Source organism: Anopheles moucheti, chromosome 2 (assembly GCF_943734755.1).
Source record: "Anopheles moucheti chromosome 2, idAnoMoucSN_F20_07, whole genome shotgun sequence".
Lineage (NCBI taxonomy): Eukaryota > Metazoa > Arthropoda > Insecta > Diptera > Culicidae > Anopheles > Anopheles moucheti.
Genome location: NC_069140.1, coordinates 1,045,628 through 1,106,575, shown reverse-complemented (window position 1 = coordinate 1,106,575; position 60,948 = coordinate 1,045,628). Strand labels below are relative to the sequence as shown.

General features: G+C 43.5%; 4 protein-coding genes across 4 annotated transcripts; 2 read left to right on the top strand and 2 right to left on the bottom strand.

Annotated features, from left to right (window-relative positions):
- Positions 1-352: 352 nt before the first annotated feature.
- Positions 353-23,692, bottom strand: LOC128298749 (uncharacterized). The gene is made up of 10 exons (XM_053034527.1): positions 23,350-23,692; positions 21,519-21,774; positions 20,904-21,030; positions 20,596-20,832; positions 19,965-20,524; positions 17,538-17,851; positions 1,734-2,084; positions 1,275-1,657; positions 1,034-1,213; positions 353-955 (listed from the first exon to the last, which is right to left on the bottom strand). The coding sequence occupies exons 1-10, from the start codon at positions 23,690-23,692 to the stop codon at positions 353-355; spliced, it is 3,354 nt and encodes a 1,117-aa protein (XP_052890487.1).
- Positions 5,820-7,605, top strand: LOC128298892 (cytochrome P450 4c21-like). The gene is made up of 5 exons (XM_053034701.1): positions 5,820-6,168; positions 6,249-6,501; positions 6,567-6,693; positions 6,749-6,931; positions 7,018-7,605. Exons 1-5 carry the CDS (start codon positions 5,820-5,822, stop codon positions 7,603-7,605), a joined length of 1,500 nt encoding a protein of 499 aa, XP_052890661.1.
- Positions 17,075-18,556, bottom strand: LOC128298894 (uncharacterized). Its single transcript, XM_053034702.1, has 3 exons — positions 18,509-18,556; positions 17,341-18,444; positions 17,075-17,278 (listed from the first exon to the last, which is right to left on the bottom strand). Exons 1-3 carry the CDS (start codon positions 18,554-18,556, stop codon positions 17,075-17,077), a joined length of 1,356 nt encoding a protein of 451 aa, XP_052890662.1.
- Positions 23,693-26,971: 3,279 nt separating the features above from the next.
- LOC128298233 (AT-rich interactive domain-containing protein 1B) lies at positions 26,972-33,251 on the top strand. Its single transcript, XM_053033980.1, has 2 exons — positions 26,972-27,671; positions 31,978-33,251. The coding sequence occupies exons 1-2, from the start codon at positions 26,972-26,974 to the stop codon at positions 33,249-33,251; spliced, it is 1,974 nt and encodes a 657-aa protein (XP_052889940.1).
- The last annotated feature ends 27,697 nt before the right edge of the window (positions 33,252-60,948 follow it).

The following is a 60,948-nucleotide window of genomic DNA, read 5'->3' as shown; positions in this document are numbered from 1 at the left end:
CTTGAATCCGAAAAGCCAACGACATCCCGTGTGAACACATCAATAGACTTCCACGCACTGTTGATCATAGAGTCTCTAGGTTGAGATAATGCCAAGCTAATGCCTATTCATGCGCCTGAATTATATTGTAAAAGCAAAGCTATAATTTCACTTATTTTAAGTTACACTACTGCATGATATTTAATGATGAAATTTGGATGAACATAATATTGACATTATTGAGATCTAGTAAATAATATGAAGATTGATTTTATTTAGTTCGGCCAGGCCGTGCTTTTGCGAACCAAAATTGATAACATGACATAAAACAATAGTATGATCTATTTTAAATTGATTATACGACTGAAACCCATCAGTCACTAGGATTTTTTCTGCGTTTTATGAATAGTTGGTGTCCTACAGCAGTCTTCAGCGTAATTGCAAGTGATAGTCCTAACGAATCGTTAGGTGAGATCGGCGAGGACAACACATATCTGTGGAGCACTTGAGTGACCATAATTTTCATAGTGAACATGCCGTACCGATAGCCAATGCAGTTTCTTGGTCCACCGCCAAACGGAATGTAGCTGAAGGGATGCTGTTGCCGAGCATCATAAGTCGCAGGGTCGAAGCGATCAGGATCGAACACATCTGCTCGGTCTCCCCACAGCTCCTTGCTGCGATGCACATGCATTATATTCATGAGCAGCGTTACTCCTGGCGGGATAACGACATCACCCAGCTTAACCGTCTCGATCGTTTTCCTTCCGATGAAGGGTGCTACCGGAAACAGTCGCAATGTTTCTTTGATCACTTGCTCCAGATAGTTTTGGGCGGATATCGTTTCGAAGGATATATTCAAAGAAGAGTCTCCGTAAATCGAGCGGATTTCTTCGCACACACGGTCCTGTATATCGGGATGCATTGCCAGTTGTAGCAGGATGTAGGCCACTTGATTGGCGGATGTTTCACTCCCCTAGAGGGAAAACAAATGTGTAAAATAACAATTACTAAGCATAATATTTCCCAACACGGCTGTTGTGAAGCTACATACAGCAGCAATGATGGTATGGAGATGGTTTTCGATCTCCTTGCTTGAGAGATCTTCATCACCACGTTTCATATCCAGTAGTTGGTCCAAAAATATCATTGGCTTTCGATATTTCTCTTCTTCATCTTGGTTGATGTTTTCCAAACGTTCTTTCGCTATTTCCTCACGTCGTTCGCTTATGATCTGTAACGGGAATATTACATTCGAGAAAGGAAGTCTTTAAATAAAGATTCGTTTTACCTACCGGATCCAGCATTTCTTGCAATTTGCTGCGAAGCCTGTCCATTTCTCTGTACCGAGGCGTCATGTTAAATAGCAAATCGCTATAAAGCAAGACGTTGTACACGCGGCTACACATAATTATCATAATCTTTTCAATGCCTCCGCAAATTTCCTTTGCGATTGGATTTTCCGTGATGTCACTTTTGAGCGAACTGGCACACACCATCTCCAGCGTACATTGGGCGGTATAGTGGAGCATATCGAATGGTTTAGGGCTGTCAACCTCCTTAGCCATACGTTCTACCATATCTTCCGAGCAACGACTAAATATCGATATGAAGCTGATCAAGATGCGTTGATTAAATGCAGGGTTCAACATCTTACGGTACAGCTTCCAATCCGAATCTATGGAAATCGAATAAGATGACTACACGGTTTTGACTGTTGTTTCAAAACAGTCCTTTAAGTAGGTAATACTTACAACGAGACGATATGAGTCCATAATCGAGCTCCATGAAACGATAGAAAAAAGCCTTATCCTGGCATGCTCTATTAGTTAGAACTTGCTGGATAAGATCCGGATGTGATAGACACACGACCGTTGTGGGTCCCAGGGATATTTTGAACATCCTATCGTACTTGCGAAACCACTCTTGAATTACACTGAACGTTTCCTCATAGGAGCGCATAAATAGGTAGGTACAACCGATAATAGGGTACGATCTTGGTCCTGGAAGATCTTTCGCGAATAGTCCACTATCTCTTGATAGCTTACACCAGTATATAACTAATCCAAGCACCACGATGATCGCCGGTAGGAAAAACATGATCACTCCGTTCAGTTCAAACGCTCGTCACAAACTAACTGTGCATCGAACTTTTCGTTACCATCTCTGTTTTTAATGTGCTCACATTTGGCGTGTGTCAAAGCTTTCGAAATGAAGTTCAAGTTCCATCTTAACCAACAAAATGTATTATTTCTATCGGAATTTTTAATAGTGCGTATCGGGACAGAGATGCTTTCGTTTTCATTGATTTGAAGGTCATAGTGCCGGTGACGGTAGCATGGTCCTAATCTGCTCTCTTGTCACACATTTATTTTTCATTACATCTTGTAGACATATTTGTCCTTACTTGTGTTAATATTGCATAATAGAAAACGTGTGATTTTTTGTAGCCAGCTGAATCGTAACTAATCTAATCATTCTATTGGAAACATTTTGGAAATGGTTTTTGAACGCAATATAACGACTAAAAATATTTAATAATGTTGATAACTTTACGTCATATGCATGCTATATAAAAATAATAATGAAACAATATACATTTAGAAATGGCGAGACGATTTATTAGCTTACGCCAGGGTTGACGGCTACCGTTGGTAGCAATAAAAAGTATAACGCGTGTTTAAGTATCTTGTTTTTTTATGCAAATGGATGTCCAATGATATTGCCATTTAGTGTTTTTTTTTAAAAAGCTGTTTACGACGTGTGCTGTTGTGCAATTGTGATTACAACATAGAAATGGGTCAGAACATGAATTAATTACATCCAAATGCAACTAATGAACAATTCTTCGAGATGTACAATTTACCCTACCATCGTCGGTCATTTTGAAGTAAATACAGAACAGAAACGATAGATAAAAGGCTTTCAAGCGCTTTCCGGCTACAGTAATTTGACGAGTGTGTATAGAGTTAGTAACCATGCAGATGTTTCTGTTGTCGTTTGTGATTATTTGCGGTACCATCTTGTATTGGCAGTACAAGAAGTTGTTTAAATTTGCTGATAATATAGAAATGCTGCATTCGTACATTCCGTTAATTGGCCACTCGATGTTGGTGTTGGGTAAATCGCCCGAACACATGTTTAAAATGTTTAAAGAAGCGTTCCTTAGACACGATCGTTTATTTCAAGTGAGATTTGGAACGACGGGGTATATCGCTTCATCTCATCCTGACATTATGCAAACTGTGTTAGATAATTCAAAGGCGATGGATAAAGCCCCGCACTACAAGTTTTTTCGATTGGATCTAGGACTACTAGTAAGTCCCTGTAAGTGAAATAGTTCATTTTGAGGAGTGAAGCAACAAAGAATGATAATAATAGCAGTTTTGTGTGTTTTCAAATTCCAGTCGTGCTATGGAAACACCAACGTAAAATGTTTAACTCATCGTTCAACAAACGTATCCTGGAGAGTTTTATCCCGTGGTTCGACAAATGTGCTGTAAAAATGATCAACGGCATAAAGCGTGAGCCCAATCTTTCCCAGGTGAACGTGATGAAACACTGTAGTCGTTGTACTTTGGACATGGTTTGTGGTTCAACAATTGGCACGAATATCTTGGACGATCCGGAAGCAAACAAATTTATACCCATGGTAGAAAAGTACGGATTTTTTGCACTGCACAACGTGAATCAACGGGTATTGAAGAAACTACATGTGTTGTTTTTTCAGAGTGGCTGGAATATTGGCGAATCGTTTTGTAAATGTATGTACACACAATGAGATTCTGTACAAGTTGACTAGTGATTTCTCGCTTGAAATGCAATACCGCAAAAAGTTTTATCTATACATAAATTCGGTAAGCGATTGCGGGTAAATAACTGTACAGAAGTTCGTTTTAAACGTTACCTTTACCTAGTGATTACGTTTGTTTCAGATAATTGATCGACAAAAAAGTATTTTAGCAACTGAAAATGCTGAACAAACCGTCAGTCGAGAAGATGACATTGAATACAGAAAGCCTCAAATAGTCATTGATCACCTGCTTAAAGGAAAACGTGCCGGACTACCTTTCACAGATCGCGAAGTTTTGGAACAATGCGTTACTATAATTTTGGCGGTACATATTTGAGACAAGATATGATCCTGCTTTACATTACTTATTTTCTTGTGCAATATTCATTATATATTACCTATTTACAGGCTAATGACACGTCAGCTTTAGCCATCTGCAATTTGTTGACATTACTGGCAATGCATCGGGATGTTCAGGACAAGGTTCGGGATGAGATCATGAAATATTTCCCTGTCGACAGTAACATCGAAACGACACCAGAAGCTTTGAACGAATTGGTGTATATGGAACAATGCATCAACGAAGGATTGAGGTTGTGTCCTTCGGTACCATTAGTAGCCCGAGTGAGCACCGACGATATAGAGGTCGATGGAAACATTTTACCACGCGGAACATCACTCCTCTTTAGCATAGTATCGCTACATCGCAGGAAAGATCTTTGGGGACCAGATGCGGAGCGATTCGATCCGGATCGATTTCTGCCCGAACGTTCCCAGGGTCGCCATCCGCATGCATTTGCACCATTTAGTATGGGTTCCCGAGATTGCATCGGCAAACGATATGCCATGATGGGTATGAAACAGTTGCTCGTGCACTTGTTGAGAAATTTTCGTTTCCACACCGATTTAGAGTATGATAAGTTGGAGTTCAAATTCGATCTCACACTGAAGCTGTCCCAAGGATATAAGTTCAGCATTGAGCCGGTTGATGGTGTCTACTAGAGTGTTTTGCCAAGATATTTTCAAAAGTAATATCTGTGTACTTTCTGTTTTTTTTTTCTAAGAGTTTTGCAATGCTACTAAGCGACCAATTTCCGTTCTTTTCAAAACCAAATCTGTTAAACATTGTTCAAAGCACAAATAAAGAAAAGCTCTTTAATATTGGAAAGCAATAGCTTCTATCGTTGTGGCAGCTGGTTTTTAGGTAAGAACTATTTCCGAAAACAATAATTAGTAATTAATATATGTATGTCAATCAATTAACTTACATGAAAGCAGCTTTCCGGATCTGAACCATAATTTAATTATAATGCAACAAATCCAGTTGTGCCGAGCTTCGCTGTCGAATTTATTTATATAATCATTCGCTTTTTCGTTTGAGAGAGAGAGACTTTTTTGTTGTCTAACTCATTAAAAGCCGTATCCAATTGCGTTGGAGTTATTTAAAGTAGTCGTAAAATATTTCACGTGGTTGTTTCGCCGTCGTTGCTTGCGCCACAGCAAACCTGATTCAAATTAGATTTGCGTTTGATAGTACTTTACCAATATAACATCAAAGCAAATAATTTTTGATAGCTGCTTCAATCACAAATGATGAATTTCACTATACATAACGATAATCAAAACGTTTGACTATAGTTGGTATGTTGCAAAGTATCAAAAATAGTGATATGATTCCCTTTTGAATGGAATGAAAACTCTTTCGTACACGTCAGGGTCAACAAAGTGGTAAGAAAAAAAGGTTTTCTATGGCTTAGTCTATGTCTATGTGTATAAAATGTACTAATCCATTTTGTGACACTGTTGCAAATGGACTACCAATGTCAATGTTGTTGAGAGCAAAGATCTTTCAAGAAGCTGTTTATGTCGCGAGAACTTTGCCTTCATGATAGAAGCGGGATGAAACATGAAATAAGCTTTGACGCATTATTTTCACTTCCTACCTTCTTTTTTTATAAAACAATCGCATTGCAGAAGCGATAGATAAAAGGCTTTCGGGCGCTTTCCGGTTTCAGTAATTGAACGAGTGTAGATCGAGTTAGTAACCATGCAGATGTTTCTGTTGTCGCTTGTGGTTATATTCGGGACCATCTTGTACCGGAAGTACAAGAAGGTGTTTAAATTTGCTGATAATATAGAATTGATGCATTCGCACGTACCTTTATTTGGTCACTCGTTGCTGCTGCTGGGTAAATCGCCCGAACAAGTGTTTAAACTAATCAAAGATGTGTTTGTTAGGCACGATCGTTTATTTCAAATCAGAATGGGATCGACAATATACATCTCTTCATCTCATCCTGACATTATGCAAGCTGTGATGGACAATCCCAAGGCAATGAACAAAGCCCCGCAGTATAAGTTTTTCAAACTAGACGATGGAGTATTCATGAGCCCCTGTAAGTGAGTTTATGTATGTTCAAGTAAGAAGCAATCGAGAATACGAGCACCGGAGATGAATTTTGTTTATGCATTCCAGATGTCCAATGGAAACACCAGCGTAAAACGTTGAACTCGTCGTTTAACAAACGTATCCTGGAGAGTTTTATCCCGTGGTTCGACAAATGTGCTGAAAAAATGATCAACGGCATAAAGCGTGAGCCCAATCTTTCCCAGGTGAACTTGATGAAACACTGTAGTCGTTGTACTTTGGACATGGTTTGTGGTTCAACCATTGGCACGAATATCTTCGACGATCCGGAAGCGAGCCAATTTATGCCCAAAATAGAGAAGTGCGTACATATTGCACTACGTCAACCAGTATATACTCAAGACGCTACATGTGTTGTTTTTTCAGATTGTTCGGAATATTTACAGATCGTTTTGTAAACATATTAAAACATTTTGATTTTCTATACAAGTTTACAAGAGACTACAAGCTTGAAATGCAATATCGCAGTGAGATATATCAGTACATCAATTCGGTAAGGGATGTTGGATGCAGAATTTGACAACATTTAACGACAACGCATGTTGCAGATAATCACGAGAAAGAAAAACTCTATGTCTGTGGAAAGTGCTGAAAAGTCGGTCACAGACGAAGATGATGTTGAATGCAGAAAGCCTCAAATATTCATCGATCAACTTCTGAAGGGAAAATGTGCTGGACAACCATTTACAGACCACGAAATTTTGATACAATCTGTTACAATCATTGTTGGGGTACATATGTTTGCGAAGCAGTAACCAACCTTACTCCTAAGTATCTTTCATATTTACAATTTGTTCGTTCTCTATGTTATTTGCAGGCAAATGAAACGTCGGTTGTAGCCATCTGCAATTTGTTGACATTACTGGCAATGCATCGGGATGTTCAGGACAAGGTTCGGGATGAGATCATGAAATATTTTCCTGTCGACAGTAACATCGAAACGACACCAGAAGCTTTGAACGAATTGGTGTATATGGAACAATGCATCAACGAAGGATTGAGGTTGTGTCCTTCGGCACCAGTAGTGGCTCGAGTCTGCACCGACGATATAGAGGTCGATGGAAACATTTTACCACGCGGAACATCACTCCTCTTTAGTATAGTATCGCTACATCGCAGGAAAGAACTTTGGGGTCCAGATGCGGAGCGATTCGATCCGGATCGATTTCTGCCCGAACGTTCCCAGGGTCGCCATCCGCATGCATTCGCACCATTTAGTATGGGTTCTCGAGATTGCATCGGCAAACGATATGGCGTGATGGGTATGAAACAAATGCTCGTTCATTTATTGAGAAATTTTCGTTTTCACACCGATTTAGAGTATGATAAGATGGAGTTCAAATTCGATATCACAATGAAGTTGTCCCAAGGATATAAGTTCAGCGTTGAGCCGATTGAAGTTTGAAGGAAGAATATTATGAACGGTTCGTTGTTTGGATTGTCAAACTAGTTCTAGTTTTTTCCGCGTCTGTGTAGAGACTTCGGATGATAGGCTTGTAGTAATATGTGGAAATAGATTTTTCGTGTTTGAATGAATAAAAAATGCACAAAAATAAGAAACACTGGCAAAAAATAATTCTTACAGTATTAACATTTTTCTAAAAATAATACCATACATTTTGATGACGGTCAATACGGTCAAGCAAACCAAACATAATGAAACCAAAATCTCAGCAGAATCAATTTCAGCAGCACCGCAATACGCATGACTGATTATCCAGTTACGGGTAAGTAAAGCCAAATAGCAGGTCTGGACCTTTTGAGGTTGTTGTACAAAAAAAAAAAAATCTAATTATTTGCATGGTGTAGTAACTGGTTTTAATTCTATACGATATTCCAATGCACAAAATCAAGCGACTGTTTATTTATGCAAGTGCAATATATTCTGTATTCAGAACCTTCATTCATCTTTCACACAGCTAGTCCAGTGGCACAGAACTCAGATCAAATTCCGATTTGTTTTGTTTACATTTTGATTCAATTTTTTCTCAAGCGCGGAAGCACTTGTTGTGGATAGCAAGTTCCCATTTCAAATTAATATTACATTCACGTGTTTAACTTCTCACTGAGCTGCTTAAAGTGGATTAAGCTCGATTCAAGTATTTGTTTTTGCATTACTTGATGCGTTCAACGTTAAAACGCTTTGACAATCGAAACAATATGAACATGCTTCATGAACCTTCATAAGCTGCAGGAGAACTTAACAATTCATTTACCCTTCTCTATGCATTGCACTACAATCGGATATACTTTCTGCTAGACACTGCCTTCAACTGTTGATCCCTTGACTGTACCGTACCTTAGTGATGCCCTAACAAAAATGCGCCAACGGAACATTACCGGAAGTTCAAAGGGTTGATGGTCTTTTTAATTTGCATCCACTCATCTGTCGCAGGGTTGATCGTCGCGAGGCAGTGGCGGCTTGAAGCGAATAGATCCGTCGTCGTTGGATGCATCTCAATGAACCAGATACATATTCCGTTTGAAGCTGTGAAAAAGTTGTCACCGGTTGTCGTGGGAGAGGAACTTGCACCGGCTGCATTGAAATGGGGAATATTTATTCCCTCAAGCACACAGCGTCTATTCCAGTTGAAACAAAACAGTGCAGGAGTGAGGATCGATAAGATGTGGTTGTTATGGTTGATTTTGGTGCTTGCCGTAGTGGGACTTTTTCATTGCTGGATACTTCAACGGCATAGTTTTGCGAAACATCTACCGAACATGCAACCGTACTATCCCATTATTGGCAACGGGCACCAATTTATGGGCAAGTCGCGTGTGAAGCTCTTCAGCGTACTTATGAAACCGTTTCAAGAGTATAGCGGTTGGTTTAATGTTTGGCTTGGTCCAAAGCTAGTGCTGTGCACGTCACATCCAGACATCATGAACGCAGTGCTCACACATCCCGAGTGTCTTGAGAAGCCGTTTTTCTACGATTTCGTGAAACTAGAGCATGGATTATTTGCCGGACATTGTATGAGTAACCATGGATGTTGCGGATACAGGAAAGCCTGAACAAACATTACTGTTCTTTTGCAGATCACCCTTGGAAAACTCAACGCAAGGCACTCAACCCGGCCTTCAACACGCGCATTCTGCACAGTTTTATACCCGTGTTTGTGGAATGCTCCAAACTGATGGTTGAAAATATGGAGAAAAGTATTGGCGAGGGTGTACAATCGTTATCCATCTTTCCCTTCATAAGCAAGTGCACGCTAGAAATGGTTTGTGGTACGACGATAGGGTGTGATGTGTTGGAGCAACCAGGCAAGGAAACGTTCCTTGAAAATGTGGACCGGTAATATTATTTATGTGCAGCAATGCGAATAGTTCTGTCGTGTTTAACGCGTTAAGCAACTTTTTCAATCGCTTATGTAGATGTTTTGAACTGGTAGCGAAACGCATGCTGAATATTCATCACTATATCGAAGTTCTGTATCGATTCACCAAAGACTGTGTCGAAGAATCTGAGCGCCGTACTTCCTGTTATCGTTTCTTCGAGTCAGTGAGTACATTTTTGCATCGAATTTTTGCATACGTTAATACAGTAACGCTTATGTCCATTAGGTCATAGAAAAAGCCAAAGCACGCAGCGTCCAATCCAATAGTGACTTTGCTGATGAATGTGAGGATTACAAGCGACCACAAATATTTGCCGATCAACTGGTGGCCGTGCAACATAATGGTAATCCGTTTACAGACATAGAAATCACTCACAATATCTACACGATGATTGCAGCGGTACGTGTTAGCTATAAATCATTATTTATTCGGGATATGAACAGCTTTACAACCTTAACTACTATTGCAGGGAAACGACACCACAGCACTACAGGTTACGCACACCTGTCTGTTTCTGGCCATGTTTCCGGACATTCAGGAGCGTGTGTACCGTGAGGTGCTGGACGTTTTCCCCGACCCAGAACAGGATATCACGCTGGAGGATCTGAAGCGGCTCACCTACATGGAGCGCGTAATAAAGGAAAGTCTTCGCCTGGCGCCATCAGGGCCAAACATTGCACGGCAAACAATGCAAGCCGTAGAAATAGCGGATCTTCACATTCCGAAGGACAGCCTTATAGTGATGAGCATTTTCTCAATGCACCGTCGTAAAGATGTGTGGGGACCTGATGCAGATGTGTTTGATCCGGATCGGTTTTTACCGGAACGCAGCGTTGGACGGAATGCAAATTCATTTATTCCCTTCAGTGCAGGATCGCGGAACTGTATCGGGGCGCGTTACGCGATGCTCGGTATGAAGGTAATGTTGTCAAGTATACTGAAACGGTTGCGTTTACGATCGAACTTGAAAATGGATGATTTAAAATTTAGGTTCGATATCACCCTCAAGCTAGAATCAGATTATTTTGTGGTTGTAGAAAAACGGCAACAAACCCGTGAGAAGTCTTCCGTTGTCATGTAATGTAATGATTTATATCATATTTATATCATGCATTTTTATTTCTTAATAAGAGGTTCACATGAACATAATTATGTTATAACTATTAACTGCTTTTTAAATAGGGGTCCAACAAAATCTTATTTGTGCCGTAACTATTTATGCGCAGGATATTCCCAGTCTAAACCAATGCTATCTACTGATAGGAAATGGTTTATCATTTATGGAACAATAACCGTTTAGGAAAATAAAAAGGATTTGAAACAATATAATTATATTCTTGGATATGAATTCATAATTTAAAGTTCATGATAGTTAGATTAAAAACAAAACAAATAAGGGCTAGGTTGAATAGTAAAAATTGCTATGGCAGAGAAGCTTTGAAGCTTTTTACCAAGCTGCTCAGTGATCAATTTCCTTCCTATCCTATTTCCTCTCTCATCTGTTTGATGTTACAACCTCATGGTTCTTGGAATACCATTTCTGTCGTTCTTGTCGGCGATAAGTAAGGAAGACCGATAAACGGAAAGCATCCTTCATATCGTTCAAACTTTCCGTCGGCTGGTACGAAATTCCATACAAACCAGCTGTTTTAAAATTTCCGATACCAGGAGAGCATCCACGGAAGATGTAGCACCTAGTACAGAAAGTTTGCTCGAAAACCGCCGAAAGGTATGCAATGTTTAAACACTAACATTTCCGTTGGTCGAGAAAAATTTCTTCGAAAACTACCAGTTTCCGAATGCATAGTACCAGGAGAGCATCCACGGAAGAGGTAACGCCTTGTACAGCAATTTTGCTCGAAAACCGCCGGAAGGTTTAAACACTAAAATTCCCGTTTGTCAAGAAATATTTCTTGGAAAACTACCAGTTTCCGAATGCATAGTACCAAGAGAGCATCCACGGAAGAGGTAGCACCTAGTACAGCAATTTTGCTCGAAAATCGCCGAAAGGTATGCAATGTTTAAACACTAACTTTCCATACAAACCAGCTGTTTTTAGATTGCCGATACCAGGAGAGCATGTTTTAAGAGGTGACACCTGGTACCAGCTGAGCAAACATTTCATGAAACATTTCGTGAAACATTTCATGCAAAACATTTGATGAAACATTTCATGAAATATTTCATGAAAAACATTTGATGCAACATTTCATGAAATATTTCATGAAATATTTCACGAAACATTTCATGAAATGTTTGCTCAGCTGGTACCAGATGTCACCTCTTGAAAAACATGCTCTCCTGGTATCGGAAATCTGAAAACAGCTGGTTTGTATGGAATATCGTACCAGCCGACGAAAAGTTTAAGCGAGATGAAGGATACTTCCCATTTCATCCATCTCACTTGCGATGGATGGCGATCGCTCTCACGGGTTTGATAGTATGCAATGCAATAGTGTTGGGCAAATTTATTCCACACTGCAGGTGTCACCTCTTGAAAAACATGCTCTTCTGGTATCAGAAATCTAAAAACAATTATGTTCGCGGCGACGGTATAGTGGTTCTTCGCAGTTGACAAGCAAATTTTGTCACTTGACAAATTTGTCAGTATTTGGTGGTTGCAGATCTGCTACGGTTTGTTCAGCACCAGTAAGATATATCAGCCCTGCGTACATTTTGGTTCGAAGCTGTGCCTAATGTTCTCGCATATATTTCAGGCGCTGCATTGCAGGCCGACCGCCTTGCTGTACTGGTCGGCAAGAACTACCCGGGGGATGATTCAAAGTGAGTTCAGGGACCCTTTCTTACTGCGCTTTTCACTTTGTCTCATTTCAAGGGCCTCAATGCTCCCTCTCCTCCTTCATCGTTTTTAAAATTAGAAGCCCCTATTATAATTCCGCCCTGGGCCTCCAAGGGGGTTCATCCTCCACGTCCAATGTCAATGTTGTTGAGAGCAAAGATCTTTCAAGAAGCTGTTTACGTCGCGAGAACTTTGACTTCATGATAGAAACGGGATGAAACATGAAACAAGCTTTGACGCATTATTTTCACTTCCTACCATCTTTTTTATGCAGTAATCACAGAACAGAAGAGGTAGTTAAAAGGCTTTCAAGCGCTTGACAGTTTCAGTAATTGAACGAGTGAAGATCGAGTTAGTTACCATGCAGATGTTTATGTTGTTGCTTGTGGTTATATTCGGGACCATCTAGAAAACTCTACACCCGGGTGTCGTGGGAGAGGAACTTGCACCGGCTGCATTGAAATGGGGAATATTTATTCCCTCAAGCACACAGCGTCTATTCCAGTTGAAACAAAACAGTGCAGGAGTGAGGATCGATAAGATGTGGTTGTTATGGTTGATTTTGGTGCTTGCCGTAGTGGGACTTTTTCATTGCTGGATTCTTCAACGGCATAGTTTTGCGAAACATCTACCGAACATGCAACCGTACTATCCCATTATTGGAAACGGGCACCAATTTATGGGCAAGTCGCGTGTGAAGCTCTTCAGCGTACTTATGAAACCGTTTCAAGAGTATAGCGGTTGGTTTAAAGTTTGGCTTGGTCCAAAGCTAGTGCTGTGCACGTCACATCCAGACATCATGAACGCAGTGCTCACACATCCCGAGTGTCTTGAGAAGCCGTTTTTCTACGATTTCGTGAAACTAGAGCATGGATTATTTGCCGGACATTGTATGAGTCACCATGGATGTTGCGGATACAGGAAAGCCTGAACAAACATTACTGTTCTTTTGCAGATCACCCTTGGAAAACTCAACGCAAGGCACTCAACCCGGCCTTCAACACGCGCATTCTGCACAGTTTTATACCCGTGTTTGTGGAATGCTCCAAACTGATGGTTGAAAATATGGAGAAAAGTATTGGCGAGGGTGTACAATCGTTATCCATCTTTCCCTTCATAAGCAAGTGCACGCTAGAAATGGTTTGTGGTACGACGATAGGGTGTGATGTGTTGGAGCAACCAGGCAAGGAAACGTTCCTTGAAAATGTGGACCGGTAATATTATTTATGTGCAGCAATGCGAATAGTTCAGTCGTGTTTAACGCGTTAAGCAACTTTTTCAATCGCTTATGTAGATGTTTTGAACTGGTAGCGAAACGCATGCTGAATATTCATCACTATATCGAAGTTCTGTATCGATTCACCAAAGACTGTGTCGAAGAATCTGAGCGTCGTACTTCCTGTTATCGTTTCTTGGAGTCAGTAAGTGCATTTTTGCATCGAATTTTTGCATACGTTAATACAGTAACGCTTATGTCCATTAGGTCATAGAAAATGCCAAAGCACGCAGCGTCCAGTCCAATAGTGACTTTGTTGATGAATGTGAGGATTACAAGCGACCACAAATATTTGCCGATCAACTGGTGTCCGTGAAACACAATGGTAATCCGTTTACAGACATAGAAATCAATCACAATATCTACACGACTATCGCAGGGGTACGTGTTGGTGGCTACGAATCATTATTTATTCGGGTTATAAACAGCTTTACAACTTCAACTATTATTGCAGGGAAACGACACCACAGCACTACAGGTTACGCACACCTGTCTGTTTCTGGCCATGTTTCCGGACATTCAGGAGCGTGTGTACCGTGAGGTGCTGGACGTTTTCCCCGACCCAGAACAGGATATCACGCTGGAGGATCTGAAGCGGCTCACCTACATGGAGCGCGTAATAAAGGAAAGTCTTCGCCTGGCGCCATCAGGGCCAAACATTGCACGGCAAACAATGCAAGCCGTAGAAATAGCGGATCTTCACATTCCGAAGGACAGCCTTATATTGATGAGCATTTTCTCAATGCACCGTCGTAAAGATGTGTGGGGACCTGATGCAGATGTGTTTGATCCGGATCGGTTTTTACCGGAACGCAGCGTTGGACGGAATGCAAATTCATTTATTCCCTTCAGTGCAGGATCGCGGAACTGTATCGGGGCGCGTTACGCGATGCTCGGTATGAAGGTAATGTTGTCAAGTATACTGAGACGGTTGCGTTTACGATCGAACTTGAAAATGGATGATTTAAAATTTAGGTTCGATATCACCCTCAAGCTAGAATCAGATTATTTTGTGGTTGTAGAAAAACGGCAACAAACCCGTGAGAAGTCTTCCGTTGTCATGTAATGTAATGTTTTATTTCATATTTAAATCATGCATTTTTATTTCTTAATAAAAGGTTCACATGAACATAATTATGTTATAACTATTAATTGCTTTTTAACTAGGGGTTCAAAAAAACATATTTGTGTTTTAGTTATTTACTTTTAAACAGGTATTTTTAAAAAGTTTTATAACTATCACGAATCAAATCGTACTTTAATAAACTTGCATTTAATCTAATACCACTATGCAGCTTAAATAAATGAATAGTTGGAGGGCTAGATTACAAGAAATACAATCAACAACCTTCCGTGTGTTGGGCTGTACTTCAAAGCATCACTTCGCCGATCGGCATTAGTTCACTGTTTTAAGCTGACAGCGTCTAATAAAAAAATGTGTTGCGTAAGTCGTGGTGCGAAACTCATAGCTTATCGATCTATTAATGCATTACTTACGTTGTGATATACATCAGGCATAGCATCGACGTCCGTGAGTAGTCTCGCTATCCTTAACCCACTGGTTGTACCAAGCGTGAGAGTGATAAACCACGATAGCACTCAGTCGCATTCGTGCCTTCGTCTCAGTCAGAATGTTCGCAATCTTTCTGTTGTGTATTACCTTGTGTATCTTCTATTACTATACGTTTGTAATACGTGTCCGATATGCGCAGAATATTCCCAGTCCGAAGCCATGCTATCCACTGATTGGAAATGGGTTATCGTTTATGGAATCATCACCCGCCAAGTTGTTCGAGAACGTTGTACTACCGTTCACACAGTTTGATAGATGGTTCAAAGTTTGGCTCGGGCCTCAGCTGTTGCTGTGCACATCTCATCCGATGCTTGCAGAGTCTGTGCTGAGCCATCCAAAGTGCCTTGAAAAACCGTTCTTTTACAGTTTCGTGCAGTTGGAGCAAGGCATTCTGACTCGGAAATGTACGATGTTTTAGGTTTGTATGTATCACTGCGCATTAGGCTAACATTTTTCGTTTATTTCGAGTGGATTAGACAACAACTGGAAACGCTATCGCAAGGTGTTAAGTCCGGCGTTTAGTACGAGCAAGGTGAACAATGCGCTGCCAACATTAATTGCATGTGCTGATGATCTTATATTGAAGCTGGAATCAATGGTAGAGAGGATCGCAACCGTTTCATTAGCTCCATTACTAAGCGAGTGTATGTTGAACATGATTTTTTCCACCACGCTGGGTGCTAATGTAGTAGAACCACACGAAGCGAAGAATATTTTATGGAATCTTGATAGGTAAGTGTCTGTTCAGATACAATTTTGTAACAGTTGTTAAGTTTCAATCACTCGGTAGCTTATTTCAGATGATATCTGCTCGTGCAATAAATGCTTTATATCACTACGACTGGATTTATAAGTATACTAAGAATTGGAGAATAGAGACCAACTCGAGAGCCGAATGCTATCGTGTAGTGGATAAAGTTAGTCTGTGAATTATAGGTTTAGAATAAGAATCCCAGTGTAATATTGGTTTTATCCCACATCAAAACACATACACAGGTTCTTGCAAATAGAAGGAAAGCTTTGGAAAGCTCAGCATATGAAGTTGAAGATTCTCCAGCGATGCTAGATCGTCTGCTAACAACAAAAGACGATGGTCCGTTAACAGATTTAGAGATTGTCCACAACATATACTCTATAGTAGGAGCTGTGAGTAGTGCAAATATAGAAATATTCAGAAAACACGATCTAATAACAAAACGTTTATTTTCAAGGGCAACGACACGACGGCACACGCGCTAGGACACACTTGTCTATTCCTTGCAATGCATCCCACCGTGCAGACCAAGGTGTACCAGGAATTATGTGATGTGTTTGACAACCTTGAAGAACCTATCACAGAGCAAAAGCTAAAGCAACTAAGCTACATGGAGTGTGTGTTAAAGGAAAGCTTACGTTTAGCTCCGCCGGGTGCAACAGTAGCACGCGAAGCTCAAGAAGATTTATTTATCGACGGACAATTCATTCCTCGTGGCACAACGGTAGTGGTCAGTCTGTTCGCATTGCACCGGAGAAAAGACTTTTGGGGCGATGACGCTGACCAGTTCGATCCGAAGCGATTCCTGCCGGAACGAGGCATAGGAAGACCATCCTTTGCTTATATGCCTTTTAACACCGGCAGCCGTAATTGTCTCGGTTCACGATACGCCATGTTGAGCATGAAAGTGATTTTGACGAAGATTGTTCGCGCTTTTAAATTGCACACACAGATGGGTATGGAGCAAATGAAGTTTCGGTTCGATATTGCTCTCAAACAGGAACATGGATATTTTATACAGCTCGAACGAAGGACGAAACATACATGAATTAATCGTTAACAATTGTTTTATTAGCACTTTTTGAAAGGTTTTCAAACAACCAAACAATGTTTGCAATAACTTTGGGCTTTACAGTTCTATATCAATTTCTACATTACACGATTGATACTGATGATTGATAGAAGCAAAGGCAAACATCGTTTTACGGGCTCTATAATAAAAGCAAGTCGCCATTTGAAACACATTGTAGTACATCGAATTATCGACGTGTAATACGATTTCATCCATTTTAGACTCCACAAATTTCTCCATCGCTTCAAAAGTTATTTCGGCCTGAAATTGATAAACAGTCATTGTAAATTTATTTTTAGTAATGGAAAAGATTTTACACTCACCATTTCGAAGCAACTCGCCATATCTTCAAAAATCTTTGTGTCATAATCATCTCGAAGAGTGCTTTGTTGACAATGTACAATATCTTGCAACGTAAGCTGAACATCATTGGCCATTTCGCTTAGCTGATGATACGCCATTTCAAGTGGACGCTTGGGGTCATTTGCACTACTGAAGCATTGCAACATGCTTTCCGCACCTTGTGTCATTTTTTGCATGGCTTTGTGGTAACCAAACCCTGCCAAACATTTGAGGGGGCTTTCGGCTCGTAGAAAGCTTTCGATTGGAGAATCCATTAGTTCGAACGTAATGTTTTTCAAACCTTCTTCAAAGGCGTTGATCATGTTTGATGTTTGAAAGACCCAATCGTCAAGCTGCTCGGTTAGCTCCTCGAGCAACAGTTCCGTTTCATTGCTCAGAAACATCGCAAAATCGGTAATAACCTCAAAAACACCGACTTCATCGACAGTGTCACGAAAGCCTTCGAGAATTTCGTCACTGATTGCCTGTTGTCTTGAAAGCAGGTTTCCGGTAGCAGTCATAATCGATTCGCGAAATGTTGTGTTTAACTGCTCTATTTCACCGAATATCTTATCAACTTTGCTTGATATAGTGAAAGTTTCCTCGATGTTGCTCACTTCGTGCAAAACAATCTGCATGTAACGTTTTGTTTCATCTAACCGTTGACGATAGCTATTTGCTTCCTTTTCAACTGCCATCATCGTCAGTTCTATCGCGTTCAAGTCTCCGGAGGCCACGTGCTGGCAAAGCGATTCCACACGAAGTAGCAGCGGTCGAGAAACGACACGAAACAGAACATTCTCGCTGTCCAGCGAAGGAAGATGAAACACTTTTTCGCAATCTTGTATCGTATTTTCCAGGGTATGATCAACCAATGCTAGCACCCTAAGAATGGCTGTGATACTTTCCTGATTTTGTAGTTCAAATTCGTGGAAAACGCTACGCAATCGGCTCAAAACATTTTCATTCGATGTTGCATGCGAAGGATGTGTGATAAAAGCACTTTTTTCCAGTGTCTGTAGTTCGCTGAACATTACCTGCTGCAGTGAGATTACCCTGGGGGATATTTTCGCCTGCCCTTGTAGCTAAAAGTAAATAGAATCATTTTAAAACAGGTCTACTATGTCGATTTTCGTGGCTTTTACTTACACTCCCCCACAGCAGCAGTAGCACTGGAAATGTTTTACGATGATCCATTACTCTCGTACGCTGACCAACCATATAATGGGTGGGTTTATCACAAGCTTAACGGTTTTAACACGAATGTGATTTCCGGAAAGCTAATGTAATGGAATTGACAACATGTTATTACGGTGATAGATAATATACGTCACGATAATCACGTTTGTAAAATTACATGCATTTTTACACGAAATGAAATGTAACGGTGAGAAGTGAAGTTGGCGCGGTGATCGATGCATTTTGCTGTGATGTATTTTATTGGATGTCACAGACGAGAAACCCTTCACAATGTTGTTGTGAAGCATGGAGAAATGAATTAAAAGTTGCTAGTTATGAAGTTTTACATACCAATTTTGTTAAACATTGCTTAGATATGTGCTAGTGAGTGAGTTCTTGAATAAATACCTTCACACAGATATCGGTTCCTTTTACTATCGTTGGGCTATGCTTGGGCAAACTTTAAAACCTTGTTAATAACGGTGTTGCTGATCGAGTAAACAACGCATGCACTTCTTCATTACGACAGCGCCAACGCGTCTAGCGGCACAGTCCACGGAAATTCGCACCGATCGCCCAATGGTAAAAGGTTTAACCTATTTGACTTGCAAATGAGCGTGTCTAATTCGATTGCAGTGTAAGTTTACCTACAATTAGCTAAATCCAATAAAGAAGCGCTTAAAGCTCGTATCATCGAACTGTTCAGTAAAAGTAAAAGTAATGTGAATGAAGGTTTGTTTGGATGGTTTCATAATGTTTATTTCGAGTATTTAAAAAAACTCATGTTATAGCATGCTAAACGAAACATTTCGATGAAAAGAAGCAAAACGAGTTTGAACATATCACACAAAAATAATGCAGCTTATTGTTTATGAAGTGTAGACGGTGCAGGAAGTGAACGTTTAAGAACATTGAATCGCCGCTCGACATCATTTCCGATTCGATGAGTTTGTTTTCCGTTCTCGTTATGTAGCAGACGCCGAAAACGCACGATAAGTTTGTAGAATGATCTAATCGAATTGTCGGTTGCGTGAATCAAAGCAGCATTAATGCGTGCTTCAGACAAGTACAACTACAACAACAAAAAATGGAATACATTACGCTTTGCATTTAGGTGTGTACTTTTCATACAACTGCACTCGTGGGCGAAGCCCCTCACTAAACACAACAGCGTTGTAGTAGAATCGCTATTGCATTAGCGCGGTCGGTTAGGTTGGTGGCTTATCGTTACATCGAGTTTGGGTTAGCGTAATCGTACAGGTGAAGAAAATCAAAACGATTCCATAAACTCATGATCCATGATACCATACTTCTGACGCCACTTGTCAGCGATAGCTAGCGACTGTACCAGGGCCGAAACGAGAGCTACTCAAAAGATTTCGATGCCAGCAAGCGAAACGAGCGCTCCTACACACGTGGCTCCAACTTTATCAGATGCTCGAAGGACAGATGCATGGAGACTTTTAACTTGAAATCCATCTTTTCGTACGGTATTTCGGTGGTGAGTTTGAAGTTTTTCAATATTTGTGACAGCATAAATTTTAAACTCATCATAGCGTAACGACTGCCGATGCATCCACGTGGACCAGTACTGAACGGAATATAGGCATACGGGTGCCGTGCTTTGACGCGCTCCGGCAGGAAATTGTCCGGATCGAACTTGTCGGCGTTCGCGCCCCAGAATTCTTTCTGTCGGTGCAGTGCAAACGCGTTCACCAGCAGGATGAATCCTTTCGGAATGACAAACTCATCCAACTGAATTGTTCCAATCGTCTTGCGACCGAATACGGCGGCCACTGGACACAGCCGCTGCGATTCCTTAATGACGCGTTCCAAATATTCCATTCCCTTGAGTGTTTCGTGCGTGTACTCCACATCATCGGCCAATAGCTCCCGTACTTCAGCTGCTGCTCGTTCCTGAACCTCGGGATGCATGGCCAGCAGCAAGCAGGCGTGCGCGGCCTGCGTCGCGGATGTCTCGTTACCCTGATGAAGTGCAATAATAGAATCGATTATGTATCTGCATGATGCAGAAAGGACTTGCGACGTATTCTTACAGCAGCAATCATCGTGTAGATATGATCGGTGATCTCCTCGTGCGTAAACGGTTTACCATCGTTCGGTATGGTCAGCAGTTGATCGACAAAGATTTGGGGTTTCTTGTAGTTCAGCATATCATCTTCTTCATCGGCGAAGACGACGTTGCCATTTTCATCGCTCATCGCATTGTTATTGTTCTTGTCGACCGAATGACGAAGCCGTTCCTCGAACTTTGCACGTTTTTCATGAATGACCTGCAGAACTCCAAAAGGTATACTATTCGTTCTAAAGTGTATATAAGAACACATGCGTTGTCTTGTTTTACCTTGTCCGTGAAAGCGTAACATATTTTACGAGCTTCCATTTCGGCACGGTAGAAACGTGTGTTCTTGTACACAAAATCAGGGTAGAGATTTGCGTTAAACATTCGAAGGCCTACGTTGTGAAGGATACTGAGACAAGAAAGGAAAACAAATGAAATAAAAAAAAAAAACACTTTTATTGAAGGATAGAGAAAACGCCCCTTTATGATACATTAAAGTATGTTGGTGCACAAGATCTAGTTTGTTTGAGGCATTGTGTACATCGTTTTAAAGACTCTGAAAGCTGCCAAAACCTGTTATCTGTTATTAATTTTTTCTTTGCATTTTTGTTATATTCACCACTTCCAACTGTTGCTAAATTGAATATTCCACTATCACATTATCGAATTAAATGTTAAACCGAAAGTTTTTTGACAAGCGTAAATCAATTCATATGAAAGCTTGAAGCCCTTATTCGTTCACACAATAACGCGGTGGTTCAACGTTATTTCAGAGCAATTCCTTTCACTTGACATTAAACCGATCCGGTCGATCTGCAGTTGCCTAATGATTGTCACTTAGTTCTTTAGCTATTGTTTATTGTGTTTAAATAGCCTCAATAAATCTATTGTACTTACATTTCCAGCCCTTCGATAAATTCCTGCTTGCCTTCCCTTTCCAGTACCTTCCCGCCGAGTGAGGTGCGACAAATCATTTCCAGCGTACAGGGCGAGGTACATTTGAGTATGTTGATCGGCTTTTCATCGTTCGCATGCTTGTGCATGTTGCTGATCATTTTCTTCGCACAATCGCTAAAGATTGGTATGAAGCTGTTCAGAATGCGAGTGTTGAACGTTGGATTTAGTGCTTTCCGATGCACACGCCACTCGTCATCTTCAAAGAGTTAATGGATTTACATTAGTAAGAATACCAAATTTTAAGTTAAAAAGCTACTAACGAGGGTCGCAAAAGCGACTGTTTCATTTCCAACGCGTCTTAATTTCGAACTACAATCATGAACCGGACTAGAACTAGAATGCCTATATGTGATGTTGTTTTCCTTGTACATCTCATCGACATATGTTGTCTGGCGAGTGATGACGATTGCTGGTGGTGAAGCAATAAAATCGATGCAATAACCTTCCATTCCTTTCACAACTCCAATCAAATTGCTTCATAGTCATGAAAAGCCCAATAAAATAGTTTTCTTAGCATCACATTTCGCATTACTACTCTCTGGTGACTGTACTTTTAGGACTCAGCGGTCATGATTATGTTCTAACTGGTTCAGTCCCCAAAGGAAGCGCTACCATACAATGTAATGGTGGTGAAAACTTGTTTTATTGCAGTACCGATGGCGGTGTAGGTAAATAGTTCGTAGCCATTCTCAGCGTGTAAAATAGTGGTGCGTAAATGCTGACAAGATAACGGTGGCAACTCATGTAATAAACTGGATTTTTCCTTTTTGTTCAGGGATGGGTAACATGGTTGATTGAGCAAATATTGCGGAACGATCCACTTGACTGTTTTATGTGATGTGGTCCGTAAAAGTATCACAATTAAAGCGTCGTTGATCCATATTAAACGAATTTTACTTTGATTAAATGAAACTCGATTGAACATACGAAATTAGCATGAAAGAAGCATATTTTGGGTAAAAAGAACATTTATAATTTCCTAGTTTAGTAAGGAATTCGTTCGTTTTCAATAGTAAATTGGTTTAGTGCCCACTCAATTTATTTCATTGCATTGATAGGCATTCATTTTATGAACGAAATAAAATAAAATGAAAAAAAGAAATTTAAGCATGTTCATGTTAACTTGTTGTTTATTCTTGCAAATTTTCGAAACAACATATCATCTACCGGAATGAATAAATTTAGTGTTTTTTTTGTAAATTCTCAATCAAGTACAGCCATCAGCAAACACTCTCTTAAATCATTTTGTTTTAAGTTATAAAATTGAATATGTACAAGATTGGAAGACCTCATCGTTGTTATAAAAATGATAGAGGGTTAAATAAGGTTCTATTGAGTAATTTGATTTCATTTTCATACTCATATTGTATCAACTTATCTACAATTAATAATTTCATTTTCATTTTTTCAAGCATTTTTGAGTTTTGAATTCAGTTCTTTATTTGTTTTGTAGATTTTGTGATTAGGCCGGTTTCACTAAGCTGTAAGGTTCTATATACTTTAATATACATTTTGAAAACTTTATCGCAAACTTTAACTTTTTAACTTCAACTTTACCATACTTTAAAGAATGCTTAAACTCAGTCTTACAAACAATAAACACAAATTTAGAAACCTGGTCAGCCGTAGAGAAAAAATGGTTACTTTCCAATATAATTAAACCATTTAGTTACCACTTATGCTTTCACAACGTACACCAACCGCACGAAACAACGCGAGAACTTTCCGGCAGCTTTAAAGCTGCAGGCGAAATAAATCTTTCAAAACTTACACTTTGCCGTAAGCAATCCGTGGTCCACGCGCATGAAATCATACACGAACGGTTTGTCCATGCTGGCCTGTTCGGTCATAGTTTTCTGTATTAGATCCGGATGCGTAGGACATATGACCGGTATCGGGCCAAAGCAAAGTTTGAAGATCCGTTTGTTATCCTTGTACGCGCGTGTAATGCTCTTGAAGATTTCATACGAGTTCTTCTGTGCGAACTCGAGCCCGTTGCCGAATATTGGATGCATTGGCTCGACGCATGGGATTTTTTCCGCAAACTTAAACTTAATCTTGCAGTACACGTAGAGCGAAAGAACACCGAAACCCAACAACAGAAGCGTTATCATCTTGCTATCACTTGCACAAACACACACACACACGAATGAATTGATCGACTACTTCACTCGACGGGATTGAAAGGAAAACTGATGGGCGATCGGCGAAAAGAGTTGCGAACTGTGCCTGCTGGTACCCAGGGCTATTCAGGGCGAGCCCCCAGAATATATCGACGTAACTCGACTGCTCGCCAATACCGAGGCGATTTTCCCAACCCTTGCACCCACTGATCTGGCCCTGCAATGCTGGTAGTCGCAGAGTGCAAAAAACCTGCACTGACCTAATGGTGCCGGTATGCGGTGCAAACGGTCCTTACTGCATTCGATGCAATCGGCACATCGTTGCAGCCGTAGTGGGGATGTTGGAAAACCCTACTGTTAGTGCGTGCTCCATGATAAAGACGAACGCGCCACGAACCTGCTGAATTTCCCCATTTGAGGAAAAGCGAAGGAGAACCGTTTGGAGCATTCGGTGTTGCAGCTTTTCCTCTGGCAACGCCTTCGCTCCACTACGTTCGGCGTAAATCGGCGCTTTATGCGTGGCTTGACGTATGTATGTCGCTAAGTTTATTACATAAAGTGATCGATCAAGCTACTCACAGCTAATTGATCTATATGATTGAGTATTAACACTGCCCTCTGTTTAGTACAGGATATCACCTACGGTAAAGACATATTCAAACAATAATAGTGGTCGAGTTTTGAATCACGGCCAACCTGAAGAGACTTGATAGGTCTTATTAAGATGTCACCTGTGTGCGTAATGACGCGTGACACGCTTTTGTTTAGCTAGTCATGAAGAGGTTTTCAAATGGCTAAACAGGAATTCACAAAGAGTTCGTTGATTGCTACTCTGACTATTGTATTTTCGTATGGATAAAATCCATGAAGATACGAATAAAAGAGCATCAGATTCTATCTAAAATGTAAGTATTACATCATTACCGGAAGCATAATTTTAACACTTCATTTGTTACATCTATTTCGAGATGATGTTCTGATTTCCTATTTTCTGCCTTAGGGCAAATGTTGAAATCACGGATAGACGTAAGACAATTGTATTTATGACGAATAATTGATATAATTAATCGATAGTTTAACGATTCACAGTGCAATTTGTGGTAAACATTGGGAAAAGCTGTCCAAAGAGCTCGATGTGATTTTACGTTGGCGCACAAGCGAAGAACTAATTATTAGACTCAGGATACTTCAAATTTCAATCAAACAGTTAGGCATCGTTGGGCAGGCATCGCAACTACAGATCCATGATAGTTATTTAGCCAAGACCAACAATTCAGACCAGAAATGACCAACTTCTCGTAAAAATTTCCGAATGTTCAAAAAAGTGTATGAAATATGTGAACATTCATTATGTTATACCAAATTGTATAACATTCAGTTTAAACAAATCGCCCTTCGTTCGAAGGGTGAGAAATTATACATAGCTTGTAGCGAGGTGTAGGAATGTATTAATTTAAAACGTTTGTTGTATCTTCGAAAACATTGAACAAAACTTTCGAACGCGAAACCAAACATCGGCAAACTTCGGTTTGCTTTGGAAGCTATTGCTTTCCTTTTCTTTGTGTATGTTTCTTTCACTCTATTCAACATTGGAACTATGGGCAATAAAAGATTTCAACGTAGGAAACGAACCTCATGTTTTGTGATACGCTAACTTGTATGGCAAACAAAATTTTAACGCTTTTTCTCAACTATTCGAAGTTGTGTCGTAGTAACATCTGTTTATTAATTAATTATACGACAATTGTGGCTCTGCATGTAGTAGGCATAACATGAATCTACGTAATTTTCATGTTTTTTAGGCTAGGGTTTAGTTGAAGCAAATTACTGTTTTCAACACTTAAATAATTGTGAATTTGTTAAAATAATTCACAGATGAAAAAAGGTGGGAAATAATGTTGCATAGGGGATAGCTTAAGCTTCGAATATTTATTTTTATTTTATTTTATTTAATGAAGACGGCTTACGCTGTATTATTTCTTCAAATATTTAGTGCATATTTTATAGCCACCCCAAGCGGTAAATTTTTGTTTTACCCACTACTGAGACGGAACCGACGCAGAGACGATCGCGATCCAACAACTGATCCGCCAGGTAAAAAGATCACAGCCACGTCATTTTTCTGTGAGCCTTTGCCGTGGCAACACACGGTCCGCGCGTGGTGCGTGTGCTGTAGAGTGAATATCAAAATACCAGGGGCTCTTGGGAGAAATCCCTTAGAGCGAAGTGGAAGGCATTCTCTTGAAGTTTTACTCAGCCAGGGCGACTAGCGCAAAAGAGAGCCAAATAGGTAATCTTTTTCCGTGCTCTTTTGGAAGTGAGTCAGTTTACCGGAATAAAATAAAAAGTGTACAATTAACATTACACATGCTGACAAAGCAGCATTAGCCACGACCATACTCAAAACCGAGTGCAGTTTTCTGTGAAGTGTGTCATAAGACCTTTTATTGAAGGGCAGCTAAAAATTGTCGTTTTATTCTATATAATACTGAATTGTGCTGACGTGGTATGCTATTTGTAAAAGCGTTGGGCCGAAATGTAGATTCCGCATAGGTAGCTCATGGAACTGTCTCGAAATCGAAAGATTTCAATGCTTCCAGCAGCGAGGAAAGCAAGCGGCCAGACATATCTGGACGCGAAACTATAAGTAACTGGAATGCAGTGTTGGCAAGAAATGAGCATGGGTGTGTTTATTTGTGTGTTTTTCTTGTGAGAGTGAGTGTGAGAAAAAATCTAGCTTGCTTGAGTGTGGTTGTGACGGTGGAAGATCTTAAAAAGGTCTAGAGATTTCAGCGCTTGCCTTACGGCTCGACTCGATCGAAATATGGCTGAGAAAAGGTCTACGACCATAAGATTTGGCAAAGTTAAAGTCTTTTGACATCGATCGTAATAAATATGACCAAATGTAAATTAGTTGAAAGTGAAAATATCAGTGATGTAGCAATTTTTAAGTGTAGTTTTAACCAATTTCTGTTAGTTTTTTTTAGATAAAACATTCTGTTGCACAGATATAATTGCGGAGAAAAATGTTGCCTGATCGGTGAAGTGAACCATTTGCTAGACGTATAATTCGAATGAAACAGAGGTAAAGTGAAGAGTGTGTAAAACTGTGTAGAACTGCAACAGTGTGCGGCACAACGCAGGTGATCAAGTGGAGAGTTAAAACAGGAAACTCCCAGGAGCCTTTAGACACAGAAAGTAATCTTTCTGGTTTCGAAAGCAAACTTACACAGTTGTACGTGTCCGTAAAGGACAAGCACGGCGCGTCTTATGAAGGAAACAAACGCGATGGGAGAATCGACACCGATTTGCCGTTGCCGAGTGCTGTACCTGGGCAGTGCCGTGCCCCGGCAAAGCAAGGATGGCCTGCAGGGGATACAGGAGCCGTTGCGAAGTCTTTACCCATCGGAGGGTGCTATCGGGGCGAAGGGCATCGACTCGTGGCTGAGCGTCTGGTCGAATGGCATTCTGCTCGAGAACGTGGATGAAAACCGGAAGCAAGTGACGCGATTCTTCCCGATCGAATCGCTACACTACTGTGCCGCTGTACGGCAGGTGTTGATTCCGGAGCGTGGCAATAACAATCCGGAGCCGAAATTTCTTCCCCTGGACTCACCGTTTGCCCGAACCCCACGTGCCCAGCATCCGCCAATCTTTGCGGCCATCTTGCGGCGCACCACCGGCATCAAGGTGCTCGAGTGCCACACGTTCATCTGCAAGCGGGAAGCGGCCGCGAATGCGCTGGTTCGCTGTTGCTTCCATGCATACGCTGATAATTCGTACGCCCGGCAGCTGGAGGGTGGGTCCGGAAGTGGCAGCTCAAACAGTGTGTACGGCACGATCGGTGGTAAATCGAATGGTACGGCCGAGGGCTGGCGGTCACGTGCCGGTAGCACGACCACGCTCAACAGTGTCGGTGTCAGCAGGCAACCAATTAATGGCGTCGGCGATGCGTACACGGTGAAAAATCGTAAGTATCAACATCGTTCAGGGGGTGTGTATGTATGGGCACAGGCCATGAAACGAGTGGCGGGTAGTTGAATGTCTCAATAGGCAAGTAGTGTCACCGTACTGCGAAGGTGATCGTACGGGTAGCGGGTGCAAAGTCACTTAGGTAACTGGTGCTAACGAAATTAGGCTAACTATGAAAGTTGTGTGGGACGATAATTCCGCCTAAAATGGGTGGGCACCACCAATGTACGCCCGAACAGTACGGTACCCAAATTCCGACACGTTCATTCTGCCTGCCAAAACATCAATGCAGCAACACACCACAAATTATGAAGCGAGCTAAACTGCATACTCGCATTAAAAAAAAGGACTCTCCAAATGACCAGTGGTTGTAAAAGATACCTTAGTCGAGTGGTGTGTGAATATTTTTTCCCTCATGACCACATGACCTTCCATCGTCATTGGAAGAGGAATTTGAAGTGCGAAAAAAACACGACACGAACCTACCAAATCTTACAAAAGATTGCATGTTGGTCAAGATACGAACGCCAAGATACGGTTGCAAATGGTTGACTTCTTTTTGTGGTGGTGGACCTTGTTCTCGTTGATCAACAAGTGCGCCAACGTGCGGTGGACAGCTTGACCCACACACACACACACACACACATACACACACATACCCATACACACGCACATACCCACACACACGCACATACATTTGTTGGTGTTGGTTTCAAACCGGTTCCCCGCTGTCCGACATCGGTTTCGCCGAGTTGTCGTTGTTCTCGTGGAGGATTTTTTCTGATGCGATGGCATGTGATTATCACCGAAAATATCATGAGAAACGAACTGTTCGAATGCAAGGCTCTGGTTTGGCTTCTCATCTGCACCGCACAGTGTTGAATCGTGATCGACAAATTGTGCTGGGTTTACAAATTGATGCGAATTGGATGACACATCCCACAGCGGTGGGATTTGTATTGCGAGCAAACTGGATGATCTGGCGAAGTAAGATTTGTTTAGTACGGCATAGCAATTCTTTTCAGACAACAGATAGCTTGAACGCCGTCTTGTTTGAAAGGTTAACTCGAAAGGTTAGCATTTTGCGATTTACCACACTATTTGAAGGTTGGCAAGCATTTATGAAATCAATGAGAGCTAGCTGATGATGCGTCGAGCCATGGGCAGTTGTATGCTTCCAAACCATAGGTAAACGAACGCACTCATTAAAACATGAGCACAAAGTTTAGCCTTGACCCTTGAGGCGCATCAGTATCGGCTCATCACTAACCGAACTAGCAAGTTTCATTATTTAGACACGATTTTACTACACCGTCGCAGCAATGTGACTAATTTTGTTTCGTAACTCAACATCGCAACAACATCAGCACTACCCGGCGCTCGGCAGTCAAAGACCATTTCAATCTCCAATCAAATACACGACCGTGAAACCCGTCTAGTGTTCGAGGGCTTTGTTTGGGCTGTCTGCAAATTTCATAATTTCCGACCACACCGCACCGCACCTCCAGCCCCGGTGTGATCAAGTGCGGTCCTTCACCCATCGCTGCACAGTTGTACTGAAAGCAGCTGAAGAAGCTCCTTATGCGTTTTTTCTCCACCCATCGCACACGCTTATCCATTCGCAGATGCTAAATAGTGAACGAATTTCAAGGGATTCGTTCACTGGACGGAACGGGTGCAATAAAACAAAAATCAGACATTTATAAGCTTTCCATGTGGCCGAACATGGGGTGAAACGATTGCAACACATTGAAGACAGGAAGCGAAACCAAACGTCATTACAGAGAGTGGATGGGGTCGGTGCGAATGAAGGTAGCTGTAGAAAGGAGGAAAGTGCTGGGCAAGTGCAGCAGGCAGCGGACACGTAAATACGAAAACCGATAAATTGCTTCCATCGGCACATGGTGTCGCTTTTGCATCGCCAGTGCCGAACGACCAGTCCACGTGTCCAAAAGAGTTGTCACCTGTTGTTGAACCACCCAAACCAGGTGCAATGCATTGCAGGTGCCAAAGTGGGGATATGTGTTTGTAAACACGTGAGACGATAAGGTTGGGGCAATTAATTTGATTTGAGTTGTTTGTCTAGAGACACTTTCGATGTATTGAATTTTTCACTAATCCAAACATAGACAGAAATAGCTGGTACCTCTCTTAACCTGAGTGATTTGCAATGTTTCATTGCAGTTTGCAACCATTCGTATCGGTAATGTCGTGGAACGATTTGTTTCTCACTTAACAACCACAATTTGGGTCTTTTATGACGTAAGCATATTGCACAAGGGACAGGTGTGGTTGGATAATGCAGAAATTTGTGCTTTACATATTAATTGCAAAGCGTTGTGTGTCGTGAAATTGAATTGGTGTGAAAAGAAAATGCATTTAACGATGCGAGCCAATCAGTTTATGAGGTGCATTATTTGCTGTTTTCTTTGAATGGAGTGCAAATTTATTGGCCCGAGGTGTATACACGTATGTTGGAATCGGTTTTAATTAACATTAAATTTTATACAATAAATCAGCTATCACAACCGATGGAGACCATCGAACACATCAGGAAAATTAATTCGCTTTGAAAGAAGCTAGACATGCCTATCTTCTGTTAAGTTCAACTGACTGCAGAAAGCACATCAAAGTTAAGCATTAATATACGAGCTAAATTGAAAATGAGGACCGACAAATCTGATACGATGTGACTAATTTCGTAAGAGAAGCAAATGGAGGGCAATGGAGAGAAACTCCCCATCCAGTCCCGGTAGATAGCGTCTTGAAACGCGGGATGGAAATGGGAGTTGCCCTGAGATATCATTCGCTTGTGAGTGGGAAACACGCTGACCTTGTTGCGATGGCGTTGATGGAGCGAAAGAAACCAAACGAGACGGCACCGTTTTTGACGACAATAGCGCAGCTTCGGGGGGACGAGAATTGAGGCTATTTGGAGCGCTTAGGTCACGCTAGAGCAGCACAACAGCTTCGCTTGGAGAACGCTACAAGTGGCAGGAAGTAAAAGGGAGCCGCTTACCTAGCGCCACACGGAGAACTTTTGCTGACGTTGTACGCTTGAAACATGGGAGGGCACTGGGGCAAAGTAAGTTGGTAGCAGCAGTTGGATGCAGTCGGAAACTCGATGAGTCTTGAGTTTTGTGATCTAGATATGTGGGATAGGCGAGTATGTGTGCGCGCTGTGAATGTTGGGTAGGGTTGCAGCAACTCCATCACACTGTACAGTGTTGTTTCCCCTTGCTAGAGCTGGTAAATTCAAGTTCATGCACTTCGAATAGAAAAAATGCATGGGAAAATGGTTTGATGACAACCGGGTCGGAGCGCGAAGAATGCAGCGAACTCTGGCAAGGGGAACTGGAGTAGCTGGAGTCATCGCTCAATTGTAGTCGAGTGCTTTTGACCCAGGAGGATAGGTTCTCAGCGTGCCCGATTGCCGTAATGATTGTTGATTGTTAGCCGGAATGCTTCCGAACAACAATGGGAGTGTGGTAACATACGATGCGGGAATTAGCGCATCTGACTACTGAGGCACCGGACAATCGATTGTTATTGATTTTGCTATAATTTGTCAAGTCACTACTGTAACATTAATACCTCCAATTAATACACAGATCTTGCAGTAGTTTAAATTGTTGAGTTTTTCCTACATTTCTGTTAATAATAATCTGCGAAAAAATCCAAATAATGACACGTTGCACGACATCGGTCCTATCGAGCTAATGGATGAAAGTTTCATCTGATATTGCCGCCTTTGCCTCAGGGCATGTGAGTTGCCACATCAAGATCTCTCAAATTTCGATCGCAGGCTTTCTTTTCTTTGTGAATCTGAACAATTTTTTTTTTTGCATCCCACTGCGAGTTACGCGTGCGGGTACTTTGGACCATACGAAAAGCTTTTTTTGTTTGCTATTTCTCTCGTGAGCTCACACAACCAGCGTAATTGACCGTACAGGATGCAATCCGATTGAGCGCGGTAGATTTCGGATGGATTTCCCTTTTTATTTTCTTACCGCCTGACTGGTGGGCAGTAGGATTTGGTCTTTCGGCTAATTTGTGGAAGATTTGGCGAGCAGGTGATGACTCCTTATTTTGACACGTTTTTATTGATATGTTTTATTTATGTTGTTCATTTTTATTCTTCAACATCTTAAAAGAGACATATTGCTTGGATAAACAAAACTAAATAGTTTTAGAACACTTGCCGTACATTTTCCCACGTCTTGATCATTTTATACAAAGATTACTTGAATTGTTAGGAATAACAAAAAAATGTTTGCTTTTTCTTCCTCTTTTTTCCCGGCCAGTTTATGCCAGCAGCGCGGACCTAGAGGTGGTGGACGACGGTGAAAGCTCACTGTACAATGGCGACGAAAATCACAAAGTGTGGAACGGTTCCACCGATCAGATCGATGGCATCGGCTTTGGTAACGATGGTCACTACGATATCTACTCCGGCCCTGGTGGTCTCGGTGGCAGCACTGGAGGCGGCGGTGTCGGTGGCGGTTCAACGCTCGGACGCCCGGCACGGGTTCGCCAGATAAGCGCCCCGGTGCCGGTACCGCCGCCACCGAAAGAGGAACCGAAAAAGTCCAAGAAGGACAAGAAAGCGGCCAAAAGCACAGCGGCCCAGCATCAGGCCCAACAGCAGCAGCAGGTAGGAAGTCAAAGTTTATCCGGTACGCTTATAAGACCACGTCCCATGCACATGAATCCACTAGGTCGGCCGGCTGCCGGTCCAGCCTCAGCCAACTCTGCCGCAGCAATGGCCGCCGCAGCAGCCGCACATCACGGCATGATGATGTACCACCACCATCCCCATCACCCGATGGCGGGCCATCCCGGTTCCGGTCCACCGCCGGTACCGGGTCGGCAGTTCCACACCATCGGTCACCGCAGCATGAACGGCAGTGCGGCGGCAGCAGCGGCGGCAGCGATGGCCGCTGGTCTACCTCCCCATCCCATGCTCCATCCCCATGCTCCGATGCACCCAGCGATGGGTCTCCCACATCCCGGTATGCATCCCCACGCCGGCATGACTCTACCGGCAATGATGATGGCACCCCAGTACGCGACCCTGCAACATCCGCGCACCAGCAAAAAGAAGAAGGACAAGGGTAAAACGCTCAACGGCAGCAATGGCAGCATCCCGATCGGTGTACCGGTCGTACCGCCGATGTTTGCCTACCCGCCACAGCCGAACGGCAGTCTGGGCGGTGGGCCCGGTTCGCTCGCGGACAGTCGCCCACTGTCGATGAGCAACCGGAAGCTAGCACAGTCGGCCGCGGCCGGGTTGGACGACATGTCGGGCAACTCGGGAGCGGAATCACCGGGCGGTACGGGCATCTATCGGCGCAAGGGGCACCTGAACGAGCGCGCCTTTAGCTACTCGATTCGACAGGAGCATCGCAGCCGCAGCCATGGTTCGCTCGCTAGTCTACAGTTCAATCCACCCGACATGAAGAAAGAGCGCGAAATCGCACAGATGGTGGCCGGGCTGGAGCTGAACGATGATTCGACGCTTAGACGCCGCTCGGAAGTGGCCGGTTCGTCCGGTACGTTCGGTAAACCGAGAAGATGAGCGCAGAGTCCGGGTTCGTGGTGAGTGTCGCGTTGAAGTCACCGTACGCAAACCGGGACGCGGATCAACGAAAGCTTTTTCCGTGGGGATAAATCATACACAGCGCTTGTTTCGATCGCAATGGGGAGAGCAAACACATATTTACACACACACACACACACACACACACACAAACCGAAACAAAATGCTCGTAGTATGTGGTTTTAATGATAGTTGTTTGTAAAATAGGCATCTGACAGTTGAGCAATCTAGCATCACATAAATGGCATTAGATGGTAGTAGTTTAAGGCAGCGACAAGTCGGAACAAAACGCAATGGAACAGTCACGTCTCCCTAAAGCAAGGGGCGAAACATACGAGCCGGTTCTCTATTACCAAAACATTTTTATCCATTGTTATCATGGTGACAGCATCAGTGAGGTTAGTAATGGTTCATAGACGCATAGACACAAAGGGGTAGCATTTAGTATACGCTACCTAGTTCTCTTGGGATGGAGTAAGAGTAATCGATTCGACAGTTTAATTTTTATACTGGATTTTATGATAACATGTCTTGGAGTTAGCAGTAGAACAGTTAGCGGTAGAACATCAAACAAAATGCACATACACACACACAGACATGCCGAAGAGTGTAGGAAGCGAATGAGGAATGGCGTACCCGACACGAAGGGTTTGTTGACCGGTACCGGAGTATTGCAAAGAACGGACAGAAGAAGATACATGCAATTACAAGAAGAAATGAATGTGCCTTATTAGGTAATTAGATAATTTAATTATAATCAAGCCCATGAGCATGAGGTGCCCCCCAGGCCGGTAGTGCTGGTTTACTAACGCAATGAAATGAAAGTGAAATTGTAGCTGTTAGCAAATGCAGGATGTTTCGCGTATATGGCATCGGCATATCAGGCTGCGCTTTCTTCGGTTTTTGCGTTTGACCTTCTAAATTACCCTGGGAAATGAAGTTTAGTGCGAGCGCGAGTTTCTTTTAGCTGCTGACGGTGAGTTTTTCGGTGAGTGTACCATGCGCGTTGAAAGTGTTTTGATGTAATTATCACTCCACAGTGCAGGAAAGATGTGACGTTGAGGTGCGTAAGAGCAACGTGTGGGCGTCGTACGATCGACAGATGCACAGCATGCTCATTTTAATGATCGAGTGCTTCGACACCGGCAGCGATAAGAAAGAGTTTTCGCATGGTTCATCTGTTAACGAAAAAAAAACCCATTCGTAACAGGGCGAACGCCCGCGGTCAAAAGGAAAGTGATCGAAGTGGGTGGCTTCTACGCATTAGCCAAAATGTGTTGGAAAGCGAAAACGGAAGAAAAGTGGCAGCATATTGAAGGTAGGAAAAAAAGGCCGCAACAGTGTGATGTGGAAACAGGAAAACAATGCAAGGAGAAGAAAAACCGAACTAGACAGTTTCGTCGGCACGATAAACGTCGGGAGCCAAAGTTTTGATCATCAATCAATCGTGAAGAAGTGGTCGAACGAAAAGCTCAGTAGCGCTGGGGATGTGGACGATGGTTAACAAAATCCTCGCAGTCATAGAAAGGGACGTGGGATGAAACAGTACGGTTGGCAATCCATAAACGAAAAAGCAAGTAAGCAAAATCACCAATCCTTGAACTCGCGCTCAAAACATGGAATAGACAAAACAAGTGTATTTGCCGATAGAGCGAAACACTGTAGGATAGACGACAGCAGAAGACGTAGACAGTAGAAAATTTCTCCACCAGGCCCAATTTGGGAGTGTATGGGGAACAAAAAAACACCAATCCGCCATTTTAAGCGCCAACACGACACATTCTTTGTTTTTCGCATCATCTTCCACAGTAGAAACACACCGTTAAAGAAACAAACTCGAAGTTATCTACGATTCAGGTTCTTCAGCAGCTTTCGCAATGGAGACCAACGACACCAGTCGCAGGCTTGGTGAGAGCAGCAACAGATCGTACGAATAGAAAGCAACAGGTGGAAGATGAAACCAGAGAGCCTTGTACCATAAGCATCAGTAGCATCATAAACAGGCATGGGCGGGCGATTAGCCGGGCGACATCTTTTTTTGGTAGATCGTAAGCGGCAGTTTGCCAAATCTTTTATGAACTAAAACGCTAGAATGCAAGCTAAACCTTACATATGAATTGTTATCCAATCATTTTAATGTCAAGAAAATACAAAATACTCGAATACAACGAACGTGAAAGGTGTTTCGTTAGTAGTGATCTCATCCTTGATGCTCTTTACAGAAAGTAACGCAACACTTAACGAAAGCAGCGAACCGGAAACGGTTCTCACCGTAAGAATTTCGTTACACTTTGACAAACATGTTCCCACGCACTTCCAGCAAATGCTACCAAATTGCATCGCCTCGGTTCCATGCACATGCAAGATGGTCGAAGAAATGATTCAATTGCATCGGATGGAGCTCCTCGGGGGCTTGCAGCAATCCGTCAATTTGATACGGAAGCTCTTGCACCAAACGATGAAAGACACCAAGTGCTCTAATCGCAAACGCATTACGACCACCTCGCAACCACAAAAACGATCGTGAGAGCAATTTGCATCCGAAAGAGATGGTTACGTACGCATCCATCCGTGCAGTGCAGATTGTTTGCTTATCAGCCACCGCACCGGAAGATGGCGATTGCAAGCGATTGCGAATCAAACCGGTAAGTAAATGATGATGCATTTCACTTTCCATAATTTTCATCTGCAAGGCGACGGTATGGAATGTAATTGGTTTGTCGATTGCAAACGGCGGGTAAGTGCATTGACACTGGGAAGTAATGTTTGATAGCTGTCGCATTGTGAAAACTCTGTAAACTCTCCGTCAACGAATCGGAATAGAATGGAGATGTGCAAGATGTTGATGTTCTTACGTATCGACTTAACGCTGAGATCACTTTCGGAAATGGCAAGTGTTTATTGAGAATTTTCTCCCCGAGGTGTTTATGCGGGGTACTAATTTGAGCTCCAAAGTGGTAGTTTGTTTAATGGAAAACAATATCTTCATTTCTGAGTGGAGCTCTCTGGAGGGAGAAAGTGTAGTGGTGTTTCTTTTTCGTGTATCTCATATCGCACCTCCAGTTTATCAGCACTTACATCCAACATCCAGCCAAACCTGAAACAAACCATTCCGATCGGTGCGGGTTCCCCTTCACGTGGAGACTGTTGTAGTGGAAAGCTTTTCAGATACTGTTTCCATAGCAATAGCTATTGGTATGATCGCCTGCAGCGACAGGGGCCGGTGTGTTCCGGTGACATTGTTTTTCCTTTCCACGATGGCAAACTAACCATAGCGCACGACATTCCGATTGTACTGGCACATTTTGGTCATGGTCAGATTCGATGCCCAAGTGTTTGTCACTTAACACCGTTTTCACCGAGTGAAATACTTTCTTAGCCACACTTCGACCCTTACCGAACGAATCACGGTGGTGGGTCCAGCAGTGTGGAATAACATATGCCGGCTCTGTTTCCTGGTACGGCCCTACACCTGCATCCATGCTGAAAGTTGTGAATGAACCGAGTGACACCGAGTGAGGAATTTATGCTGTGATTAATTGTGGAAGTAAACGTTTGCCTTTCTTCTCTCTGCGCGCGCGTACGTCACCATCCGCGGTAAGGCATTGGAAGACGCTTTTCTTTTCTTCAAAACCCTCAATCTCGCTTTCATATATACTTCGAGCACAAGTATACATCTCTACTCCCTTCGTACAACCTCTCGCATGCCTGTCGCTTTCAAGACAAATGTGGCGGTGAAATCGTCAACAAATCGTCGAAACAGGTGGTGGTCGATCGATGATCGACCTCCGATCGATGCGTATTGGTACAGCGCCATGTTTTGGACAGTCGGTGCCCTACTAACGGTGAGTTGGACGAAATCCGTACGGCAAGAATACATTCGTACGAAGAAATTGGAAAGCTGGTTGGCTCTATCGGCTATGGGTGATGTTTGCCGGCAGCATTACCGGTCGCGTCATAATGGCGAATCGGTCGATCCGCTTCGTTGTCACAGTTGTCGCTGACGAATTTTCCCGCCGCAGTATTGCGATTGCAGAGGCCTAGGGTTGCACCTTTCTCTTTCTTCCGGAAGCGCGCAAAGAAAGGAAAACGCTTTCTTTTTCTTTAAATTCCATCGGGTCGAAAGCATATAAAGAAAATGTCAAATATTTTTTGGAACTTTAAGAAGATTTGTAGAGCAAGTTAGAAAGATGTGAATCGAAGTAGAGGTACATATATCCGCAAGGGAGGGACCCAAGTCCGAATAAATCTAGATCACATGATTAATAATGTCTTTTGTGTTATGGAGCGTCTTTGTTATTGATATAATAAACTGAATAACATGAAATTCTCCATGGCACAACATCTCTTTTTGGCACAACATCATTATCAAGTTTCTACCTAAGTTTTATTTCATCCCTTTGCTTTATTCATTTAGTTGAAGAAGTTAGTGCTACCTATCAGCGGCGGATCAAACGGTAGACGGAGTAGGCGGTCGCCTAGGGCCTCGTTGTGTTGGGGGCCCCAAACAATTTGTGCCAATTGTGCGATTTTTGGGAATTTAACAGCAGAGTTAATTTATAGGAAAAAAATAATTGAAAAGGTAAAAAAATGATAAAAGATATCTTCCTTGGTTATACAAAACATTTGTTTCTATGTAATTAATTAAATGCAAAGAAGAAAATCGACTTTGCGACTTTAAAGTATAAACGAAATTATACCAGGACTGGGGCACTAATTTTCCCGTTAATCGAGAAAAATTTCTTTGAAAACTACCAGTTTTCGAATGTATAGTACCAGGAAAGCATCCACGGAAGAGGTAGCACCTAGTATAGCAATTTTGGTCCAAAACCGCCGAAAAGTATGCAATATTTAAACACTAACTTTCCCGTTGGTGGAGAAAAATTTCTTCGAAAACTACCAGTTTCCGAATGTATAGTACCAGGAGAGCATCCACGGAAGAGGTAGCTCCTGGTACTGCGCCGTAAGGTATGCAATGTTTATACACTAACTTTGCAACCAACTTGCAATGCAATGCGCCGTAAGGTATGCAATGTTTATACACTAACTTTGCAACCAACTTGCAATGCAAGTTTGGTGCATGCAAGAAACTTGCAAGATGGCGCCCAACTTTGTCCTTGCATGCAATCTGCAAAATTTCATGAAATATTTCATGGAACATTTCATGAAATATTTCATGAATGAATTTTTTATGAATGAAAATTTTATGAATAAAAATTTTATGAATGAAATTATTATGAATGAATTTTTTTGAATGAATTTTTCATGAATGAAATTTTCATGAATGAAAATTTTATGAATGAAATTTTAATGAATGAAATTTTCATGAATGAAAATTTTATGAATGAAAATTTAATGAATGAAATTTTAATGAATGAAATTTTATGAATGAAAATTTTTAAGAATGAAATTTCCCGAATGAAATTTTTATGAATGAAAATTTAATGGATGAAATTTTTATGAATGAATTTTTATGAATGAAAATTTAATGAATGAAATTTTTTTGAATGAAATTTTCATGAATGAAATTTTTATGAATGAAATTTTCATGAATGAAATTTTTATGAATGAAAATTTTATGAATGAAAATTTTATGAATGAAAATTTTATGAATGAAATTTTTATGAATGAAATTTTTATGAATGAATTTATATGAGTGAAATTTTCATGAATGAAAATTTTATGAATTAAATTTTCATGAATGAAAATTTTATGAATGAAATTTTTTTGAATGAAATTTTAATGAATGAAATTTTTATGAATGAAAATTTAATGAATGAAATTTTTATGAATGAAATTTTTATGAATGAAATTTTTTTGAATAAAATTTTTATGAATGAAATTTTTATGAATGAAATTTTCATTCATAAAAATTTCATTCATGAAATATTTCATGAAAATTTCATGAAAATTTCATGAAATATTTCATGAAATGTTTCATGAAATATTTCATGAAATATTTCATGAAATTTTCATGAAATTTTCATGAAATGTTTCATGAAATATTTCATGAAATTTTCATGAAATGTTTCATGAAATATTTCATGAAATAATTTCATGAAATTTTTCATGAATTGTTGGGCGCCATCTTGCTCTGCTGGTACCAGGTGTTACCTCTTGAAAAACATGCTCTCCTGGTATCGGAAATCTGTAAACAGCTGGTTTGTATGGAAAGTTAGTGTTTAAACATTGCATACCTTTAGGCGGGCAAAATTACCAGGTGTTACCTCTTCCGTGCATGCTCTCCTGGTACTATACATTCGAAAACTGGTAGTTTTCGAAGAAATGTTTCACGACCAACGGGAAAGTTAGTGTTTAAACATTGCATACCTTTCGGCGGTTTTCGAAGAAATTTTTCACGACCAACGGGAAAAATAGTGTTTAAATATTGCATACCTTTCGGCTCTTTTCGAAGAAATTTTTCACGACCAACGGGAAAAATAGTGTTTAAACATTACATACCTTTAGGCGGTTTTCGAGCAAAATTGCTGTACAAGGTGCTACCTCTTCCGTGAATGCTCTCCTGGTATCGGAAATCTGAAAACAGCTGGTTTGTATGGAATATCGTACCAGCCGACGGAAAGTTTGAGCGAAATGAAGGATGCTTTCCGTGTCATCCATCTTCCTTACACTAGCGATCGCTCTCACGGGTTTGATAGTATGCAATGCAATAGTGATGGTCAAATTTATTCCACACTGCAGGTGTCACCTCTTGAAAAAACATGCTTTCCTGGTTTCGTAAATCTTAAAACAATTGTGTTGTTCATGGTCTTAAACATCAAAATGAGCAAAACAGGTTTCTAAGAAATTTCTCTGATTGTTACCGTGAAGTAAACCGATTGAAAACTGTACCTTGGGCGAAAAATCGTAGAAGGCGTTGGACTACTCAGGATTCGTAAATGTACGTAAATTGTAGAAAATGTGATCCAAGTAGTGGCGTTAAGGTTCTCCTTAGCGCATACAAACGTTTATATATAGTAAGCTAGTCACTAGCCCGTTTACAGGGCTACGCAACAGAACTCTGAGATGTAGGGAGCTTTCTTTCCGAGACTTTGCTGGTGTTGTTAAATCATGTTTGAAGTACACCTCCCTTACACCGATAATGTGGTAGCAAAATTATAGGCCCTCCTTTAAAAATTCCGCCCTGGGCCTCCAAGAGGAATGATCCTCCACTGCTACCTATCATGAAATGATATGGATGGAATTTGGAAAAGATCTTGTTGGTGTTGGTGTGACCAACTTCCACTAAAATCCATAACCAGACATTGGTTTCTTAAAAGTGTAAAGTGAGACTAAAGTATTTAAAACGAAGTAAAATGAATTACTCTCATACTTTTCGATTCCATCTTCCACTTGCTGTGCTATCAACATTAAAATAGCTTTGACCAGGAGATAGAAAGATCAAAAATGGAAGAGAAAAAGAGAAAGAGACACAGTACGCGATCAAACCGTGGAATGTGGAACCTGTTCATCTTCGCAATGGTTAAGCCTCCGACAAACCTTACACTTGCACATTTTGAAGGCTTCCCACAGCAGCAACAGCAGACATCGGCAATGCTCCGGGCTGGCAGACCAGCGAGTGTTACAGTGTGGGGTCGCACCTTTGGCGCACCCTCTTGAAGGAACTTTGCCGTATGGAAAGATTTTAGCGTGTCTAAGCAGGACTCGATCGTGCGACATTTGTACCATCACGCTGGCAGGCAGGAGGATGAGTCGAGATGATCGTCTGTTTCGCTTGAGATCTCCCAGAATGAAGGACCGATTTGCTGGTGATGGGAATCGGGGAGGGATGCGGCCGTCAAAACGGAAAACATACCAAACGACATTCCATGATCCCGATCCCGTGAGACTAGCGCGTGTGCCACGCTCTTGTGCGCTCGCGTCGGTCTGTGTCTGTGTCTGTCGCCGCTTTTCCCTAATCGAACGGCGTGTTGAGAAAGAGAACGTCGTCGTGGTCGTGTGAGGAACGCGACGACATACCGGTTTAACAACAAGCGACCGTAGGCTGCTGTAGCGGTGTCCCTCTGGTGGCAGGCCAGCACGGATGGAGGCTCTGGCTGGTTTACTTTTCTGCAATCGCGACGGGTTTTCTCCCTTACGTTGGGGTTGGTGAAAAAGAATGTGTTTTTTTCTTTTTGTGCAAATTTACGCTCACCATGACGTGGCGAAACAGACGGCAAAAGAGCTTTACACGTTCGATGTCGAACGTGGCATGAGTGTGTCGTTCGATGTATGGCGAGAATCATGCATTATTAAGTTGTACGCTGTAGTTGATAAACCCGAGTTCGTTGAGATCCCAGTAGCATACTACGGGCTACTGTAGGTGTCCACTGTTTGATGGAATTTTCGGAGTGGAGGAATCAGATCGAGTTTGTGCTATTTACTGTACAGCCTGGGATGAATCAGTTTTAAAGTTTAATGTTGTAAAAAATATACCACTTCATAAGGTTTATTCATCTTCCAATAAGTCAGTCTATAAACAACAAGCCCTAGAGAACGAGAAAATAAAGTTCAATATCTACTGTGATCCACTTTCCCTTTCGCCGTTGGTGGAATCCAAACCAAAGCACCAGAAATTAAGTGTTTCTCTCCTCTTTTCAGTTTTATTTACTCCCCGATTTAGGGTCGATACTATTCAGCGGAACGTTTGTTAATTGTTCGCTCATCAAAAGCATTCCGGTACGTGCTGGGGCAAAACAAAATCCAGCGCACGTGTTGTTGTAAGGTAGATGGAAGTTTTAAAAAGGCTCGATCTTCATGGAAAAGACCCCAACAGTTGGACGAAGACAGTTTCGGTACATTAGTAGGCAAAGCGAATGGAGCTTTAATTACGGTTCCCGATCTATGCTTCCTGTCTGCATAGCCCCCCTATTCACGACGATCGATTCCGACTTCCGAGGAGTTAAACCAGGGCTGGTAACAGTGGCTAGTTTCGTCGCCGTTTTTTTTTTTGGCGGGGGAAAACTTCATAACCCGAAAAAAGCTTCCGTTGCATTGGTTTGCATCGACAACCGAGAGAGTACGTGGCCACCGGCGGTGCGGATTCGAAAAGCAATTAATAGCCCAAAATTAGGAACCGCTTACAGTTCGCACTGCCACAGCTTTCTACTTCTACCGCTGGTTGGTCGGTTTGTTTGGCAAACGTGTAGATATGTTCGGGCGTGTTCCTACCAATCGTCGAACGGTACCGACCGAATGGGGCGGCCACCTTCTGAACGCACCGGTGAAGTTTGTAAAACAGTTTCGCTATTTGTTTACTGCTTCTGTTTAGTTCTGTGTAGTTGTTGTTATTGATTTTTGGTGGCAATGGAATTGTTGAATTGAAAACTGTCGGTCATCAACGGTCGGTGTTTCTCCGCGAAATTGTTTATCGTTGCGCTGGTTCGACCGAAGAAGCAATTGACTCCTGCCATCTGCAAATGAAGGGTTGTTTATGAAGTAGCCTATCTGCAATTAGCACAGTTCTCTAGCATGGTAAGCAACTTGTTCAAATTCTGTGTTCAAAACATCTGGGCAAAATCGGTATTTTTTTCATAAAGTCTTGCATTTCAAAGTTATGATGAAAAATGTTACTTCTTCCTTCCTATTTTGAAATAATTCGTTACTGTTGCCCATCCCATTACACCCTTTTATATTGCGTAAAAATATTAGCAGCGTTTTCACGGATGCACACAATCACCTGTCCGATTTGTCAACAACCTAACGATGCTCTGCTGCCAACAACAGTTCCCAGCGCACATCATTGGCACGCTTGTCCGATAATCGAATACATAATAAATCCAAATGGTGCTCAATCATAACATTGCACTGTCGGTTGGTTACGGTACCAGTGGGATGAATAAAACGATGAAAAAAAAACACCACCCCTCCCAGCATAATTTGTGGTCCGCGATCTCGTTACGGAGAAGAACCAACCACGTACCGAGTGAAAGAGGTGTATGCTGGCTAGGGAGCTCTAGACCTTACAAAACGAATAATAAAAAAAAAACATAAATTAAACCACAATGTTCACGTCTAGGTGAAGTTGCTGAGAGGATGGAAGTTGTATCTATTGGAACAAGCGGAAGAAGTACAAACATACTCTAGTGCTCTGGTTGGCAGTGGTGTGTAATTTTTTTATGTCTTCTTCTGATTAAACCTCCGCTTGTTTGATCGGTGCGTTTGCTCGTCCTCTTGATAGACAGTGCAAGTGTATTAATTCGCGATCAGACGAATGGTTGCAAATGTTGCAGAAACAAAATGTTGTATCATTTTGCTGCTCAACACAACGTAACTACATACATACTTACATACTGTTTTATGTGGTTTAGATAAGACTGTGTTTTTATCTGATGTGGATTGTAAAAAGCAACAAAAACGATTAAATTGAAATACAACGATGTTGCTGGTTATCTTTATTGATATTCACTTCATTTGTTTGTGATTTACAAATATACTCCTTTTAGTTTAATTAATATTTAACTTACATGAGAAACAAATATTTTATTCCATATTATTTTGAACAGGCACGTTACTAAAATTATAGCTATCATTTAATCTTTTCTGTATTTAGTTTGTTTTCAAAAAAAATTGAAACATGAAAACAGCACAATAGCTACAAAGAAGAGCAATCACGGATTTTCATTTCTTGCTGCTTAATTCTGGCAATCTATCATTTCTTCTCCCCTTGGGCCAACGTGTACCGCGTTGGCAATGAAAATGATGTTCCTTTTTCTGCCAACTGTTCTTCAAGAAGCTCCCATGCTTTAGATATTCGATTCAATTCTAATCGTGACCCCGGTGCAAACCATTCTCACGAGTTTGTTGGACCGGCGTCGGTCAACGGGCGGACACCGACGCGGATCAGTGGCCAAGTGAATGTTGAGATTTTTTCCTCCGGTTGCTGACTTCACTCCGTGAATATTTGAACGCAATTCCGGGCTTCATGGACCGCATGATCACACCATGGCCTGTTAGCGCATTCGGGTATCTGTGATGAAGATATAGCCACCATCTCGGTTCCACCCAGGCCGAGAGCACCCGGTAGTTCAGCAAGAAGTGGTGAACATATTTTTTGAAAGTTAATTGAACCATAAAAGCTACTAGCAGGAAGAACCTTGACCGTCGAAAAGCGTTCAAGAGCATTGCCAACACGTCTAGCCACCGCTAATGGGAAGGTTTTTGTTATTTTGTTTCACAAAATTGCATCCAACTGACCACCAATACATCACAACGCCATGCGAAGGTATTTACAGACGCATGCGTTTAATAAACTTTCCTTCCCACTAGCAATTTGTTCGCTCCCGTAGCACTTGATGGAAGCTGAATGGTCAGCCCATCGGAAATGATCAATGGCGTGGTTATATAGAGGGGCTCGACTTTCCATCCGCTTTTATTTGGCGGAAAGTTTTACGATATAAGCACCTGTTTAATCAGTTTTATTGTATTGCATGCATCTTGCCGAGATGCGATTTTTATTGTGACAATCCAGCATCGGCTCGAGGAATTGAACGGTTGTTTTAGATTTGGCAATGGGAGTGTTTTCAATTGTGCTTGAAGCTCTCTTTTGGCAGTAAAAGGTATGCTAGAGACGATCTAGAGCGTTTGTTTTTAATATTGAACATGTTTTCGGCAGTGCGTTGTTTCCGATAAAAGATGCAGCAAGAATACATTTGAGTTATTTGTTGTTAGTTTGATTGTAAATTTTAGATTTGGTGTCTTGTGAAACAAAAGACTGCCAGTACAAATAATAAGCGACGAACCCGTTTTGTTCTGTAGCATGAACATTATTTTTATATAAAGTTGAATTTTTCCACTATATTTTATGGACCTTATTCATTGGGGAAAACATCATGTATAATTAAGCAATACACATTAAACTATGCCCATGTTGACTCGTTCTTAATGGTTTCTTCCCAAACATTTGATGACAGTAAATGACGCTAGCTGACGATGGTAACGATGATTACTATTTTTATTTTTTAAATCATGATATCATGCAATCTTGGTGAGGTTTGCTACAACGATACGTCGTTCTCTGAATTGTGCCGTTCGGGTTCTTGTAAAACGAATCAAGCAGGTTCGTTTTCGAAAACAAGTTTCCAAACGAGTATTCGATGCGCGTCTTCTTGTGTGTTGACACAAAATATATGTTAACACCGAGTTTGACCCGCCAGAAAATACACTGATGCCGCCATAAAAAGAGGGAACACCAGAATCGGAAGAGTATACAGCAGTGCACGGAATGTAAGGTGGATCGAATGGAAGCTGCATATTTTAACGATTAGATCATTTGTTGGGAATCGTACATCGTTCGTGTGTGTGTGTGTGTTCCAGAAGGGATAACAATTCACTGAACCTCTTCCTCAGCAATGTAAGGGTGAAAATGTATCTCTTCCACGACTGTAGTCATACGGTTTGTCCTAAGATATTGAATTATTTGAAAATATGAGAAGTTTGTCGCGTGGTAGGAGTTGCAAGTATGCGAGGGATTGGCTCAATTAAAATATCAATCAGTTTGCGAGTATTCCGTCGACAACAACCCATACGAAACATTCCGTGGCAAGCCAACCTTTAACGTTCTGGGGCACTCCTCGTATCTCAACGCAACAGTTTAACCTTAATCGTTCGCTTGAAAGTGAAACAATGCAGATCAGTCGGGTAAAATTAAGACTGGGGTTAGGCAAAAATTCAAGAGTGGGACTTTTGCCTGTAGAAACTCGTGATTGCGCTATAGCATTGATTTCATTTCAAAATAATCAAACCGATAAGCGATCTTGCTAAATTATCGTCAAATGAATCAAACATAAATTAGGTAACATTTGCGAATGGCAGTGGCAGCAAACCAACATCGATCCAATTATTCGATGCACCAGCAAGTGCACAACGGCCAACTGTAATCGTTTGGTTGAACGGTTCATAACAGGAATGTTCTGTACCTTCGTTATAGTTGTTGGTATTGGTATATGATCGGCATTCCGAGTTGCTAAGCCACAGACCGGAGTTGGACCGTAGTGGATGCGACTGACCAGGGCAGTAGTAAAAAAGTTGGTCAGTTGAGCTGTCTGAAATTAGCAGAACAGTTAAGAAAGCGCAGTGGGGATGAAAACTGGCTCAAAGAAATTATGTCACCTGTCTCGTGATGTGCCTGGCCACATCGCTCGAGGAAAGAATGGCAGCATTAGTCTGTAATTAACACCATACCGTCAAAATGTTGCTTTGGACGATAAGAAACAAGATTTTTGAACGAGTATTTGCTGGTATAGTTTTTCTTGATTCGAAAAAATATTGAGAACTAATTCCAGCATATTCAAGTAACATATTTGAATTTTCCGTATACCGTATTACAAACATTAAATTATGTTATCTAATTATTTCAAGGTACAGTTAGACCGTAATGAGCCTTAATGTCTTAATATCAAACCATTCGAAATATCATTATAAAGGTACAGATAACAGTTAAACAAAAAAGGAAATATATAATATAAACCCACGTTTCCATCGTATGTTAAGGGTTCATATTGCAAAAATGTATTTAATAGTTTTTAAAAATACGCTTTCAGAATAACACCGGTAAAAAAGTACTGCTGGTTTAGAATCAGAACAAAAATATGATAACAATATTTTATTGTTTGATATGTTTTAGGGACAAAGAAATAATATTTAATTGGTTCTCCAGACGAAATAAGAAACTAATAACATCGCAGGGATGTCCGAAAGCGCTACGTTGTGCGATGTAAGGTGGAGAGTATACTTTCGGGCGTATTGCTTAAATACATTTTTAAAACATCGAAATTGTTCTACACACTGTAATTGAGCCATTATACTTTATTTCATTACAAATTAATTAAATTCGATTGATTCGATTAAGGTTAATTTATTGCAAATATTTCGCAATTTATTGTTATATCTCATTTGTGATTATATCACAATAAAATCGTCGTGTACACATTCATTTAATTTTATATCGCTATATCGCATTTTTTTTCTCACTAATTTGTTCTCAATTTCAAGCTACCAAACTATTCATTACCATATTGAACCTACAACACTGGACGGCTACAACTCTGTTTGCAATCACCTATGGTAAAACGAAAGACTGCAAACGACATTGGTAAGCGACGAACTCGTAAGGTCACTTTAATGTTTTTACATGTTTCTTAAATCAATTTGTTTTATTTCGTTTGAATATTTTTTCTTAAATAAATTCAAATAGTAACATTAATTAACGCAGTAATAAAATCTATGAAATTTCCGAAATTTGTAAAGAGAAACAAACAAAAACGGTATCGATTACGAAATAATAACACATGCGTTGTATGCAACTGCTGGGCGCGAATTCTACATATTCTTCGGTAACCTATTGCAATTTCGCTACTCTATAGGTAAGTGCATTACATCGTTGCAATCGACTCACACCGCCAATTTGCTTCCGCTCCCACTGGCTCACATACTCTTCCTGCTGGTCTCTTTAACGCCTCCCATTCGATGGGTCCCACCGTGTACATAAAGTTAACCGTTCATACTACTTGCTGAGGTGCAACGTTGTTTACGTTTCTGTAGTTCACTCCCAGAGGAGATGTTACTTCTGACCATCCTCGGGAACCCTAAAGCAAAACAGTTTTGCTGTTTTCGTTTTTTACTTACTTCGCTCAAACGTATCACGAAAGCACCCTCGTATGGAGGATTGTTTCATGTGGTTCACGCTGTTCCTGCGTATACGTTCGCCAGAGTAAACAGACAACAAACCACCGGGTGAAAAAAAAGAAAATGCAGCTTTACAGTGAGCACAACCTGGCATCTCTTTACGCGATCGTACTCATCGTCTAACGGGAATCGATCATGTGATATACCGATTCTGGTCAATCAATTGCATTAGGTTAGCAAGAGAGAAATCGGTGGTATGATGAAGAAGAAAATCTCTCATTAAGCAATTGGGTTTTCGAGGAACGATTCCTTCTCCCCCCCTCCCCCTTCCTCTCCAAAGCAGCATGAACATCGCTTAATATTGTTTAACCGTGTTTATCGCGATTTTCTTTTATTTTTAATTACTAGTTTAATTGGACCGGTTACACGGCTACGCAAGAGCATCATGCAGTGTACTCAAACTCCTTCTTCTGTATGGGCATGACATCTTCAGGAGGTCTAGGCCTACCATTTCTAGCTTTTTTATTTTATTTACCCGTAGCCGGATAGTCATTCCTGCATACGGAGATTGGGTCCGGATGAGATTTACTTTAGTCCTGTCTTGTGAAGACCGGTGCCGCTACCAATAGGCCCGGTGTTGCATGGGTGGGCCTCGTGCGCAAACTTCAATGTTTCCTATTGCTTTAACGTATTCATTTGTTCGAATACTTCAACAGGGATTTTGACCTCAAGATTTAAAAAGGTTTGTAGATTTTTGTAAATTATTTTAGCTCTCTAGATCATAAGCCGCCGAAAAGTTTAAACACTAACTTTCCCGTTTGTCTAAAAAATTTCTTCGAAAACTACCAGTTTCCGAATGTATAGTACCAGGAGAGTAACCACGGAAGAGGCAGCAGCTAGCACAGCAATTTTGTGCGAAAACCGCCGAAAGATTTAAACACTAATTTTCCCGTTTGTCGAGAAAACTTGCACGCCATAGAGATTGTAAAACTGGTCATTTTTGGTGAGTTTTCTGGCTCGATTGACACGGAAAAAGCATCCTCCTGCGTTGGATGCTCTCCTGGTATCAGGAGCTTGAAAAACTGGTCATTTTTGTCGAGTTTTCTGGCTCGATTGACACGTAAAAGCATCCTCCTGCGTTGGATGCTCTCCTGGTATCAGGAGCTTGAAAAACTGGTCATTTTTGGCGAGTTTTCTGGCTCGATTGACACGGAAAAAGCATCCTCCTGCGTTGGATGCTCTCCTGGTATCAGGAGCTTGAAAAACTGGTCATTTTGGGCGAGATTTCTGGCTCGATTGACACGGAAAATGCATCCTCCTGCGTTGGATGCTCTCCTGGTATCAGGAGCTTGAAAAACTGGTCATTTTTGGCGAGTTTTCTGGCTCGATTGACACGGAAAAAGCATCCTCCTGCGTTGGATGCTCTCCTGGTATCAGGAGCTTGAAAAACTGGTCATTTTTGGCGAGTTTTCTGGCTCGATTGACACGGAAAAGCATCCTCCTGCGTTGGATGCTCTCCTGGTATCAGGAGCTTGAAAAACTGGTCATTTTTGGCGAGTTTTCTGGCTCGATTGACACGGAAAAAGCATCCTCCTGCGTTGGATGCTCTCCTGGTATCAGGAGCTTGAAAAACTGGTCATTTTTGGCGAGTTTTCTGGCTCGATTGACACGGAAAATGCATCCTCCTTCGTTGGATGCTCTCCTGGTATCAGGAGTTTGAAAAACTGGTCATTTTTGGCGAGTTTTCTGGCTCGATTGACACGGAAAAAGCATCCTCCTGCGTTGGATGCTCTCCTGGTATCAGGAGCTTGAAAAACTGGTCATTTTGGGCGAGATTTCTGGCTCGATTGACACGGAAAAAGCATCCTCCTGCGTTGGATGCTCTCCTGGTATCAGGAGCTTGAAAAACTGGTCATTTTTGGCGAGTTTTCTGGCTCGATTGACACGGAAAAAGCATCCTCCTGCGTTGGATGCTCTCCTGGTATCAGGAGCTTGAAAAACTGGTCATTTTGGGCGAGTTTTCTGGCTCGATTGACACGGAAAAAGCATCCTCCTGCGTTGGATGCTCTCCTGGTATCAGGAGCTTGAAAAACTGGTCATTTTTGGCGAGTTTTCTGGCTCGATTGACCCGGCAAAAGCATCCTCCTGCGTTGGATGCTCTCCTGGTATCAGGAGCTTGAAAAACTGGTCATTTTTGGCGAGTTTTCTGGCTCGATTGACACGGAAAATGCATCCTCCTTCGTTGGATGCTCTCCTGGTATCAGAAGCTTGAAAAACTGGTCATTTTTGGCGAGTTTTCTGGCTCGATTGACACGGAAAAGCATCCTCCTGCGTTGGATGCTCTCCTGGTATCAGGAGCTTGAAAAACTGGTAATTTTTGGCGAGTTTTCTGGCTCGATTGACACGGAAAAGCATCCTCCTGCGTTGGATGCTCTCCTGGTATCAGGAGCTTGAAAAACTGGTCATTTTTGGCGAGTTTCTGGCTCGATTGACACGGAAAAAGCATCCTCCTGCGTTGCATGCTCTCCTGGTATCAGGAGCTTGAAAAACTGGTCATTTTTGGCGAGTTTTCTGGCTCGATTGACACGTAAAAGCATCCTCCTGCGTTGGATGCTCTCCTGGTATCAGGAGCTTGAAAAACTGGTCAATTTTGGCGAGTTTTCTGGCTCGATTGACACGTAAAAGCATCCTCCTGCGTTGGATGCTCTCCTGGTATCAGGAGCTTGAAAAACTGGTCATTTTTGGCGAGTTTTCTGGCTCGATTGACACGGAAAAGCATCCTCCTGCGTTGGATGCTCTCCTGGTATCAGGAGCTTGAAAAACTGGTCATTTTGGGCGAGATTTCTGGCTCGATTGACACGGAAAAAGCATCCTCCTGCGTTGGATGCTCTCCTGGTATCAGGAGCTTGAAAAACTGGTCATTTTTGGCGAGTTTTCTGGCTCGATTGACACGGAAAAAGCATCCTCCTGCGTTGGATGCTCTCCTGGTATCAGGAGCTTGAAAAACTGGTCATTTTTGGCGAGTTTTCTGGCTCGATTGACACGGAAAAAGCATCCTCCTGCGTTGGATGCTCTCCTGGTATCAGGAGCTTGAAAAACTGGTCATTTTTGGCGAGTTTTCTGGCTCGATTGACACGGAAAATGCATCCTCCTTCGTTGGATGCTCTCCTGGTATCAGGAGCTTGAAAAACTGGTCATTTTTGGCGAGTTTTCTGGCTCGATTGACACGTAAAAGCATCCTCCTGCGTTGGATGCTCTCCTGGTATCAGGAGCTTGAAAAACTGGTCATTTTGGGCGAGATTTCTGGCTCGATTGACACGGAAAAAGCATCCTCCTGCGTTGGATGCTCTCCTGGTATCAGGAGCTTGAAAAACTGGTCATTTTTGGCGAGTTTTCTGGCTCGATTGACACGGAAAAAGCATCCTCCTGCGTTGGATGCTCTCCTGGTATCAGGAGCTTGAAAAACTGGTCATTTTTGGCGAGTTTTCTGGCTCGATTGACACGGAAAAAGCATCCTCCTTCGTTGGATGCTCTCCTGGTATCAGGAGCTTGAAAAACTGGTCATTTTTGGCGAGTTTTCTGGCTCGATTGACACGGAAAAGCATCCTCCTGCGTTGGATGCTCTCCTGGTATCAGGAGCTTGAAAAACTGGTCATTTTTGGCGAGTTTTCTGGCTCGACTGACACGGAAAAAGCATCCTCCTGCGTTGGATGCTCTCCTGGTATCAGGAGCTTGAAAAACTGGTCATTTTTGGCGAGTTTTCTGGCTCGATTGACACGGAAAAAGCATCCTCCTGCGTTGGATGCTCTCCTGGTATCAGGAGCTTGAAAAACTGGTCATTTTTGGCGAGTTTTCTGGCTCGATTGACACGGAAAAAGCATCCTCCTTCGTTGGATGCTCTCCTGGTATCAGGAGCTTGAAAAACTGGTCATTTTTGGCGAGTTTTCTGGCTCGATTGACACGTAAAAGCATCCTCCTGCGTTGAATGCTCTCCTGGTATCAGGAGCTTGAAAAACTGGTCATTTTTGGCGAGTTTTCTGGCTCGATTGACACGGAAAAGCATCTTCCTGCGTTGGATGCTCTCCTGGTATCAGGAGCTTGAAAAACTGGTCATTTTGGGCGAGATTTCTGGCTCGATTGACACGGAAAAAGCATCCTCCTGCGTTGGATGCTCTCCTGGTATCAGGAGCTTGAAAAACTGGTCATTTTTGGCGAGTTTTCTGGCTCGATTGACACGAAAAAGCATCCTCCTGCGTTGGATGCTCTCCTGGTATCAGGAGCTTGAAAAACTGGTCATTTTTGGCGAGTTTTCTGGCTCGATTGACACGGAAAATGCATCCTCCTTCGTTGGATGCTCTCCTGGTATCAGGAGCTTGAAAAACTGGTCATTTTTGGCGAGTTTTCTGGCTCGATTGACACAGAAAAGCATCCTCCGGTGTTGGATGCTCTCCTGGTATCAGGAGCTTGAAAAACTGGTCATTTTTGGCGAGTTTTCTGGCTCGACTGACACGGAAAAAGCATCCTCCTGCGTTGGATGCTCTCCTGGTATCAGGAGCTTGAAAAACTGGTCATTTTTGGCGAGTTTCTGGCTCGATTGACACGGAAAAAGCATCCTCCTGCGTTGGATGCTCTCCTGGTATCAGGAGCTTGAAAAACTGGTCATTTTTGGCGAGTTTTCTGGCTCGATTGACACGGAAAAAGCATCCTCCTGCGTTGGATGCTCTCCTGGTATCAGGAGCTTGAAAAACTGGTCATTTTTGGCGAGTTTTCTGGCTCGATTGACACGGAAAAGCATCCTCCTGCGTTGGATGCTCTCCTGGTATCAGGAGCTTGAAAAACTGGTCATTTTTGGCGAGTTTTCTGGCTCGATTGACACGGAAAAAGCATCCTCCTGCGTTGGATGCTCTCCTGGTATCAGGAGCTTGAAAAACTGGTCATTTTTGGCGAGTTTTCTGGCTCGATTGACACGGAAAAAGCATCCTCCTTCGTTGAATGTTCTCCTGGTATCAGAAGCTTGAAAAACTGGTCATTTTTGGCGAGTTTTCTGGCACGATTGACACGGAAAAGCATCCTCCTGCGTTGGATGCTCTCCTGGTATCAGGAGCTTGAAAAACTGGTCATTTTGGGCGAGATTTCTGGCTCGACTGACACGGAAAAAGCATCCTCCTGCGTTGGATGCTCTCCTGGTATCAGGAACTTGAAAAACTGGTCATTTTTGGCGAGTTTCTGGCTCGATTGACACGGAAAAAGCATCCTCCTGCGTTGGATGCTCTCCTGGTATCAGGAGCTTGAAAAACTGATCTGTTTTGGCGAGTTTTCTGGCTCGATTGACACGGAAAAAGCATCCTCCTGCGTTGGATGCTCTCCTGGTATCAGGAGCTTGAAAAACTGGTCAATTTTGGCGAGTTTTCTGGCTCGATTGACACGGAAAAGCATCCTCCGGTGTTGGATGCTCTCCTGGTATCAGGAGCTTGAAAAACTGGTCATTTTTGGCGAGTTTTCTGGCTCGACTGACACGGAAAAAGCATCCTCCTGCGTTGGATGCTCTCCTGGTATCGCGAGCGTGAAATACTCGTCATTTTTGGCGAGATTTCTGGCTCGATTGACACGGAAAAGCATCCTCCTGCGTTGGATGCTCTCCTGGTATCAGGAGCTTGAAAAACTGGTCATTTTTGGCGAGTTTTCTGGCTCGATTGACACGGAAAAGCATCCTCCTGCGTTGGATGCTCTCCTGGTATCGCGAGCTTAAAAAACTTGTCACTTTTGGCGAGATTTCTGGCTCGATTGACACGGAAAAGCATCCTCCTGCGTTGGATGCTCTCCTGGTATCAGGAGCTTGAAAAACTGGTCATTTTTGGCGAGTTTTCTGGCTCGATTGACACGGAAAAGCATCCTCCTGCGTTGGATGCTCTCCTGGTATCAGGAGCTTGAAAAACTGGTCTTTTTGGCGAGTTTTCTGGCTCGATTGACATGGAAAAAGCATCCCCCGTCGTTGGATGCTCTCCTGGTATCAGGAGCTTGAAAAAGTGGTCATTTTTGGCCAGTTTTCTGGCTCGATTGACACGGAAAAGCATCTTCCTGCGTTGGATGCTCTCCTGGTATCAGGAGCTTGAAAAACTGGTCATTTTTGGCCAGTTTTCTGGCTCGATTGACACGGAAAAAGCATCCTCCTGCGTTGGATGCTCTCCTGGTATCAGGAGCTTGAAAAACTGGTCATTTTCGGCGAGTTTTCTGGCTCGATTGTCACGGAAAAAGCATCCTCCTGCGTTGGATGCTCTCCTGGTATCAGGAGCTTGAAAAACTGGTCATTTTTGGCGAGATTTCTGGCTCGATTGACACGGAAAAAGCATCCTCCTGCGTTGGATGCTCTCCTGGTATCAGGAGCTTGAAAAACTGGTCATTTTTGGCGAGTTTTCTGGCTCGATTGACACGGAAAAGCATCCTCCTGCGTTGGATGCTCTCCTGGTATCAGGAGCTTGAAAAACTGGTCATTTTTGGCACGATCATTTGGCTGATTTGGAACTGATCATTTGGCAAAGAACACGAAAAAAGATACTTGAAGAAATCAAGTATGCATTGATTTAGAAACGATGTGTTCAGTGAAGAACCTATCATAGTAGTCTTGCTAAAACATTGTCGTGCGTGCTGAAAGCGGTCTCGTTTTTTTTGCATTGGAAACTCAGTGTGTTTGAAAAAAATTAGTGAGTGCTTTGTGGTGTTGTATCCCTATAATTGGCTACTGACTATCAAATTAATCTGATGAAAATGTGACGAAATGATCGCAAGGGTCTTCACAATGACCGACGAGAACGGCCCAGAAATTCTTGGATTTTTTGACGCACGGACAACCGACCTAAAATTGGAGCATCAAACTTCATACGCGAAAATCTAGCGAACGATCGAAATTCTCATTAATATGTGCAGGGTCACGAGAGTCGACAAATTTGTCCAATGACCAAATCAACTTATCAACTGTGAAAACCACTATATCGTTCCCGCGCACCCAATTGTTTTCAGATTTCCGATACCAGGAGAGCATGTTTTTCCAGAGGTGACATCTGCAGCTTGGGACAAATTTGCCCATCACAATTGCTATTGCATACTATCGAACACATGAGAACGATCGCTAATAAGTAATATCAATAAAACGTAAAGCATCCTTCATCTCGCTCAAACTTTCCGTCGGTTGGTACGAAATTCCATACAAAACCAGCAGATTTCCGATTTCCGATACCAGGAAAGCATCCACGGAAGAGGTAGCACCTTGTACAGCAATTTTGGTCGAAAAACGCCGAAAGGTATGCAATATTAAAACACTAACTTCCCGTTGGTCGAGTAAAATTTTGCAGCAATTTTACTCAAAAACCGCCGAAAGTTATGCAATGTTTAAACACTAACTTTCCCGTTGGTCGAGAAAAATTTCTTCGAAAACTACCAGTTTCCGAAAGTATAGTACCAGGAGAGCATCCACGGAAGAGGTAGCTCCTGGTACTGCGCCGGAAGGTATGCAATCAACTTGCAAAGCAATGCGCCGTAAGGTATGCAATGCAATGCAACTTTTCATACAAACCAGCTGTTTTCAGATTTCCGATACCAGGAGAGCATGTTGTTCAAGAGAAAACATCTTCCATCCCCCTACCCCTTCCCCCTCCAAGATGGCGGACAAGATGGCGGACAAGATGGCGGCCAAGATGGCGGCAAAGATGGCGGACAAGATGGCGGACAAGATGGCGGACAAGATGGCGGACAAGATGGCGGATAAGATGGCGGCCAAGATGGCGGACAACATGGCGGACAAGATGGCGGACAAGATGTCGGACAAGATGGCGGACAAGATAGCGGACAAGATGGCGGACAAGATGGCGGACAAGATGGCGGACAAAAGATGGCGGACAAGATGGCGGCCAAGATGGCGGACCAAAATGGCGGACAAGATGGCGGACCAAGATGGCGGACAAGATGGCGGCCAAGATGGCGGACAAGATGGCGGCAAAGATGGCGGACAAGATGGCGGACAAGATGGCGAATAAGATGGCGGCCAAGATGGCGGACAACATGGCGGACAAGATGGCGGCCAAGATGGCGGACAAGATGGCGGACAAGATGGCGGCCAAGATGGCGGACAAGATGGCAGACCAAGATGGCGGACAAGATGGCGGACAAGATGGCGGCCAAGATGGCGGCCAAGATGGCGGACAAGATGGCGGACCAAGATGGCGGCCAAGATGGCGGACCAAGATGGCGGCCAAGATGGCGGACAAGATGGCGGACAAGATGGCGGATAAGATGGCGGCCAAGATAGCGGCCAAGATGGCGGACAAGATGGCGGACCAAGATGGCGGACAAGATGGCGGACAAGATGGCGGACAAGATTGTGGACAAGATGGCGGAAATGATGGCGGACACAAGATGGTGGCCAAGATGGCGGACAAGATGGCGGATAAGATGGCGGACAAGATTGTGGACAAGATGGCGGAAATGATGGCGGACACAAGATGGTGGCCAAGATGGCGGACACAAGATGGCGGATAAGATGGCGGACCAAGATGGCGGACAAGATGGCGGACCAAGATGGCGGACAAGATTGTGGACAAGATGGCGGAAATGATGGCGGACACAAGATGGTGGCCAAGATGGCGGACAGGATGGCGGACAAGATGGCGCACAAAATCGCGGCCAACATGGCGGACAATATGGCGGACAAGATAGCGGCCAAGATGGCGGCCAAGATGGCGGCCAAGATGGCGGACAAGATGGCGGACAAGATGGCGGACAAGATGGCGGACAAGATGGCGGACAAGATGGCGGACAAGATGGCGGACCAAGATGGCGGACAAGATGGCGGACAAGATGGCGGAAATGATGGTGGCCAAGATGGCGGACACAAGATGGCGGACAAGATGGCGGCCAAGATGGCGGACAAGATGGCGGACCAAGATGGCGGCCAAGATGGCGGACCAAGATGGCGGATAGGATGGTGGACAAGATGGCGGACAAGATGGCGGACAAGATGGCGGCCAAAATGGCGGACCAAGATGGCGGACAAGATGGCGGACAAGATGGCGGACAAGATGGCGCACAAAATGGCGTCCAAGATGGCGGACAAGATGACGCACACAAGATGGCGGACAAGATGGTGGACAATATGGCGGACAAGATGGCGGACAAGATGGCGGACCAAGATGGCGGACAAGATGGCGGACAAGATGGCGGACAAGATGGCGGACAAGATGGTGCACAAAATGGCGGACAAGATGGCGGACAAGATGGCGGACAAGATGGCGGCCAAGATGGCGGACAAGATGGCGGACAAGATGGCGGACCAAGATGGCGGCCAAGATGGCGGACCAAGATGGCGGACAAGATGGCGGACAAGATGGCGGACAAGATGGCGGCCAAGATGGCGGCCAAGATGGCGGACAAGATGGCAGACCAAGAAGGCGGACAAGATGGCGGACAAGATGGCGAAAATGATGGCGGACACAAGATGGTGGCCAAGATGGCGGACACAAGATGGCGGACAAGACGGCGGCCAAGATGGCGGCCAAGATGGCGGACAATATGGCGGACAAGATGGCGAACAAGATGTCGGACAAGATGGCGGACAAGATGGCGGACAAGATTGTGGACAAGATGGTGGCAAAGATGGCGGACAAGATGGCGGCCAAAATGGCGGACCAAGATGGCGGACCAAGATGGCGGACAAGATGGCGGACCAAGATGGCGGCCAAGATGGCGGACAATATGGCGGCCAAGATGGCGGCCAAGATGGCGGACAAGATGGCGGACAAGATGGCGGACAAGATGGCGGACAAGATGGCGGACAAGATGGCGGACCAAGATGGCGGACAAGATGGCGGACAAGATGGTGCACAAAATGGCGGCCAAGATGGCAGACAAGATGACGGACACAAGATGGCGGACAAGATGGCGGACCAAGATGGCGGCCAAGATGGCGGCCAAGATGGCGGCCAAGATGGCGGCCAAGATGGCGGCCAAGATGGCGGCCAAGATGGCGGCCAAGATGGCGGCCAAGATGGCGGACAAGATGGCGGACCAAGATGGCGGACAGGATGGCGGACAAGATGGAGGACAAGATGGCGGACCAAGATGGCGGACAAGATGGCGGACCAAGATGGCGGACAAGATGGCGGACAAGATGGCGGCCAAGATGGCGGACAAGATGGCGGACCAAGATGGCGGCCAAGATGGCGGACAAGATGGCGGACCAAGATGGCGGACAAGATGGCGGCCAAGATGGCGGACAAGATGGCGGACAAGATGGCGGCCAAGATGGCGGACAATATGGCGGACCAAGATGGCGGCCAAGATGGCGGACAAGATGGCGGACCACTATGGCGGCCAAGATGGCGGACCAAGATGGCGGACAAGATGGCGGACAAGATGGCGGACAAGATGGCGGCCGAAATGGCGGACAAGATGGCAGACCAAGATGGCGGACAAGATGGCGGACAAGATGGCGGAAATGATGGCGAACTAAGATGGTGGCCAAGATGGCGGACACAAGATGGCGGACAAGATGGCGGCCAAGATGGCGGACAAGATGGCGGACAAGATGGCGGACAAGATGGCGGACAAGATGGCGGACAAGATGGCGGACCAAGATGGCGGACAAGATGGCGGACAAGATGGCGGCCAAGATGGCGGCCAAGATGGCGGACAAGATGGCAGACCAAGATGGCGGCCAAGATGGCGGACCAAGATGGCGGACAAGATGGCGGACAAGATGGCAGCCAAGATGGCAGCCAAGATGGCGGACCAAGATGGCGGACAAGATGGCGGACAAGATGGCGGACAAGATGGCGGACAAGATGGCGGACAAGATGGCGGACAAGATGGCGGACAAGATTGTAGACAAGATGGTGGCAAAGATGGCGGACAAGATGGCGGACAAGATGGCGGACAAGATGGCGGACCAAGATGGCGGCCAAGATGGCGGACCAAGATGTCGGACAAGATGGCGGACAAGATGGCGGCCAAGATGGCGGCCAAGATGGCGGACCAAGATGGCGGACAAGATGGCGGACAAGATGGCAGCCAAGATGGCGGACCAAGATGGCGGACAAGATGGCGGACAAGATGGCGGACAAGATGGCGGACAAGATGGCGGACAAGATGGCGGACAAGATTGTGGACCAAGATGGCGGACAAGATGGCGGACAAGATGGCGGCCAAGATGGCGGACAAGATGGCAGACCAAGATGGCGGACAGGATGGCGGACAAGATGGCGGACAAGATGGCGGACAAGATGGCGGACAAGATGGCGGACAAGATGGCGGACAAGATGGCGGACAAGATTGTGGACAAGATGGCGGACCAAGATGGCGGACCAAGATGGCGGACAAGATGGCGGCCAAGATGGCGGACCAAGATGGCGGACAAGATGGCGGACAAGATTGTGGACAAGATGGTGGCAAAGATGGCGAACAAGATGGCGGACAAGATGGCAGACCAAGATGGCGGCCAAGATGGCGGACCAAGATGGCGGACAAGATGGCGGACACAAGATGGCGGACAAGATGGCGGCCAAGATGGCGGACAAGATGGCGGACCAAGATGGCGGCAAAGATGGCGGACAAGATGGCGGACCAAGATGGCGGACAAGATGGCGGCCAAGATGGCGAGCCAAGATGGCGGACAAGATGGCGGACCAAGATGGCGGACAAGATGGCGGCCATGATGGCGGCCAAGATGGCGGACCAAGATGGCGGACAAGATGGCGGACAAGATGGCGGACCAAGATGGCGGACAAGATGGCGGCCAAGATGGCGGACAAGATGGCGGCCAAGATGGCGGACCAAGATGGCGGACCAAGATGGCGGACAAGATGGCGGACAAGATGGCGGCCAAGATGGCGGACAAGATGGCGGCCAAGATGGCGGACAAGATGGCAGACCAAGATGGCGGCCAAGATGGCGGCCATGATGGCGGACAAGATGGTGGACAAGATTGCGGCCAAGATGGCGGAAAAGATGGCGGACACAAGATGGCGGACAAGATGGCGGCCAAGATGGCGGACACAAGATGGCGGACAAGATGGCGGCCAAAATGGCGGACCAAGATGGCGGACAAGATGGCGGACCAAGATGGCGGACAAGATGGCGGACAAGATGGCGGTCAAGATGGCGAGCAAGATGGCGGACAAGATGGCGGACCAAGATGGCGGACAAGATGGCGGACAAGATGGCGGACAAGATGGCGGACCAAGATGGCGGACAAGATGGCGGCCAAGATGGCGGACCAAGATGGCGGACAAGATGGCGGCCAAGATGGCGGACAAGATGGCGGACCAAGATGGCGGCCAAGATGGCTGACCAAGATGGCGGCCAAGATGGCGGACACAAGATGGCGGACAAGATGGCGGACAAGATGGCGGACAAGATGGCGGACAAGATGGCGGACAAGATGGCGGACAATATGGCGGACAAGATGGCGGACAAGATGGCGGACAAGATGGCGGACCACGATGGCGGCCAAAATGGCGGACCAAGATGGCGGACAAGATGGCGGACAAGATGGCGGCCGAAATGGCGGACAAGATGGCAGACCAAGATGGCGGACAAGATGGCGGACAAGATGGCGGACAAGACGGCGGACAAGATGGCGGACAAGATGGCGGACCAAGATGGCGGCCAAGATGGCGGACAAGATGGCGGACAAGATGGCGGCCAAGATGGCGGACCAAGATGTCGGACAAGATGGCGGACAAGATGGCGGCCAAGATGGCGGACCAAGATGGCGGACAAGATGGCGGACACAAGATGGCGGACAAGATGGCGGCCATGATGGCGGCCAAGATGGCGGACCAAGATGGCGGCCAAGATGGCGGACAAGATGGCGGACCAAGATGGCGGCCAAGATGGCGGACAAGATGGCGGACCAAGATGGCGGACAAGATGGCGGCCAAGATGGCGAACCAAGATGGCGGACAAGATGGCGGACCAAGATGGCGGACAAGATGGCGGCCATGATGGCGGCCAAGATGGCGGACCAAGATGGCGGACAAGATGGCGGACAAGATGGCGGACC

Bases quoted from the DNA above. Each gene is read 5' to 3' on its own strand.
- LOC128298892 (XM_053034701.1), top strand. From the start codon at position 5,820: ATGCAGATGTTTCTGTTGTCGCTTGTGGTTATATTCGGGACCATCTTG. The intron at 6,502-6,566 runs GTGCGTACATAT...TTGTTTTTTCAG, and splicing joins TTTATGCCCAAAATAGAGAA to ATTGTTCGGAATATTTACAG. The intron at 6,694-6,748 runs GTAAGGGATGTT...CGCATGTTGCAG, and splicing joins TATATCAGTACATCAATTCG to ATAATCACGAGAAAGAAAAA.
- LOC128298894 (XM_053034702.1), bottom strand. From the start codon at position 18,556: ATGGATCATCGTAAAACATTTCCAGTGCTACTGCTGCTGTGGGGGAGT. The intron at 18,445-18,508 runs GTAAGTAAAAGC...ATTTACTTTTAG, and splicing joins TACTGCTGCTGTGGGGGAGT to CTACAAGGGCAGGCGAAAAT. The intron at 17,279-17,340 runs GTGAGTGTAAAA...TATCAATTTCAG, and splicing joins TGGCGAGTTGCTTCGAAATG to GCCGAAATAACTTTTGAAGC.
- LOC128298749 (XM_053034527.1), bottom strand. From the start codon at position 23,692: ATGATAACGCTTCTGTTGTTGGGTTTCGGTGTTCTTTCGCTCTACGTG. The intron at 1,658-1,733 runs GTAAGTATTACC...CGATTTCCATAG, and splicing joins TGGACTCATATCGTCTCGTT to ATTCGGATTGGAAGCTGTAC. The intron at 1,214-1,274 runs GTAGGTAAAACG...TTCCCGTTACAG, and splicing joins TGCAAGAAATGCTGGATCCG to ATCATAAGCGAACGACGTGA.
- LOC128298233 (XM_053033980.1), top strand. From the start codon at position 26,972: ATGAAGGAAACAAACGCGATGGGAGAATCGACACCGATTTGCCGTTGC. The intron at 27,672-31,977 runs GTAAGTATCAAC...TTTCCCGGCCAG, and splicing joins TGCGTACACGGTGAAAAATC to TTTATGCCAGCAGCGCGGAC.